At 40.7% G+C, this 72,089-nt stretch overlaps 4 protein-coding genes across 6 annotated transcripts; 3 read left to right on the plus strand and 1 right to left on the minus strand.

Moving 5' to 3' along the window:
* Window positions 1-15,549: 15,549 nt before the first annotated feature.
* htr1fa (5-hydroxytryptamine (serotonin) receptor 1Fa) lies at window positions 15,550-18,641 on the plus strand. Its single transcript, XM_056432870.1, has 2 exons — window positions 15,550-15,637; window positions 16,160-18,641. The coding sequence occupies exon 2, from the start codon at window positions 16,161-16,163 to the stop codon at window positions 17,361-17,363; it is 1,203 nt and encodes a 400-aa protein (XP_056288845.1). The 5' UTR covers window positions 15,550-15,637; window position 16,160; the 3' UTR covers window positions 17,364-18,641.
* Window positions 18,642-20,363: 1,722 nt separating this feature from the next.
* LOC130202112 (zinc finger protein 654-like) lies at window positions 20,364-30,635 on the plus strand. Its single transcript, XM_056427370.1, has 12 exons — window positions 20,364-20,489; window positions 21,795-21,940; window positions 22,613-22,694; window positions 22,930-23,065; window positions 23,645-23,847; window positions 24,179-24,315; window positions 24,588-24,729; window positions 24,956-25,240; window positions 25,330-26,469; window positions 26,633-27,399; window positions 27,784-28,811; window positions 28,921-30,635. Exons 1-12 carry the CDS (start codon window positions 20,364-20,366, stop codon window positions 28,923-28,925), a joined length of 4,197 nt encoding a protein of 1,398 aa, XP_056283345.1. The 3' UTR covers window positions 28,926-30,635.
* A 102-nt stretch (window positions 30,636-30,737) lies between these two features.
* zgc:152951 (uncharacterized protein LOC569013 homolog) lies at window positions 30,738-39,273 on the minus strand. Of its 3 annotated transcripts, XM_056435503.1 has the most exons (12): window positions 39,032-39,273; window positions 37,778-38,017; window positions 37,454-37,571; window positions 36,596-36,748; window positions 36,232-36,417; window positions 35,104-35,177; window positions 34,758-34,955; window positions 34,248-34,385; window positions 34,052-34,141; window positions 33,793-33,936; window positions 33,278-33,361; window positions 30,738-32,248 (listed from the first exon to the last, which is right to left on the minus strand). In XM_056435503.1, the coding sequence occupies exons 2-12, from the start codon at window positions 38,015-38,017 to the stop codon at window positions 32,210-32,212; spliced, it is 1,464 nt and encodes a 487-aa protein (XP_056291478.1). In that variant the 5' UTR covers window positions 39,032-39,273; the 3' UTR covers window positions 30,738-32,209. The 3 variants fall into 3 exon arrangements, with proteins under 3 accessions (XP_056291478.1, XP_056291469.1, XP_056291488.1); XM_056435494.1 differs by having other exon boundaries at window positions 30,738-33,361; XM_056435513.1 differs by lacking the exons at window positions 36,232-36,417; window positions 36,596-36,748 and having other exon boundaries at window positions 30,738-33,361; window positions 39,032-39,272.
* Window positions 39,274-39,596: 323 nt separating this feature from the next.
* c2h3orf38 (chromosome 2 C3orf38 homolog) lies at window positions 39,597-42,755 on the plus strand. The gene is made up of 4 exons (XM_056430429.1): window positions 39,597-39,770; window positions 39,919-40,094; window positions 40,304-40,497; window positions 40,767-42,755. The coding sequence occupies exons 1-4, from the start codon at window positions 39,644-39,646 to the stop codon at window positions 41,128-41,130; spliced, it is 861 nt and encodes a 286-aa protein (XP_056286404.1). The 5' UTR covers window positions 39,597-39,643; the 3' UTR covers window positions 41,131-42,755.
* Window positions 42,756-72,089: the final 29,334 nt, after the last annotated feature.

Raw genomic sequence — 72,089 nt, forward strand, 5'->3', positions numbered from 1 at the left:
TTTTATGTTCAACACAAAAATGAAACCAACCTACATTCCACCTGAATACTTGGTTGAGGTTTGGAGGGTGTAATTCCTTTTTCTGTGGTCGCACATTTAGGGGAAATGGCTTGAATTATACGAGTAATAACCCTCATAAAAAAGAGCTTACAATTTATAGAAAAGCGTACACTCATGACTTAGAATTGTCATATGTAAATACTTGTTGTTGTTGTTGGGTATTTTATTCAGTCAATCATTGCAATATAATACAATATTATTCTATAAAATATACAAAACAGAAAGACTGAAAATACTCAGGACGTTTCTAACAAAGAGGCATTAGTTTGCAGGAATTAAATGATACAATTCGGAAAAAGGTGTGTTTTCAAACAATTATTTTTACAAGTTTGATACAAAATCATACTAATATGTGTGCGTGACTACATATACTAAACTGTACTAAATATCCTCTTTATTGACATATTTGTAAGCCAATGTCCACCTCACTGGATCCCATATTGGGCTCCATTAGAACAGAACAGAGTCACAATGAAGCGCTGTGAGATGTTGTTGTAAGTAAGATTCAACATGACATTTTTACTTCTTCGAGAAAACGTTTGTCTCCTTATTAGCCTTTGTTGCTGGAGGGCTGTTATTACTCTTATCTTGTCTTCCCACCTCCTACTCCTCACCGACGCACCTCCCTGAGATCCGGCTATGGCCAAGCGGCGCGCTCCCGTCTGCGCGCGCTCCTCTCAGTCGACACATTAGACGGGTGTCGGCGCGAACGTCGCGGAGCTGTGAATGGACATTAACAAGGAATGTAATGTTGTTCGCCCACTGCCTGGTTCCTTCAGCCATTTAATCTCTGCAACGCAAGCCGGGTACGTTAATATTTTTGCAGGTTGCACATCTAGTGCTAGACAGGATGTCATTCAGTTTCTCATTTCATGGACCGAAATTGGGAAGTAGTTTTCTAGACATGTGCTTCATGTGATATTTGCACTCAGGTGTAATTGATATGACATGCATATGCAGTCGTCATCTTTGGCTTTTAAATATTGCATTCCAAAACGTTGTCTCATTTAGGAACCTAAACAGAGCACCCACTTTGCCTCCACCTTTGTGCTGAGCATAACTATTTGAATGCATGTAATTTAATAAAGTCAGGGCTGCATGATCCCAGACTTTAATAATATGAATCGATGCATCTGTATCTTTTTTGGAAATGTATCAACGTGTCCAACCTGATCGTTGATTTTCTTGATTAGGCTGCTGTGCACGATATTCAGAGGGGAGAAATGAGAACATCGGTTATATCTGTTGGATAGACTAATTTATATAGATTGGCTATTGCCAGGATTTATCCAGTGCAGTGGCAGCATGTGTGTTTGTGTATGTCCAGTATACTGGATCTGCTCAAAATGAACATCAACTTTTACTTTATTAAAAGAAAGCAAACATAGGACTTGATGGAATCCACCTAATCTCTTTTGCTGCAACTAAATAGTTCTTTGACCAGCAGCAGGTCCGCTTGGGGGGCACTCGTGGACCGACCATGAGATCAAACCCACAACATTATGAGACGTTTGATTAAGAAGCATGGTTTGTTCCATAGAGATAAACCGATACATGGAGAGCAAGGAGGTCTTGCAAGGGTGTGCGTGTGTTGCAGCGTTCTTGCAAGATACAGTCGGACTGGGTTGGTGTGATGAAAACACAGAGTGGATCAAAGGAGTAAGTGACTTGCAGGCTTTTCTACGTACGTTGCCAGGACAGACAGAAAGAATTGCAGGTCTGTGACGAGATGCCAACTGTTTTTTTATCATGCCACACACCCCTGCACCATGGAAACAGTTACACCATACAACAAAAAGGAATCACCATCCTATATTGCACAGTGATATTGGATGTAATGATGGAGATAACTACCAGGATACTGGGCCGGTCCTCGCGTGTCCAAACAACAAATGTATCTACATCTAAGCCAACACCCGTTCATTTAATGACTTTAAATATTGAAGATGGCACACAATGCCCTTTTGGGCCAAGGAGACACATTTACTTATTACACCTAATTACAGTGGGGGAGTTATCTTGGATTGAAAATAATGTCTCCTGATAAGGCCAATAACAATAATATAATCTTACATATTCATTACAAAGATGAGGAAAAAGCAAGGAGACCCAATAACAACAATAAGGAAAAGAAACACGAGGAGAATGAAACAGTTCAGCAACAGCAAATGAAAAAGTAAGGTTGTAACAGTGGAAACCGAAACTCATGTTGGATCTCCCAGAGTGCATTGCAGTCGTCCAGGTGAGAAAAAACAAAGGTTTCTCAGAAATGTATGACTATGATATCATAATTTGCTCATCATTGAACCCAAATAGAGAAATGAAAAATGCAAATTTTAGAGGTGATTTTTTTTCTCAATAGATGCTCAAGTGACAAGAGAGAGACAACAACAACAACAACAACAACAACACTGAAGCTCCTGTTAACTGGGTGTACTATGAATATTTCACAAACTTTGACTATTATAACCTCCTAGAGCCAACTGGCAAAGTGTAGAGGAGAAAGATGCTTTAATTCTATTAATCAAGTGCTTCCCCTCTATTTTATTTGTGGTGCACTCTGGTACATTTCCTTTTGTTTATAGCCTGGTGGATCTGAGTGCTGAACTGAAAGTTAATTGATCTATAAGAACCCTAAAAGCTTTATAATATCTGTAGTTTAAATACATGGCTGCTAGACTATTTGGACAACCTATTTCGCTCCATATTTTTAATTAGGCCCACAGTTTCTGTCTTTATACTGCTGTTGGCTTTTGATATTATATCAAAGAATGCAACCAAGCTCAACGTAGAGGGTGTTAGGTATTTTGACTGGATGATTGTTTGTTTGCTGGCGTTCACTCTTACATCAAAATGTGTTCTTTCATGTGACAGAGTTGTCTTTACCTCATAACATAATTTAATTAGGACAAAAACATTATGTTAGGTGTTAGTGTGGCTGAAATGCACTGATGGTCCTGTCACCTAAATTAGATTGATGAGACAAGGACATGCTTCTTGGTCCTGCCTTGTGGAGCTTTAAAGTAAGCTCTTGGTGTCTGTGTTTACCTGGCAACAAAGCACAGAGATGATATCTAATGCACAGCTTTTCACTGTCATGTCACAGAGGTGAGAGCCTCAATTTAAACTCTGTCTGGCATTAGGTATTCATGTCACACAATGAAAATAGAGCTCTCTTTTTCCCTAATGCTAGCACTGCCGATTCTCAAAGTCACTGCCAAAATGCTTCTCAGCTACCTTTAATTGCCCAAGCCTTCAGGAATCAATGTTTAATTATTTGGCACCAATCCATGACAAATGAGATTTCAAATTAATGGTTCTCATGCAAGTTAGTTTCCAGCAGTATGCTAATGCTAGACAGCTCTCTTCGTAGATGATTGAAGGTATTTGTCTTCAAACCCGAGACAGAGCAAACAAACCGACAACATCATAGGGATTCTTGTTTGTGTAACTGTGTGTTCGTGAGGAAGCACGTACAGCAACAGAATGAGAGACAGATGGAGACAGCGCGATTTTGCCTGCTGTTATTAATTCTGGGATTATACAGTAACTGACTTTATAAAGGTGAACAACCACCTAACTTGGACAGACCTGGAGAGGCTATATCTAATAGAGTGGCTCTTTTCTGAGAGATGGCCTCTCCCCTGTAAAAGCACAAGGACTCCTAATGGAACAACACTAAAAGTCTTAAAGGCCCAGTAGCAATCTATTCAGTTTCACAGCACACTCATGTTGGATGGAATGGGCAACATACTGTTTGTCTTTCTGACTTACCACTGGTGGGGCTAGAGATACTGCATGTGTGTTGAGGGTGGAAAAGAGGGAAGATCATTTGGTTATTCATATCCATCCACCCATCCCTTCTATACTTTCTTATCCAGTTCAGGACCACTCCATATTGATAGACTTGCTAGTACTTGCTGAAATGACTGATGCTGTATTTCTTGTTGGGAGCTCACTTGAATGTATCATTGGGATTGTTCTCTTACAAGACATGGCTATTCATCCTTGAAATAGTATTTAACAAATCATGTAACGGTAGAATAAGTATGGATTTGTCAGTTGCGGTTCGTAAACCAAATATTCAAATTTGGCTCCTCCTCTCCGGCTCAACGAGGGTTAAGGTGCTTGTTGAAAGTCACCCCAGATATTTACTTTTGTTGTGGAGCGAGTTCATGTCCGATGGTTGGCTAGCGTTGTGTTCGCTTTTTTGGGGGGGGGGGGGATCTGATCCGCCCTGTGCAGATACAGATTATCATGATTGTTTGTGTTTTGTATTCACAGACTAGGCTCATGTCTTTATCCATTGATTTCCAATGTAACACCCAGTGATTAAAAACATGTTAAAGATGCTGGCAAGTACAAACAGTGAAGTGTATATCTTCTATATTTATATGTTGCAATTGCTTTACCATCTGTCATTTTTGGATATATTTATGAAAAATTGATCACCAAACAAACCAAATAAAAAGCGAAAAGTGTCTTGTGGATGCACCTTCCTGTGGCAGTTGAAGGACAAACATAGTGACCAACCAGCATCACCATCCTGAAAGCTGCTATGGCAATTACTGAATTTATAGACTGCAAATCTATTGTTTTTCCTTCACACCCATTTAAGTAATATAGTTTTAAAATAAGATCCACACAAAAAACTCATCTCACAGTGTTTGGATTATCACAAACTTGACATATGTGAAAGATGTTGGTTGAAATCCCACCCCTTTGTATTCATTATTAAACACAACTCTGCATGTCCTCATTTCCTCCTCTCAGATCATAGCGGATGTGCGATGTCTGATGAAAAGGTAGATTCCTCCTTCTTTGTGTGACTTTGATTACTTTTGTGTTCGTGCTGATCTTTGAGCAAAACCACAACACATTGGATGCTTATAGTCTGAATCGGTGGGATAAGCCAAAGATAAGTTAATATATTTTGGTATTGCTTAGTGAATTTGGGATCCAGACAGCACATATGGGCCAACAGGCTGGAATGAACATTTCAATTCAATTTCAATTCAGTTTATTTGAATAGCCCAATTTCACAAATTACAAATTTGTCTCGGAGTGCTTTACAATCTGTACACATAGACATCCCTGCCCCAAAACCTCGCATCGGATCAGGAAAAACTCCCAAATAACCCTTCAGGGGGAAAAAAGGGAAGACATTTCCCAATGTCTCTCTGCAGTTTGGGTTATGAATGACTTCAAATTATTGACTTCCTCTGCTGGTGGTCCCATTTCAGCTTAGTTTCAGCTGGGGGCTGGCACTCAAGTTATCAATTCCCCAGTTCGTCATCGATCATGGAGGGTAAAAGCATTGAATTTATTCTGAATACTTTACACATGTGCAGTACTTGATCTCAGGTGGAAAAAGCGGTGCTCCCAGTTTTAGTGCATAAACTGATTTGAATGTGTACGAGCGTTTAAAAACCAAATGCAGCCCTTGAACATTATTCATCCCACGATGACTTGTCGAGACCTCGACTTTCAATTGAATTGAATTCAGTTTATTTTGTATATCCCAATATCACAAATTACAAATTTGCCTCAGAGGGCTTTACAATATGTTTGGATCAGGAAAAACTCCCAAGAAATAGAAAAAAACCCTTTCATGGGGAAAAGGGGAAGAAACCTTCAGGAGAGAAACAGAGGAGGATCCCTCTCCATATGTACAGAAGGAATCATTACAGAGTTACATAAACATCCAATGACTGATTCCAGATACTTTCAAAACATTGTGTGTGAGAGGGATGCAATTGCAGTTAGAAGAATTTGTGTAGAGTATTTGTGTGCGACTGGTGTTTCTGTAATTGTGTTAACTGTCTTAATTAATTATCTTACGATGTAACCACACCACTCTCGTTCTATTGTAAATGATTTACTGGACAAGTATGAACACAAATCCGAATATGATGCTATAATTAATCATTTTAATTATTTAAAATGAATCTACACTCTAAATGACTCACACTTGTGCAGTACATCCTCAGAAGTCATATCTGGCTGCAGATCAAATCCTTTGATGCTGTTCCGGGAGGTATGAGTTAATAAATCTACTCAAAGCCAAATGTCACCAACAGAAATTCCAAGGTGCTGCTGCCACTTCTTGATCGAGAATTTGGTAAACTAATAACAGTTTAGTTAAGTCAGTGGATACACTATTATTAGTTTTGGGAAGCATTTATATATATATATAATAAATGAAGTTTAAAGTTAGTGTATGAAGTTTTGCGAGCTTGCTGCCTGACATCATTTAATGATTCTGACATTTGCGGTCGGCCAAGGTCGGGTTTACAAGAATCTTCCAATGACTGTTGAGTGTGTAGAGTATAGTTGTGTTGTAAACGTTCCAAGTTCTCATTTCAGCAAGGTCTCAAATATTGAAGCCCAAGAGCAACTTTCTCTAACATGTTATCCATATAAACAACAGAGTGAGGTAAATAAATGAGAGGGAAATACAATATAACAAGCTTTGCATGATTCCTATATCTCGGTTATGATGTTGTTTACTGTTAAACACCTATTACTTATGCAGTTATCTGACACAATATTTAAATTTTTTAGCAATAATAAAACGTTTTAATTGCATTTTTTAAAAATAATCTTGCTTGTCTTTGCTTGTGTGAAAACTGCAGTCTGTTGTCAATACTCACTGCTAGTTTTCAAGAATTATAGACACATATGTACATCATGAATCTGCATGTGTGCGTCCCTCTGCTTTCCATTCATGTTCACAGCATTTTCCGAGTATATTATCAGCTGCAAGTGGTGAGTTTAGTAAAGGCTAATAGACCTGCTGAAAAACATTCATTTTGAAAACCCTTCATCTCAACACTTGATAACATAATTCAATTGGTAATTTGTAATATATTCAACCCCTGCAGCTATGTTACTCAAGACAATGTAAATTGTAAAGCTGCATGCTTGCTGCACTCAAAGCGTTTCCTCTGACCTTGCAGGTTTTAATCACACGTCCGTTTCCAACAATGGAGCGCACACAGCTCGAGTCAGCAGCACATCAGCAGAAAATGCAGTCACGTCGTTTACCTTTTCAGAAGTTTTTATACTGTATTAACATGTTACTAATACATGTTACATCGCAAAAATACCAGCATACCAAGTTCTCCTTACAACTCATATCCACCTTGAACAATCACATACAGATTGCCAAGAAGCTGCTTGTTTTTATTATCTCTACCTGCATTAGTACTTTCCTAACATCACTCTAATTGAAACATTTATTACCAGAATGAGAGTGTGCCAAAACTGTATAACCTTGATCTGCACCAAAGAACTGGAAGGAGACTTACTAAAAACAAATACATGGGTCTGTTTACGAGCAAACTGACGCAGTACAGGGAACACCATCCATATTAATACAACAAAGTCAATTATTTGATGTAATGCAGTTTATGCGAGGACAACCTTGCTTCTCAGACATCATATTTTGCTGCTGAACAGCAATCTTTTTCATCAGAGAAGCAAAGTCCCACTCCCCATCTCTTCGTCTTGATGGTGTTTGATGTTGCTATGAAACGTGGCAGTCGTGAGATAAAAGAGGACACGGCATTACAAGACATTTCGATTTTATTTCCGCATGCATTATGTTTCCTTTTTACATGTAACTCCAATCAGTTTTACCATTTGCCTAATTGCCTCCACTCAGTTGTTTTACACTGAGGTGCCCTCATTAGAAGAAAGCTCTTATAATAAGTGAATATTGGCAGACAATATGAGTCCCTGCTGGTTCGAGGAACTATGGAGAAAGTGCACTGATTATCTCAGTATTGAAATTAATTGTTTTCACATAAAGCATAGCACATCTTTAAATGAAGCAAAATGCTTAGCATGTGCAAGATGTTGTGACACATCTTTAAAAATATTCACACATGATTGAGTTAACATACATATTCATGTGACTGACAGAATATTTGCTTTACAAACAACAAATAGAAGGTTAATATTAACATTTTGATTTCTTAACTATCTGCTTTAATGAGTATATTAACATGGATTTAACACCGGTGACTTATATTACTAATATTGCAACTGGCATGAAAAGGTTAGCTCGGCATCTCTACTTATTTATAAAGCTCTTAACTGCTGTTTGCGTTTATGCTGCACACACTTGCATTTTACATTTTACAACACAACGCAATTGTATCTGTTCGTCAATTTACAACCATAATGAAAAAGTAAGTTGTAACAAAGTTATGTTTTTTTATGTGTGTTTTCTTGTTGATTTTTGTTGTTGTTTCTAGTTAATCTGTTATAATTGTACTATTGATTTTATGGAAAATGATTTGATGATTTCAGGGTCACAGTGTAATATAACAACACAAATATGAACTTTTCTCAAATAAAGAGATATAAATCATTTTCCTGCGTGTAAAGAAAAGACGGATAAACTAGCTTTCATATCTGCGTCACTCCCAAATTCTAATTCTTAAAGGGACCTCACACAATGGAGTGAGAATGGACCAGAGAGTGTCAACTTTCACCAACATTTTTATTTAAGTCAATAATGCCAAATTATTTGGTGGGTCTGGAGAACATTTTAGGGGGGCTTCAGCAAGTACTTACAGTACTCTAAACCAGTGTTTAACAATAGCACATTATTTGCGGCAACTAAATAATATTTTTGGGGAACAAGTAAGTGAAATTGGAAATGTGACGATCACTGGTTTCCCCTCACAATGTTGGCCTGAAGATATTTTATTTTGTTTTACCGTTTAATTATGTGGGGGAGGTGTTACGTTTTTGTTTTCTGCTATACTTGGAAGATTTCCCCTTCCAAAGGTGTATTGGTTTCTTGTTTAAAATAAATAAATAAATATATATTTTTTATGTGGTTGAAAATCACTGCTCTAAACCATAACATTGTGAGCTTTGCCATAGTGATTACTGTAGGAAAACAAACAACTGGCTTGCAGCTGTGTGAGCAGAAATATCTGATAAAGCGTCTTCCACGCTGCCAGCCCAGTCCTCAACCACAGACAGAAACATTTGGCAGCTAGCTGGTGAACATCAGTGTTTATTATGAGCTAGTGGCATATTTTGCAGACAAATTATCCCAAAGAACTTCATCACGTACTGTATATGTGGCTTAGTGTTTGTCTTGCATTGATGATTCTCAGTGTGAAGAGGCCATGCAATTAGGAGAGGCAAACAATTCAGTTTTCTATTTCTGCTTCTTCTCAAATAATCAAGATCATAGCTTTCCACTTGAACATGATAAGTGACCCTAACAGCTCTAATATTTGGGGATTAAGCCATCAATTGCAGAACTATAACTACAATAAATACTAAAAATATCGTGTCACTTATCCCTTATCTGGTGAGAGATCACAACTGTTTGACAGCGACTAAACAGATTACTTTGAAGTAAATAGAATCGACTTCGGTTTCAGACACGTTTCGTATTTTGATATCCAATAATGCTTCTCGAAAAGCTATACTATTTAAAAGCTGTTGATGATAACATGACAAATTATATTATTATTTCTAGAATGTTTTGATTTATTATTATAGTATATAATCCCCACCAGATTTACCATATTTGATTCAGATTTGTGTCCTTTGGGGAAATGTCTGTGTCGTAAACTGTGTAAAGACTCACCTCATAGGATAGGAAAGGAAGTTTTCAGAGAAATCATAATTTTTATGATGTGATAAATGCAAACGTCCATAACACACTCTTCTGGGTTCACTCCAAGCTGCATACTTTCTAGTGCTATTTCTGCGTCAACATAGGATGCTCACAGTAATTGCTGACACAAATAAACACTCCTCCTTGGAGTGCAATTAAATATATAGCCCATCATACTCCATGCTTTGTGCATGAGTATCGTAAAGTGATTATAAATAAGCCAATACATCAAAATGACTTTACAATCAATTTAAATTCCCACTATTAATATCTTACAATATGTGTTCATTTATATGTCATTGTTGTATTGGAGTTTATTCTGATTTCATTGAAATCTCCTTTGAGTATATTTTCCTTTCATTGCAAAAGTCTAACCATTGACAGTCTACACTATTTAATTGGCACAATCAAAACCACTTTGAATTAGGCCCAACAGGTATCCATCATAGGTGGATGGCAGCAGAAGTCTCTCTACGAGGAGGCCATGATGACACACAGCGGCCTGGCGGCCTGGATGAGGTCACAGAGAGTTGATTGATGGTGGGAATGACCAGTTGGGTTTTCAAGATGTCAAGTGATGTAGAGAAGAAAGTAACTTCCATGGAACGTTGCAATGCTGCAATGTAGAAACTCAGCAAAATAGACAGTCAGTAATACTTGACCAATATACAGTATATATTGATGTTTGATACAAAGTAAAACATGTTAAAAAATACTTCAGGGCCTTTAATCAAGATAAATGGTTTCATGGTAGTGGGCTTTCCAATTAACAGACGCAGATCAAATATTCCACCAGCCATGCTGTCTGCAGAGAGACTCAATCGGCTGAAAGGGAATGCGTTGAAAATACACATTGATGATGGACACCAGTAACAATCAGCCATTGATTTTAAACTCAATACACAGACTGGTTTGTGCACATATTGCTTTTCAAACTAAACCTGTTTTTTTAATGTGCATCCATAGATGTGTACTGGTTGTAGAATGTCTCTTCACTGCTCACTATAAAAAGGCTTTAGTGGATTATTTCTTCCCATAATTACAGAGAATACCTCATCGGAATGTTTTTTCAAAATATCTAATTGCTGTGGGCCTCCAACATGCTAAAGGTCTGTGTGCCTTCAGTGATTTCACTAAAATGATAAGCTGTGTTGTTGGGGAAGTTACTTTGTAAAGGTATTACTATAACGATTTAAAGAGTCCTGTCCTTATTACTCAATTAAAAACATCAATCTCAGTTAGCATTGCAGTGTGATACAAGCCTTTTCAGTGCTCGTTGTGTTTCTGGTACTGAGTAGTGTAGTGATTGAGGCGTACAAGACAAGGCTCAATTCTGCCACCATGCTTTGTGTCAACATGGAAGTTGCTTTGACAGGGTTTCAACTTCAAAGGAGAAATTCATGTGACATAAGCTCACAATAATAATTAATTATGAATTATCTCTCCACATTCAAGCATTAAAGCTCCTCCATAAATGTAATTTCCCTCCATACACAAACACACATAATCTGACAGCAGCAAAGCACTGAGACGTGACTGTACATAAGGTGTATTATACGTCATCAGCTTGCCAGATGCATAGTGCAGGCATGTCATTCATCCATGGTGGTTGTAATGGCTGCTTTGTTCACTATGTGGCGTGAACACAATTGGGAAGTTCAAGCGCATTCAATTCTTGGGAGCTTCCATCTTCAAAAGTAATTTATGTCTGAGTGTTGGTGCAGAACAGATGTTAGACAACAAAAAACAATAGATCATTTCCCTCTCTCAAAAATATGCTTTTCCTACTGTTCCCTCATTTTGATGTTTCACTGTGCAGAATTATGTATGTGCAGACTTTGACACGAGAAGACACTTTAATATGAATGTAGGATTGTGTGACCTAGTTTGGCCAATCATGGTCCAATATGTAACTAAAAACCTCCGGTGCACATACACTGATGATGCTTCTGATTTTAGGAATCTTTCCATATAAAATACACAAAAGGATAGGATTTTATTTGATGCACTAATGTGTCTTAAAACTATATCATTAAAGATATCACTGAAAGCAAGGGTAAATAGGTATATGAAAACATTCACATGTGCATCGTACATATCATCGATAGCAATTAAAGCTGGTTAACGTGTCCTCTTTATGGGACGTATTATCACCTCCATGAGTATAAACTGTCCATAATATTACAATACATTTAGTTTCGCATTATAAAAAAAATGTAAAAAATCACCATCTCGGTTCCCATTGAATCTGGTGAGCACTTAAACCAGTTCCTTTAAATTCTACTTCTCTCAGCATGGAGCTCTCCGCCTGTACTGTGACACACCAGCTGTGACGTGCATGGCGGGATCCACTCAGGCCTAAAACGAGAACACAGTTCAATGAGTGAGAACAGGGACCGCATGCTGCAAAGTGGACATGGCAGCAGTTTGACCCATTCAGGTTAATTGGAATGAATGACATCGACCCTTTTGTGCACAATTGCCGCATACACAGTTTATTGTCTTTTAGTCAGTTTTCATTATAGTCCCAAATATTGGTCACTATTTTGATCTTTATTTTCAATGATGTATGACATTTCATTCCACTTTAATTTTAAAAGAAAACTAAAATTGTATCTAATCTCAGAGTGATTTCCGAACCAACTTTGTCATTTACCTCCACCACCAAAATAAATAGATAAAGCAGAAGAAAAAAAATGACAAGATAGACCAGCAAATGAATGGATGCTGCAGTTAGTCATCTCCATATTTCCAGAGCTCTGTCAGTCAGCTGTTCACAACTTTCCTTCCCAACACTTGACAGCTTGATGTTCTTCCCGGTCCAAACTGTTCGAGGTCCAGAGATTGTACTCCACGTGTTGGATGCAGCTTCCCTGCTCAATGTCAGAGGTTTGATATTTGTTTTGGTGGCTGCAAACCTTTTGCAATTAGAGTGAAGATGGTGTTTCTATTTGTGCGTGTGCATACAGTGGGTTTGTATCCGTGTTTGCTTACGGGATCTCTTCAGGGTGCTTATGAAGCTTCGCGTAAGTTCAGACAGGAAGACCATATACCTCACACCAGCCTTTCATCCCTCAGTCCGAAAAGCATTTCCCACTCATTACTTACTCGCCGTCGTCAATCATGACTCCAGCTGCGCAGATCAGCTGGTCCACTCTATCCAATAAGCAGGGAAACGAGGACATGGCGAGCCAATCGTCTCGCTGCTGTCTCACTCAAATATGACCGTCTCTCTACCTTCAGTTCATTCAGGTTGCTGTCATGCACCCCTCCACCACCCCATCTCCAGCCAGTCTTCAAGGATCCATCAGCTTCAACTCATCATTCCATCAGCTCATCAGCCACCACCAGGTCTGGACTCCACGGGGGGGATCTATCTCGTTGCTGAGCAGGGCAGTCAGCCCTCAACTACAAATCTCCCCGTAGAGTCCAAGCGCCAAAGACTCTTGAGACTTCACCATTGCGCATCACATGTTAAACAATAAACATCCTTTACTAACACTATTCAAGGTCTTACCTGATTGAAATATATGTGTTTGAGGTGGGAGGGAGAGGAAGTACTAATCTTGATATCTCCATCTCTGAATGTGGTGGGAACATTTTCAACATGCTTCTGCTTTTGTCAGCCTCCTTGTTATCTGCACAACCTGAATCTATGACGTGCAGACTGCAGAAGCATCATCATATTATATGCAGCTTAGTATCACGGCTACATCATGAACAACTCTTTCTTTAAAAGATTTGTAAACGTGCAGAAAGTTATTTGATACATCTGCTGAAATTGCAGATCACGGAGCTAAATGTTACTGAACAGGACCACGGTGTGCTGGTTCTTATCTCTTATCACCCTCACTATAATGGAGATAATTAATGAAGAAAATAATGTACGGTAGCAACTCCTGAAAAACACCAATTTGAAATTACTCTATAATTATAATACGATGTGGCCATCAGTCAGTGAATTAAGCCTTGGTGTGTTGCCTGTTTGGCTGAATTCATGCAAGACCATTGGGTTTTGTTCTGAATAAAGCAGAGGGCAGACTCACTCTGGCTGACTGGAGCTTATCTTCAGATGGCCTTGAACAGAAAGCCTGTGTTTTTGAACATTTCGAGACAAAAGCAGATGATTTTCTTTGTGCACATAATGACAAGCTCACACTGTTAACGCATGCTGTCAATCATCGCACATGCATGCATGCTCAGATACACACGCCCACTATACCCTACTGTATATATAAATATATGTTTGTGCACAAACTATTTTCAGATACACAGCTGAGATTTTATCAGTGTGGAAAGAGTGTAATTTACCTGAACAAAGTAATCTATTCGATTATTTTCCAAATTCCTTTCATGGTCAATTTGAAGGAGAGCATAATTGCATCATAACACAGAAGAAGACACATTTATTTTCTTTAAAGACTCAAATCACAGATGTAAAGAAACACATTTGACACAGGCAAGCAATTCGCTTTAGAAAAGCTGTGAAGATTTTTTATTATTTTGCAGCCAGTCTAGCGTAATGAACTGTGACTGACTCTCAGCAAAGAGCTTTATTAAAGAGTTTGGTGAAAGTGCACTTCTGAAAGGAATTTTCTTGCACCGACCCTAAGAATCGATTTGAAAACATTTGCTCACAGAAAAGAGCTTATTTTTTCAAAACTAGCTCTGGCCTGTTAAGGATTAGCTGGAAAAGCAATGACATTGTGTGTGCAGGAAAAATACTAATTAAACATAACTTAAACAAAAAACATAATCTAAGGGTTATTTGTGTCTGTATGCGTTATAGTCTGTCTTTTGTTACACAATAAAACCACCACACTAAGCAAGTAGCACCATGGTGACTCAGACTGGCTATGGGGTGGCAGTGCCCACACCTTGAGTACAATAGAGAAACAATATTCATCATATCTGCAATGCCTCTTCACATTTCTTCACATTCAATATTTTAATGATGCCACAATTGTACCTTTATCTGATGCTACCTGGTAACTTTTGAAAAAGGATAATATATTGTACAAGCATGGTTTATCTAAAATGGTCCAACTGTAAACCAGATATATGTATAGAAACACCCTTTTGAAAGAAATAATTATTTTAGCTGGCACTTTGCCACCTGTTAAGGTTAAGAGAGCTGAAATCTCTTATCTCATTCACTTCTCATGTACCTTTGGCCCACCGCTCACCCACCCACCCCCTGATGGACCCACTCTGGGAATCGAGCAGTCTCCGCAGAGAACTGGGAGTCAGAGTTTGGCTGCCTTTGCTCCATCACCACACAAAGTAAAAGTACTGTACTATTTGTTGTTTCTATAGCAACAGTTCCCACTCATGTCTTCAGGATACCGTGCAATGCGGAGAGTGAAGGAGAGCTGCAAACTCATATCTGAGGATAAGGATTTAATTATATATATATAATTATATTGGCATACTGATAAATAAGGCATATATATGCCTTATTTGTCAATATGCCAACAATTCAAATAAAAATGTGATTCCTTTTGAATTTGAAAGGCCTCTGAAACAACATTAATTGTTATCGTCAAACTCAGGATACTCATATGAATAAGCAAGCCCATGAGCTGTGTTAGACTAACCTGAATTGGAAGAGCAGTAGTCACATTGGTGAATACTCACAATAATAATGATTCAGAAAACTGTTCTAAAGAATCAAGTTAATATTAATTGGAACCGACATGCAAACATTAGTTTCTAAGAAACCATTCACTGCATCTGCTGTGTAGGTGTACGCGTCCTTGGCTGTTTCTGAAGCCGTCTCCAAGAGCTCTCTTTTATTCCTTCTCTCTCGCAGCTGTTGATGAGTGACAGAGGGGATGTGATGGCAGAGCCAGCCGGCAGGACAGAACCGAGCGGACGGTCTGCTGCACACTGAACCAACTGGATGCAACACGTTAGAGCCTAGAACAGGTAGGAGGGGATTGCTAGATTTGTACTTTTAGAATTTTGGAAAGGTTGAAATGAAAAGGAAAGAAAAGAAAAGAAATGTCAAAGCGTTTGTACAACCATATAAGGTTTCAAGACCCTGGACGCTGTCTTTAAAGTCCATAATCTTTCAAGCATATTTGGAAAAAAAACTGTCATTTTATTCCTCCCGGCATGTTTTACTGTATGTATTACTTTGACTCTTTGGAAGAAGATGTCGGAATAACAGTACAATTCTTTCAATCATTTTAATGTGCTAAAATGCTGATTAAATTCCATTCCAAAATCTGAATATCCGAGACAAATTTGTAATTTGTGAAATTGGGCTATACAAATAAACTGAATTGAATTGAATTGAATTGAATATGAAGATGACCAACAAAATAATATACACAGCAGTCCCAAAAAAAAGAATCGACTGATAATGATTTATCGTCTTTTGAAAATAATTGAAAATGTCCCTAATCTCCTGTTATGTTTAATGAATAACTCCCTGTCTGCTTGCAGAATGGATTTCCCCAATTGCACTGAAGGGGTGTTTGCCACAAACGGCAGTGGTAACGACTCACTGGAGACCACTAAACTCCCTCCCAGTAAGATCCTGCTTACAATGACCCTGTCTATGCTGGCTATCCTGACTACATTCTTTAACTGCCTTGTGATCACAGCTATCGCAGTCACGCGCAAGTTGCACCACCCGGCCAACTACCTCATCTGCTCATTAGCAGTGACTGACCTGCTGGTGGCTGTGCTGGTCATGCCCTTCAGTATCATGTACATCCAGAAAGAGACCTGGCTCATGGGTCAGGTGGTGTGCACCATCTGGTTAAGTGTGGATATCACCTGTTGCACTTGCTCCATCCTGCACCTTGCTGCAATAGCCATCGACAGGTACAGAGCCATTACTGATGCGGTGGAGTACTCTCGCAAACGCACGGGGGCCAGAGCTGGGGCGATGGTGGCGGTGGTGTGGCTCTTGTCCATCCTCATCTCACTTCCTCCTCTAATCTGGCGGCACTTTAGTGGGGATTCAGAGCAGGAAGACCAGTGCATCATGATGCACCATCACATGGCCTTCACCATGTACACCACCCTCGGAGCGTTCTACATCCCCCTGATACTCATCCTCATCCTCTACTACAAAATCTACCGGGCTGCTCAAACCCTGTATATGCGCAGGGAAGCCAGCCGGGCCAGCCGTCACTCATGCATGACCAATGGGAGCATGATCCCGTCATCCTCCCCTGCTGGAGAAGGTGCTGACGATGGTGGACTTCAAAGTCCGCCGCCCATAAGTCCACACGAAAAATCGATCTCTGAACCCTCAACTGAGGAACCTCCACGAGAACGGGTGCGTGCGTCGACAAAGGCATTCAAGTGCAAGCGGCGCCGGAAAGAGTCACGCAGTGAGTCCCGTAGTGAGTCACGCAGGTCTCAGTTTTACCAAGGACCACGGATCTCGGGCTCACGGGAGCGCAAAGCGGCATCAATGTTGGGGTTAATAATAGGGGCCTTTGTCATCTGTTGGTTGCCATTTTTCGTCAAGGAAGTGATTGTCAACACCTGCGGTTCTTGCAGTACCTCGATGGAGATGGCTGACTTTCTGACATGGTTGGGGTACCTCAACTCGCTTATCAACCCTCTCATCTACACCATCTTTAATGAAGACTTCAAAAAAGCTTTCCAAAGACTCGTTAGGTGCAGTCATTAGCTCTGATGGTTCAATTACGCACTCTCATACCCATACACCACCACACATGCACATGTAACCAGGAGAGGGACAAACTAAAGGCACCGACTGCTGATCAATGTGCCGGAGAGACAATAATGATCAACAGCCATTTCCAGCTGCTTCACCGGGCACTCCAACAACTAAACAACTAAATATTACCAACAGAGCAATGAGCTTTGCAGCAAAGTTCCACATTGAAATCCAAGTCTTGCTATTATTATAACAGCCTGAGATTCCTTTGATGTTAATGGAGGCGTTTGAAAGGACACTGACATATACATTTTTTTTAAATGGTCCATTCCTGACATTTTTAAGGCCTGGGTTCTGAACATAACTGATCAGCTCCATTAGGGCCTTGAAACAGCTCACCATTAAGGCTTTCCCCTCCCTTCTATCTATTCCAAGTTGCTGGCTAACATGTGTAAAATACCACAGCATACCAAGTTGTGATTTCCTTCGGCCATGGCGCTGTAGAGGGTGACTTTTATCTGACTGATTGACACGGTGATTGTGACTGTAACAGAAATTGTTGTTGAATGTGACAAGCGTTCAGCAAAACCCTCCAACGAATATGAATTATATATCTGTTGATTGATAAAAGATAAAGCCTTCTGTCAGGTAATGGCAATGATGTTGGCGTAATCCGGAAGCGCAACGTTATTGACTGCCTTTCAGAAATTCCACAGTGCTGAACTTAACTTATCATGTTTTAAATGTTTAGTATTAACAGCTAAGAATGGCTTCGATGTGAATAACAAATTGTATAGGACTAAATACTAGGACAAAATCATATCACTAATGACACATTCTGAATCATAAGAGACAATATAAAAATGGACCCTGTTTCAACTTTCAGTTCACAAGGTTATCTTTTGGAGAGGGCTTAAGGTATTACATGTTCTATAAGACACACCGACTGTAATTTATGTTTTACAGAACCTTTATGTTTACTTGAAAGTTACTTCTTGGGATATTCATTCATATGTCCTGGAGCCATTAAATACTCCACCCCATCTGACTTCCACGCCATAGCCATCAGTAGGTTAATGGATTTGAGAACCACCAGTACAGAAATCCCATGACATGAATCCCACTCAAGTACTTGGACTATAACTATTATTTATATACTTCCGTCAAGAGGGTACACCATATGTTAATGAACATATTTTGGATGAGTCATATGTGAGGGTGTACTGTATGCCAGAAAGATCAAGTGTGTCATACATGGACATACTGTACATATGACAAAATGATCAGTATTTGTATACTGCTTCTATCTTTATCTCTCCCTGTTTCAATAATCAATAATAAACAGCCCACAGATGTTCCGCTTTTCTTCTCTGAGTTATCATTTATCATCATTTTCTGAGTGAAGATTTGGTACATGAGTCCTGTGACTACAGTGTGTTTGTGTGTGTGTGTGTGTGTGTGTGGAGAGAATGATAGCAGGAATAACATAATTGACAACTCAATGATAAGCTTCATGTGTAAATGAATGTTGATAGAATGCACTGCAATACCACATTTTAGTCTGCCGACTGTTACATATTTGAGGATATTTTCCATATTCTGATATGATTGCGCCCCCTTGTGGCTGTGAAAGAAACTGCTGTCTTTCCAGTTGGCTGTTATGAACTGCATTGCTGTCTTTCACAGATTTAACCTCCGGCTTCGACACAGAGATCCTGCATCTGGAAATATTGAATTGTTCGATTTGCCTCATCAATCAAACAAATTAAAGTAACGAAATAAAAACAAAATATGCATGTATGTGTCCAGCGCCGCCGCTCCCATAACGCGCACTACGCGGCCGCGTAGCACCAAGTCCCAAGGGGGGACACAAAAAAAAAAAAAAAAAAAAAAAAAAATAGTTATAATAATTATAATGCCTTTTAGGCATGTATATCACAAAACAGGCAGAACAAGAGACATATGTAATCGCTCAGCACCGACAACGATCGCCGTGGGTCACTTTCCTATCTCAGGGGGGCATCATGAAGGAGTTATGCTTAGGGCACCAACATGGTTAGCAGCGGTACTGTATGTGTCACATAGGCTATGTTTCATTAAAAATATATGTTTGCTTTTTTTTTTTAATTAACCAGAGATATTCTAAAAGAGACGATGTAATCAGAAAATAAATGCATGCATTCACTTTAGCCTACATGGGCATACCCATCAAAGAGGAAATCGCCAGGTAAAATGTTATTGCCCCAGATCCCTCCTAACTATAGTTTATTGTTGGTAATGCTTGGGGCAATGCTATTTTCTGATGTTATGTTACTAGTAATATTTTAATCAACATAAATGTAAGAGCCATTTGTCACAAAATGACTCATTAGAGAGAACATTGAAAACATTTTAGACTATTAGCCTACTGAAGAACAATATGCAAAACTAAGTCAAACGTTCATCTCCTCCAGTTCGTTCAAGTTTCGCCAGAATTGCTTGAGCATGTAATTGACAAACTACCTATTTTTAAAACTTCAAAATGCCTGCGTTTAATTTCTTAAGAGAAATACCTTCCTTAATACAATAATCAACATGTATCAACAGTATCTAATCTGATTACTGTAAAGTACTTTCACAGATGAAATGTATACGTATTAGATTAACTCAAGTTTGCAAAATGGTCCAGGGGTCGGCAACTTTTCCTATCCAAAAGATATTTTAACCTATTTTCCACCAAATAAAATGTCTAAATTGCATGATAATCATATATATAGGCTACATACAAGACGTTCTCAATTGGACAATCTTTTTATTTATATATACTTTTATTTTATTAAAAAGAAAATACGAAATAAACATTGAAAATGGGTCTTTGTTTCCTGTGTATTGTAAATAAACGTAAACCGTAAATATGACGAGCGTAATTACGGGGTTGCCAGGTTGGTTGTATTTCCTCGCGGGGGATAAGGAGGACGCTTCCTTTAAAAATCTGGCAACTTTGACTATGCGCTGGATACAGGAGACAGTATGGCGGACAGCGAAAGTGATTTGGAAACTGACGGACTTGAATTGGCCCTGGACACGTTGTGCGACAGACACTGCAGACACACGTCGTCTCTGAAAAGTAAAGGATACTGCGCTGAGTTCTGTGAGGTAATGCGCGTCTCTATTCGGTCAAATGGGCCCCGCGGTCGGTATCTGTTTGTTGCTAACGCGACTAGCTTTGCTAGCTAACGTCAGTCCCCAGACGAGGTCGCGTTATGTTTGGCGTCATTGTGAAGCTAAAGACTCCGAGCCCCGCTGTAGACACGCCATGTATTGCAACGAGGGAAGATGTACACTGTGCTTCTGGCGAGGTAACTTGATGTAGAAGGCCAGCAGAGTTCCTCGAAGCAAGCCTATCCGATATGTGATTTAGCTTTACTCGTTAGCTTTGGAGCTAACGTTAACTTAAGGCAGTAAAGTTAAGCGTATTAACGGCGTGAAGTCAACATAGGTCGACTAACAAGTTGTGGTCAGCCACACTACTGGTTGTTATGACCACTTTGTTTCAATGTTTAAGGAAAACAATGTTCCAGCCAGCTCAGGCAACTTAACGCGAAATAGTATAACCGCTAACTAACGTGAATAGTCTCGCACAGAGAGCCGTCGCCACAGTAAGAGCTAACGAGCTTAACTAGTTAACGTAGGAGCTAACGTGAAATACCAAAACAATCTAATTAGCGTTACGAAATCCCTAATGGGAAACTTGATTACCAGCAATCGCGTAACTTTATCAGCAGTTTGTTAAGACACTTCACTAAGTTAGCCCGCGTTGATTACAAAGGCGAACTTTGTGTCAGCCACACGACTCTGAACTCATTGTACGTGCTTCAGTGTGATATCATCTTTGTTTATAAGGTATAACTTAAGCTAGTATTCCATTTAACTTTCCCCATTATCAATGTTTTTCCCACCTTTCCTTGAGATGTTGGAGCATGGGGACTTAACTATAAAACATTAAAAGAGTTCACACACACATGTGCGGTTTAACCTAGCACTCTTTACGTACTTGTTTCGGACAGCGTTTTGTAAATCGTAGTTTGTGTCATGCTTTTTAATAGGTCAACTGTACTACCTCGGTAAGGACACCGTATTGAATTATTGTCCATGATTCATCTTGTAGAGATTTCTAGATGTTGAGGTGGGTTCAGTTTATGCAAGCTGCATACAAATGTGACGAAAATACTTTAAACTTGTATGTTATGACAATACACATTCCACTGACATGACTGTTATTGTCAGCACAAAATTGGCCTCCACTGCAAACCCCTTCCTCTCTGACGTAATGTTAACATCCGTATGCGATATTTTCAAGTACTATGAAACAAACTATGACTGAATGAGCTGAATATTTAACCGTCATGATCAATTTAAATGTATTTAATCTTTCTACATTTCTGCGTTCTTCCTGCCCAGTTGGTGGAGGAGTACACAGGGCAATGGCAAGTTCCTCTCCCTCAGCTGAAAGTGCTACGGACTGCACTCTGCAGTTTCACCAAAGCCACTGCTGCCTTCCCTGATGACTGTCAGCACATCCGTTATGTTCTCAGCAGTATGGCCTTGTAAGTAGTTTGTGCCATGTCAACTAATATTTCTGTTCTATATGTTTATAAGATTGAAGAATTGCCTCCAAATCATCACAATGCAAGAGCGTTAAGTTTCCATGCAGACAAAGTGGATTTTGTCAGTGCAGTGACTCGTCTACTAACAAGCACACATGTAAACAAAGCACAGAAAAGGTACACCGGCAACACATACAGAGGCAGGGTGACTTTATTCTCTTCTCAGGATGCCATCAATCAAGCATTTATTTATTTTTTACATAGAAATTTGTATTTTGCTGCTATCTCAATGCTCTGAATTTCTAATTGAGCACATTTTAATGAACAGGCATACTGAACCCATCAGTCTTTCAGTAACTGTTGTCAGAAAACTATGTGTTAACTTGAAAATTAATGTTTAAAAGTAACATAATAGCTTATTCTTTGGGAGACATTGTTTGTTAATGTTTAGAGGGGCAACCATTTTAGGTACAGTACATTGTTCCACAGCATTGTCCCTGACCGATGTTGGTAGAGCTACAGTTAAAAAGCGTTTTTCATGTATTGGCTACTATTAGCACTTGTATAGAAGAGGATTTCAAAGCCTTTGATGAGTGGATTTTTTGGGGATTAAAATATTGTCTCACTGTGAAATGTTTGTTGGCAAACTAATTTTCATTTATTGTCTTGCAGGAGTTTTTTTGAACTGATGCTGTTTTTCAGCAAAGAAGAATTTGTTGAAGAGCCTTTAAAAGACATTCTTGATTCCTTTCAGGTGACAACAACTGACACACCCTTTGAATTCCCAGATTTCTTATTCACACTTTCATTACACCCAGCTGCCATATTAGTATGTTATGAGTGTTTTCCTAAAAGTTGCCATCCAGTGTGACCCAACTGTTTTATCAAATTAAAAACTGCTTATGTGCTTTCTACTGCTACTATATTCATATTTAATTAAGTAATAACATTAACATTACATTAACCCCATTGTTTACTGCTCTTTGCAGGAGTGCCACTCTCAGCTCCTGAGGCACAGGAACATCTACCTTCAGCATGTGAAGCTGATCATCAAAGCAGGAGGCCCGTGGGAGAATTTAGTGCTGCAAGGAATCCTGAAAGAGGGGGACTTGCCATTAAAAGAAGGTATGCTCATGGCCATACACTATTGTAATATGATCAGACTTGCTATTGATGAGACCCACTGAAGTTGTGTCAACGACCAACGTAATCAGTTTAACAGAAAGGTACAGAGAGGAGAGGAGAGGTGCGTGCAGACAGCTTTGTGGAGCAGCAGTTCTGATTGAGATGATGTATCATAGACTTGCCTTCCTGTCTATCACTTATCACTCTCACACCATCAATCCACACACAAAGGGAGTTTATCTGCTGCTGCTTTTCATAGACTTGTTCAACTGGATTTGTCCTGCAGGCTGTCTAGGCGGCCATGGACAACATGCATGCGTCATGAACAGTATTTGGTCAAATCTACAGTCACTTTTAATGCATTGTCCACTTCCTCTTAAAAATGAATTGTAATCGCAAAATATTTCACCAAAACTAGTAGCTGATCAAACCCGTCACCATTATATCATAGAATAACAAGTAAATAGTTGTAATGACCTCAATACTAGTGGTGTTATTTGGCATCACCTTAACCAACACCTGTATGTAAAATCCAGTGTATCATATCTATGTAAACTTCTGTAATTCCCTCTTCTGCAGTTGAGGACTACTTAAGCTCGGAGTTGCCAGTGTTCTTTGAGCTGCGGATTCGCTATCTGCAAGCCTGTGAACGGATGCAAGAGTCGATGGCCCTGGCTAAAAGCTGCCTGGAGAATCGCGAGGCTGGAAAGCATCTGTACTTCCATCAGGCCTACCTGACCTGCCTCTACAAGGCCTCACTGCATGAACACCTTCACAAGGGGGTAAGAGACACAAGGTGGCAAAGGATGTGAGGCATTATGGGGCTTTTTGGAGATGAATGTTTTTCCCTAAAGATGTCACAGTAATAATTGAATTATTCTAATTATCAACCATTGAATTATGACTCATTAATATGATGCAGTATTTAAATACAACTGCAATTAATCTGCTGTAAGATTTGAGGTGAATGGAATACATAATATTAAACACCCAATTGAACAGATGATTCTTTTATTCCTGGTCCTTTTCGTTGATTCTAATGCATTTTGGTTTATTTAATATTTGGTGTTTTTGTTTATGCATGTATGTGCCTCTTCATATCTTCTTCCACAGATGGCAGAGATAGATGGCCGTGATGCAGTGGAGATCATCTGCAACACGGAGAGCGTTGAAAAAGATGAACTTTTGTTGTCTCTGTGTAAAGCTTTCCTTACCCAGCAGCTACACAATGGAGACATGTACTACATCTGGTAAGAATGATCTTCAAACATGTACACGTCACACTGATACTACACTGGATTTTCCCCCTCTAGCTAATACTTTCAGGTTACGTAATTCACGCTGTGTTTGCACAATACGTGTGTGATAAATTGTGTATTAAGGGGAGCTGTTGTTGAGATATATAGTTTTATATTTTTGATTTAGTTTAGTACCCCCTCTGTTAACTTAGGAACAAGAACATTGTTGTTAAGTCGAAACATACGACTGACGTCTTTAGCTTGTTCACCGCTGCCTCTTGCAGGGACCTGGTGTTCATCTGGAGCAGGCTGCATCTCAGGGCCCATCCCTCCAGACATGGTTTTCTGGCCGAGTGCTTGCAGTTGGCTTCTTCTGCAATGAACGTCAGAGCCATCTTCCCCTTCATCAAACTGGTCACCACAGAGGTGCGAGCGATGTCACAACTCACAGCGTCTCCTTTTTTCTTGTTGTATTTCTTGTTGTATTTTAGCACAATGTTTGAAGCGTGCATCTGAAATGTGTGAATAAAGTGACGAGGAAGATCAGTGGAAAACACCCGTTACACAGATTCCATTTTTTTCATCTTGACCCGAATATGATTCTCCTATCTACCATTTTACCTTGTTTTAATCACTTTTTGTTTGTGGACAGCTGGGGGTTGAAGGCGTCCCGGTCTGTGTGGAGCTTTGTGCCAGGGCCTTGCAGCTGGGTGAAGTGCAGGCGGACAGTGTCACCCGGTCCCTTGTCTGCAAGACCATCGCCTTCCTGCTACCTCACGACCTGGAGATCTGTCGAGCGTGTGCGCTGCTGGTCTTCTGCCAGGAACGCACCCTGGAAGCTTACCGAACCGTCTGCCTGCTGTACATGCACCCTGACCAGGAGCCGCATCCCCAAAACAGCCCAGTCCGGACCAACGTTCGCTTCCATATTTTGCAGGTCGGAGGTGGTGGAGAGGGCAACATGTTGTCTGATGTATTGGCATTATGATTCATGCTTAAGATTTGTATATATTTTTTTTCTTCCAGATGCTCAAGGAGCGCCTGTGTTTTGACCCCGAGTTTTGGAACCTCTTGACCCTCAGGACCCACTGCTTGGAGTTGATGAGTGACAAGGTCATGAAGGCTGCAGTTCTCAGTGAGCTTAAGGAGGAAGAAGAGAAGGAATCCAGTGAAGAGCTGTTAATAAATATGTGTGTAAATGACTCATGCACTCAAGGTTTCAATTCCCGCCAGTGCACTGAGGATGGAGAGACCGAAAAGGGGGTTGCCCCACCAAATATTGCTCTTCGGAAGAGGACGAAATGGCGAAAACGCCTGCGAAGGAGAAACCGATCGAAGTCTGACGATGAGGCCGACCGTGGTGATGATCCAGAGTTCAAATACTATCTCAAATCCACCTCTTATGACAATAAGCCGGTGTATTCACTCAGACGCATTCACACTAACATTGAAAACTCGGCTATCGTAAAAGCCCCCCTGAACCGCAAGAGAGAATACTTGTCGAGGTGTGTGAAGAGCCACATTTTGAAAAGGAAGGGTCTGAAGAGAGGATGTTTGCAGGGTCTTCCGAGGCTGGAACAGGTGCAGACGGTTCAAGAGAACACGGTCAAAGTGCAAGAGAAGAAAGTCAATGGTAAAAAACGGGGACGGAAGCCTAAGCAGAAACTGGAACTCTCCTTCCCTGATAATGAAATGTCCCTCAATGAGGAGGAGTCTGGTTTTGAGGAGATAACTGACACAGAAGACGGAGAGCTGGATATGCCTCACCTGGAGAATGAACTTGAACAAAAGAGTGAAGAGAAAGAGAATCATTTCGAGCAGATGGATAATCTCGAGAGGGAGAATGAACTTGAGAAACATCCCGACTTGACCTCTAGGAGCAATCTCAATGAACACACCCAAAGGGAATCTCAAGCGCAGTTTGGTGACGGTCTTCCTGACGAGCCTCAAGCTATTGTTCCTTCTGTTGACGCTGATCCTGAGCTTGATGGTCCACTCTTGACGTTATTGGATTGTCCAATCGAGCTACACAGCTACTCTCTCAAATCCAAAAAGCCTGATCGGGAGAAACTGCAACCTCCAGATTCCTTGGCACTCGATGAGGTGAGTGGCGACACACAACGGGAGCCCCAACCCGCAGTGGAACCAGATATGTCGAACATTGAGGTCAGTGGTTTTTCTGCAATTACCTCCCAGGAATTTGATAATGAAGGGAATGGAAAAACCCGGGAGGTTTCTCGTGTCTTTTTTGCAATGTATTTGATATTCGGCAAATTCTTTGTGTTGACCTTGTAGCACTTATTTCAGTTGTTTGTTGTCTTTTCTCCAGATGAAAGCCAAGAGAACGTGGAAGGACAAAATACTCCGCACTCAACAATATGCCCACTTGACTCACCGCTGCAACTTCTGCCACAAAGACTATAAAGGCTTGAATGTGATGAGGCATGCGCTCTCACACCTTAAGAGGAGCAAACTAAAATGTATTCTCTGTGGAAAACGCTTTAAACAGCTCCCCTTTGCCAAAAAGCATATTCTGGACCACCTTGCTGAAATGTCCAAACAGAAACCCCCTGATAAGGAGCCGTGCACTGAGGACATCCCAGCTGCTAATGAGATAGTAGAAAATGTGAAAAATAAGAGTCAGCCTGCGATTGAAAATCAGATTTCCATTTCCGTTGAGAAAACCCCTGAACAGAAACCCGTCAGCAAAACCAAAATGTCAAGTCTCAAGAGGGAAGATCGAATCATCAGGAACCTCCGCACACTCATCAAAAAGACATCTGTGCTTCACAAAAAGTGCAAGAACCCGGATGCGAAAATATTCAAGCCGGTCGAATTCAAAGATGAGCAAATAGTCATTACAGACGACACGGTGACTGTAAGAGATCCGTCTGTGGAGGAGGAGGAGAAGCCAGCAGGAGAAAATGGCTCCGGGGCGGAGACGTATCAATTGTGCCCCTCAGAGTCCTGTGATCGAGTGTTCCTGAGGATTAGCAGCACGCTAACGAAGCATGCCATCAAATGCCATCTCAACGAAGAGAAGGTTCTGGAGAAGACTTTCCTGTGGACCAAACACAAGTGCACCTTTTGCCTCAGGTCAGAAGGTCACTGTCGGGCAGCACACGCACCCTGAGCCAGAGTTTAATGTATTTGCTCTATTGTTTAAAGGAGAGAGGTGGGAGACATTAGAGCACCTATTGTTTACATGTCTGGTGAAGCCGACTGTTAATACAGTTCAGCGACAATTAGTGCCAGGGATAGTGGAAATGGACTTATGTTATGAGTTAGTTAATAACGCAGAGCTGTCCTTATGAGCAACTGCATGTGGGGAAGGTAATGTTAAAGATGGAGTGCTAGAATTTTTAAGACCAACCTAACCATGTGTGTTTTTTAAAAATTATTTATTCTTCCTGAATAATCTTTATTGCCAGCTCCGTTTTGAAAGGTTTTCATTGGGCTAACTGTGCTTCCCTCCAACAGGCAGTTACCGTTCCTCCAGCATTACAAGGACCACATGAAGCTCCACGATACGTCTCTCCAGCACTTCTGCTACCATCTGGAGTGTCACCAGCGCTTCTCGGCACTGCCGGATTTGAAGAACCACGTCAACACTCACCAGCCCTTCAGACCTCAGTGTTCAGTCACGGACTGCGAGAAGCTGTTCTCGAGCTTCCAAGGTCTCTACGACCATGAATGGAGACACTACATCCCAGCGCCTCAAAGGGAGGAAGTCGATTCGGGACCCGGCAGACAGAAGACGCAAAGTGAAGAAGCGCCGTGGAAGCAGAGAGTGAAGATTGAAGACTTATGGCTTCAGAGTAAAAAGGTCCTTAATCCCGCGGAGGCTTCTTATCTAGAGGGTTTCAGAGAAGTGAATAAAACTGAAGACCAGCCCGGCACAGTAAATGTCCCAGACGGTAAACCAGATCCGTCTAAACCTCCTAAGTGTTCAGAGAACACCGTCAACCATGAGCCCACAGACGACTGCAACGCCGCCGTCAATGGACATCAGAAAGAGACCACGCCCACATTGCGAGAGGGAAAGCCTCCAAGTAAGAGCCCTCGAAAGAGAGCGCCCACCGAGTGGGACCCCTTGAATGTCCGAGAACTCGTGGATCGGTCCACTTTGACGAAGGGGGTCCAGAAGCCACTGGGAGAGGCGCACATAACGGAGCACAAAACCTTCAAACCCGACGACCCCGCATATGCGATGTTCGTCAAGGCTCCCTTCATCCGGCCGCCGCCCTCCTCCTACCTGGATGAAGCTCGGCTCTCGATGCGCAAGAGGAGGTCCAACGAGGACGATGCGCCGAAGAAAAATATTTACTCGAGAAATACGGAGCATCTTCCCGACAAGCAGCAGCAGGAGGATCACGTGACCTCTGGGCAGAAGATCAGGCAGCGCTGTGACAAATGTCTTTCCTCTTTCAGCAGCGTAGAAGAATTCCAGAAACATAAAGTCCTGAACACCTGCTCGTCACTCTTTGGCTTCGATTCAGACGATGAAAGTGAGTAGACTCCATGCGCTGATTACAAAGTTTATCGAGCCACTATCTATTGGATATTTCATACCTACTTTACCACTGGATAATCTTTGTTTTGTCTTTCCTTTCTCAGGTTAGTGGTGAGAGGAGCTGGACTCTGCCACCTGGCTTCGGGCAAGCGCTCTAGATGGAGCAACACTGGAACCCGTTCCTGATATCCTCACAACCGGAACGAGAACAATACGCACTGAATACCAGTTTGTAAACAATGAGGAAATATGTGCCAAAATGGTTAATTCTAGGATTTTCTTCTCTCCCAATTATGTTTAAAGAAATACTTTTGATTGATACAACTTGTTTTTCCTCAAAACATCAGTGCACGCTTTGTTGGGAAGGCCAAACAAATGCAGATCTGTGATGAATATATATTATCTTCATCTGTAATGAATCGGTACTCATTTGCCTTGTCAAACAGTATGGGTTATAAAGGAACACTTGTTTTTCTCACCACATTTAAAAGTAACAGAACAATGTCGGGCAACTGACCGTTGTCCGTGTACACGTTCTCTGTTACCGTGAGATAAGTTGTCATCAGTTTTCCTATTTTAGACCACGGAAGGACACTTATTTTAAAATAACAAACATTGGCTGGAGTCACCATACCTCGGTTAAATTCTAGTAATCATGGTATATGTGGCTAAAAGAAATATATAATTTTTTTTTCAGTTTGACCTATTGACACTGATACGTTTTGAGTGAAATATTTGTTGCATCTTTTGGAAGCCTTTTATTTGTAGAATTATAGACAAAGTTCCCCAAATTTCCTTCATGGGCAACAGTTCATTGTACCATCTTGATCATGTATTTTGGGGGGGAATGAGTTGGCTTTGAATCGTGCTTCTCCTGCTTTGCTGGAAACATCTGGTGGCCTATCATACTCCCATAAGGACGTGTTGAACATCTGGCGGTCCCACCTGTGGTGGTCAACATTATGCCAAATGGCTCCAGCTTATGATTTCTAAGTCCTGTCCAGTTTTGTCGTTTACGTTCAGTGCATCGAAAACAGTCTTTACAACCGTTTGAAATACTGTGAGAAACCGTTTTGATGAATGGAAAGCCGAGCTCAATGTGTGTTGCCTTCTCTGTTTCGCATGTTTGTTACAAATATTGTCGTCTTCCTACTGAATCATGCACAGCCCTGAGAGCTGGTCTTTGTTGAGAGGATGGATCCACAGCTGAGATGACAGTAACGGGAGAGATGTGGTGGAGTCGCCTCTCCACATCGCTATTGTTACAACGTATTTAATTCTAAATCAACCCTCTGAAGCGTTCTCTCAAACAGCAGGTGTTCTAACCTCCAGATGTGGGCTGCTGTTTGCTTCCAAAGCACGATTGGGTTTGGCAGTTTACTCGTCTGCTCAGGAATCACGTACTCATTTAAGCCGTGACCAAATTGTCTGAAAACATATAAATCTGCTTTCATACTGCACCACTGTTGTCTTCAGTCTGAGTCCCCATTGCATTTGTGCCATAACTAAATCAGTGTTTATAGGTAATGATAAACATTAAATATATCATGTGACAATATGACATTGCCAGTTTGCTATAATTTTTTGTTTACCTCCACAGCCATGTCTGTCGATATGCAGAATACTTCACATTGGTTATGTGTATACTCTAGACATGGTTGATCTGTTTAATGTAATGTTGTATGGGACTTCACACTTAAACCTGCTTATTTATATGTACAAATGTTAATATATTGGATTTGTAAAGGTATTGATTCCCTATATATTTTTTCTTAAAGAAAGTGATTGAATTTGTTTGAATAAACAAATTAAACTCCAAGTCTGTTCTTACCAATGATGCTCATGGTTAATGTTGCATATTATTCATGTGGATCAACCAGTTTGTTTTTTCCTCTTAAATGCAATAAGATCGAGTAAAAAAGAAAGTGAAACAAATGTATTTTATTTCAGCATTGCATATTTACCATTCATAAACATATTGCTTTAACTCCAAGGAAAGAGGAAATAGAAGATTATATTAGAATATTAAAAAAAACTTGGCATCACATTTCCTGATACATGAGGTCATCAAAACAAGATAAACGCAACCCTTTTTTTCTGTCCACTTCATCCTTCAAAGTGCAGTGAAGCCAACGGTGCACTTTGACGGTCTCTAGTCGAGTTGATGTTTTAAATCTATTGCACACATTTATTCCGATTTCAGAGTGACATTTAATGTTCTAATTGAGAGGATGAGTGGTGAGATCAGGGTTGCCAAGTCTGTGTGACAAAACCAGCCCAATATCAGAACTCAATATGCCTGTGCCAAACCATATACACTGCTTTTAAAGTCCATGTCCATGTGTGTATGTGCTGATCGAGTCAGTTTGGTAGGATTTGGGTATAAATAAATTTCATTTAAAATATGGATTTTTATTTAAAGATATTCATGTAATTTGCATGCAAAATATGTCTACCCGAACCAGCAGACAAAAAATTCAACCCGCGGCAACACTTCAAAAGTAGCCCAATTCTGCGGGAAAACCGCGGATCTGGCAACACTGGTTGAGATCCAACTATTCCTTCTGGCTGAGCTTAGAAGCTACGAACTCAGCAGTGAGAAGCGCCTCCTGCTACAGGCCGCCATTCAAGTTTAGAGACGTGTCTGGTATCTTGTGCTTTCCAGTTTTAATACGTGCTTATTTCACCTTTTGATCGGGTGCAGCTCAAAACAAAGAAACCAACAGTTATAATGTGCACGACTGTCTTTAAGAGAGTATGGACGACTGCATCACACAGTGCATTGATGACATCAAGCCACTCAGCCTTGTTTCTACTCACATTTACTTTGGACCTGAGATAAGAACATTCTGGAGCCACACCCTCAGTCATACAGTTACCTGTGGCCATCACACTGGAGGAAGTCTCACAAACTTATGTCCAGGTAATATGGAAAACATTTAATTGCATCTCAATGATGGAACAAAATAAATGAAAGGTCTGAACACACAAACTGCAAACTAATCAACACAATTTGCTACATTTAACTCATGACTACTGAAGAAAAGACGGCAAACATTTTACAAATATGTCTCAACAGCATTAACATTTGGTGATAAACATGCAAAGTGTCAGAGATGTATTTTAAATAAATACAAAACGTGTTGACAATTAGAAATATTTCCGATATCTTTTACAAAACATCAGTGGCTCTTTTCCAATTTCAAATGGAAGACCTGGATCCAAAAGGGGTGAACAACCATGGATGTTCACACGAAGGAGGGAAGAAATAAGTTGGGATTCAAAACAATCGGTGCGCTAAAAACAAGAACGAGTTTGAGAGCCACTGCACCACATGACAGTTCCAGTCCAACCTGTGGCTCTCGATTTGGGGAACGAGTGACGAGCAGCACCTTACAGCATTGGGTGTGTCCTATGAAAACAGCGTGCTACCTGGGTCAGAGAAGGAAGTTAATCATACATGTATTCAAATCAGTCTTTTCACAGCCACAAGTTGTGTTTTATTTGAGTAGTTACCCTCCAGGGCTTTGGATGATACACTAATGTGCTATTTCCATTAAGCGTTCAAATGGAATAGCTATTACTTTCTTTCCCTCTAGAAAACAAAATCGGCTTGTTTACGTCGGCAGGTTAGAATGACTGACTCTCCTCCGCAGCCTGAATGAATGAATTACAGGTCCGAAAGTGCAACGGGTTTCCATATGGCTCGACGAGGCAGCGGTTATACCTTCTGCTGTTTAACTGCTCCGCGTAAAACAGCCCAACGAATATTGGATTGGACCGGGAAGATCGCGATAATCCAGGACCCCTGAGTTGTTGACAGTGGTTAAAGATTAGGACTGGAGATCATGGAAGCCATGGTGATGATTGCTGTTAAAATGATTAAAAAGAGTGCCATCCGTTAGCTCTGTGTTCATTTACTCAAAAAATAATTTGGGAAATGTTCAGGCTTTGACATTTTACATGGGGTATTAATAATGGAAGTCAATAACGCGCTTAATGTGCATCTCATCCTATTAGTTATGCTGCTGCAGGACAAAGTTTCAGTGTGCAATTGCATTTCTGAAGGCTCTCTGCTGTTACTTTATATTACCAGAAGTTGCATATGCAACTTGTATACAACTTCCAAAACATAGGTAGGTGCTAACAGGAAGACCGTAAAGCTCGGACATGCCTACAAGCAAAGTATGATTCAACAGTACAGTGCAAATGTGCCCCCCTCACCACTTGGATATGTTCGCATTAAAAATATTTGCATGGTCGAGGACCAGCGGGAAATCATCAACCATTTTTTTGTATGTGTATGCAGCCGAGTAGAATGCAGACCGATGCAAAGAGACGTAGCATGGAGCTGGTGTGTGTGTGTGTGTGTGTGTGTGTGTGTGTGTGTGTGTGTGTGTGTGTGTGTGTGCATGCTCAGTGAGAACTGTTGGTGCTCCAGTCGTAAGGGAGGAAGCTGACTTTGGTCTTCCCAGCAGAAAGGACCCCCTGCAGGCTGGTCTTCTTCGGAGAGTCCCCCATGTGCTCCACCACCCACGTCAGCAGCTACAAGAGAGCAAAGGCGGAGGAGAAAACACACGGTGAGGTTCCAGGTTGGGTTGACGGTCATTTGAAGCAGATATTAGTATTTTTATACCACCATCCCTTTCCAGCAGTGTGACAGTCAAACCATGGATAGTAGTACTAGTCGCCGAATAAAGTATCTCAAAGTTGTTTTTTATTTTCATTTCTAGATAATTCATACTTTTCTACTACAATTTGGAGGCACACATTGTACCTTTTACTCCAATCATGTATTTGATAACTTCAGGTGCTAATCACTTTCCACAATACAACATTTAAAATCAAGAAATATATTAAAATAGAGTATTATCGTTAAAGCTGTATATTAAGTAATAAAGTCAGCCCCACATGTATCAGTTGCAACATTACGTCTGAATATGAACACAGGGTTGGTGATTGGGAGACTAAACTACCTTTTCATCAGTTCCTCCGAAGTCAGCTTTGTACCACTTGAATATCTGACTCAGTCGCACTTCTCTTTTCCCAGAATCCACCAAACAGGCGTCGTCGTTCTCCAAGAAGGCCTCAGCTGCTGTGCGGAGCTGGCCGTCAATGTCCTGATAGGGTTGAGTAGATCAAAAGGGATTTGGGACCATTTGATCTCCTAACATTTAACAGGTAGGTTTTCAACATCCAATATACCCCGCAATCATTTCAAGACAATCTGCTTACCTGTGGCGTGTACGTTTTAATTGGCGGGCAGCCCTTTGCGCCACAGTTCAAGGCAAAGTGAATGAGGGGCTCGGCGTCTGGAAGGGCCACCTAGACGACAACAAGGGAATTGGAATTCAACGTTACATTACTTATTTTGCATACACCTGTGAATCAGTTACATGTTCAGCTGGGATCCAACAATATGTGTGAATACTTGTAGTCGCGGGTCTGTTTTGGAGAAGGGCCGTAGAAGCTGCGCGACACCTTTTCGGTTCCCTCTCAGAACTCCATTCTCTATGTCCTGCAACGTGAACACTTCTCCTCCAATCAGGTAGCTCACATAGTTGAAGAACTATAAACGGGACAGGAAACAAAAACAGTTTTAATGCAATGCCATCTGTTCCTGCTTACGTACATGTGATACAATCAGGCCACTTTATCTTTCAATCTGGATGTAAAATAATGTATGCCATAGTTCATTTAAATCAGCACCAAAAACGGTCATCACCAGCTTCAATATAGAAATATCATCTGAGCATTCTGGTTTTCTTTACATACTTTTAGCAGCACAAGTATTTATGGTTTTGTTAAAAAACACCTTTTCTGAGAATGCAAAACTGCCGACCATAAAGGAAGAGGCCGTGCAGCCGATGGCCTTAAGGGTTCAGGAAACTCTACTGGGACTCCGCAGAACGAGGTCAGGTATGGGGTGAGTGCAGCCTACTCTGTATCTCTGCCACATGTTGGTGGGGGCCCCCAGGCGCAGGTACCCGTGGATGACCAAGGCATTGTAGATGTTGATGAAGAAGGCCAGTTTCTCCTCCCGACTCAGTGAGAGCAGCTCCACCCTCTGGAGCTGAATGGCTAGCTCACAGTAGCGCTCAAAGGAGGGGTCCACCGCCATGGCCTTGTAGTCCACAGACTGTGGGAACAAGTACAACAGACACATTTAGTTCGTTAGTTTAGCCATACCAATGTACAGGTGATCGTGTGGTAGAAAAACAACCGCAACCAAACATACATATTGAGCACACTGTGCGTCAGAAGCCAGGAGCTAATGAGGAGGTTACCTTGCCATCAGCAGAGAGATGCTCAGAGAACATTTTCAGGATCAACTCCCGCACAAGCAAAGAGAGTTCAGCAGCTGAGGGAGATAAAGATGGTTCATGTTTGACAAGGCCAATAGCATTTTCTGGTAATATTCACCAAGCCAATATCTGAATGATAAGAGCAGCTGTGTTAGCACAACGCCAGAATTTTGACGAATATTGGATTGATTGGAAAAAAAAAAATGCACAAAGTACAAAGTACATGACCTGGGACACAATTTGGGGGTTGAAAGTAGGCTCGATAACATAAGTAAATATTTAAAGTGGCTGTGAAATAAACCCAGGGGAAAAAAAATGCATAAAGATCAGGGTAACCTGGATGTAGAACAAGTTACATCATCATTAGAACATATTACCGATTAGAAAAGAGAGCATTGCTGATAAATCCAAGAGAAACAGAACAGCCAAGCATAACAAAACGAAGTCGAACAGAGAGATTATAATCCCCTCTGTGTTGTACAACACAGATTAGCTCGTTACTTCGCCTTCAAAAGGTGTGCAACATTCAAGTATAAATACAAAACAGAGCCAGGCAACATGTCTTACCACCACCACAGAACAAGAAAGGTTTAAGAAATCAATTAATCTGTCAAAAGGTGACACCAAACCTGCAGAACAGAAAACATGGTCTTGAAATAGGGCTTTAGTGATATATTCATACTGAGGGCATTTTGTTGGGATTTCTTCAGTTTCTATAGAAATAAATTCAGGAGTTTTCAAGGTTCTGATTTAAATCAGAGAATCAAAGAACATTTATTTTACAATATATTATAAAACACATAAACATCTTGTTTTGTATACATTCAAGGTAAACATCAACTTTTATGCTCAAACTGCATTATAGCGGAAGTTTAGGGTACTGGTGGAATGATAGAAGTGTTTTTCTTTTTTTAAATCAGAAGCCATATAACAGATATATCACGAAGCCCTACTTCAGTTCCTCCCAACACTAAGCTTACTGACATAAGACACCAAACAAAGCAAACCCAAACGGGTCCCCATATACGAAGCCAGCAGCAGAGAAGGACGAGAGTTAGAGAGCATTGGAGGACACCAGCCTGACCCCGGCCTGACCCCGGCCTGACCTACCCTCGATGGGACTGCAGGCTGCCGTCTGTCCTGCGTTGAGGGCTGAATGAGGGTCATCCTGCAGCAGCCTGTACAGTGCGTCTTTCCCTTCTCCAAAACAGCCATCCTGCTGCCCACAGCCACGGACACTGACCATGTACTTCTTCTGCAACAATGCTTGGCCAGTACTACAGGCATCGGCCCTGGCTAGCACACACATGGCCACAGTCGAGAGTTGACGGATCTGGATTTAAACTGGACTTTGTAGGAATCGGGGCACTTTGAGACAATTAAGTGAGTTTCCCGATCCAATAACTGCCACAAAAATTCAAAATGTACACAAGACTAAAAGCCTGTTTCACTGCAGGTCGACAGCCTTACTTACCCATGCCCTTCTCTCTCTGCAGCCAGTCGACCAGTTGGTCACATGAGAAGCTCTTTTTGTACAATGTCAGTCCCCTCCTCTGAGTCCCAATCACATTGCCAAGTTTGAGGTCCTCTACCAGGTCTGCCAACTCATCTTTCTCACACATAAACTCTGTGAGGGCAGGAATATGCCAAGTCACACATGTACAAACACACAACAATACACATGTTCATACCTGCACATATGAAATGATATGTGCAGTCCAGCGTGTGTGCAAAAACACATTAGATTGAGGGAAATGGAAGCACCTGAATTAAGACAGCTCGTAGCTACTCCTTATTTATATTTTTCAGGAAGGACCAAGAAGGAGAAATTAACGGAAAATAACCTAAATTTAGACTCCATTCTAACATACTACATGTTCAAGAAATGTCAAAGATGACACAAATGCTGTTCAACATGGCAACATGTTAAGTATGTGCTATGAGCTTTATATGGTGCCGTTACCCAAACATACCACCGTGCCCATAAACTATAGATATAGTAAATCCAATGCCTCACAAGTTTCCCCTTCAGTGTGGTTCATTTCACAAGTTGACAACCCATTTTTTAACCAGATTAAACCAATCTGATACTGCTCTTTTTTTACAAATAAATCGCCAAAAATGAGGCAGAAAATCCCCCCGGAAAACCCTGTAAATAATAAAAACACCATGAACGGTCCATTAAGATATGGATAAAGCATTCAAGACTAAAGAATTCAGAGTTTTTTCTGCACCGTTTCTAGAATGATCTGTTTACACATTTGAAGGCAAGTAAGTGATCTGGAAAAAGCAAAAACTCTCTACTTTGTGTCGGCTCAATGAAGCCCCTCACCTCCATCAGTCTCCCCGGCCATGTCCTCCGCCTGACTCTCCTCTGGTAGTGGTGGAGCGTCTGCTGGAAGAGGCTCTTCCTTGACAAGATTCACCAACCTTTGAAGCTCCTCAGGAACCTGAAGGGGTGAAGCCGATCAATCACATTTATCAACATTATGCAAATCGTCAGACATGACATTTGAGTTTTAACCCAATTTTGAACATTAGTGCATAGAATTAGATTTTTTTTACACCCTTAAAAAAACAAAAAAACATTATCCTAAGTTTGCTCGTGTTCAAAAAGGGGAAGTCATAACTTTAGGTGTTTTCCACTCTTTCTCACCATTTTCTGGAGGTCATCGTTGCCTCCAACATGAATATTGTTGAAAAAGATCTGAGGGACTGAGCTGCGTCCCGTCAGCTCCTTGACCCTGGCTCTTAGCTCTGGGTGCCTTCCCAGATCCACGTCACACACCGGTACTCCCAAACGTCCAAGGGTGGCTTTAGCCTGCACACAGTGTGGGCAGGCCTGGATAGAGTAGACCGTTACCCGGCCCAGAGTACTGTTCTTGAACTCCTCCATCTGCAGAAATAAAAGGGAAGACAAGAGGGCAAAGGGGTTTATGCTTTTGCTGTCCAGAGGAAATTGGCTGGGCTTTTTCTATTTCTGATTCTTGCAAATTATGTTAATCTTAGAGAGAAATGTTAAGCTTTGGTCTTCGTGTCTAGTCTAGATGTTTAAGTGCATCGTGTTCACTGTTATGTGTTGTGTATTCATTCATGCATGCAAGTGTATGTGCATATATGCAAGATTAAACCAGCAATATCAAAGTTCAAGAAGTGATTATTTAGAGTTAAGGAACTATTTGTCCGTGACTTGGGAAGTTACTTTAAAATTCCTCTCAGCTCATTTCACATCTCCTTGTGTTGAAAGCAGGCCAATGTGGTGTGGATTTCAACTGTGTAATATGTGCAACTGATTTGTCTGAAGTTAGCCAATGACAGTTCCTCATTCATTGTGACACAGTTTAAAGCAGGCAGTCAGTCAATATGAATCTAGACTCATCATGATTCAGCTGAATCAACCCGCATCTCATGTTGATGTTTGTGACAACACACATTATCGTCCAAAGGGGTAAAAAAACATTTTAGAATTTCCCACTACGATACTGTTTTCCTCTTGCAAATGACAGTCAGATTAACGTTAATCCGATAGTGGATGACTGCAGACAAACCAAGCAGTAAATCTGGAATTATTTATATATTTTAATTAAGAATGTGTGGGCCACTGTACGGTTGTGCAAGAATACCGAATTTAAGAATGGCACGTCGTGTTTCAGGAGAAAGTTGTTGAATTGTCATTGGCATAACGTCAATACCAACAAGAGAGGCGGACGTTTTAATTCCCAAAGTTTTGTATGGAGTTCGGCAAAGGAATACTATTGTACTGTACACAGAGGAGTATTACATCAGTTACTTATACAACTCGTTCAGTGGCATATGAGAAGCACTGCTTAACGCTGAATATAACATCACAGAATGGAGTTAACAAGCTACTGCGGACACATTATTAGCAAATGAAAACAGGGGCAGTTACCTCTGAGCGAGCGACTCCCAATTGCTTAATTCAGCTGTAATGTTACAATTTCAAATCGCACAGCTGCTCCTCTTAGTCCTGTGAACGCTAATTAAAACATGTCTGTTACGACGTCGGTTGCGTCCTTTGCCGGCTCAAAGGTCGCTTTTCTTGCAGGTGAATTACCCAGCAACACCGACAGTACATCATCATTGCGCAAGCTAACCATGGAGGTGGAGCGAGACGACGCTAACCCATAGCCCTAGCTGCTTCAGTTAAGCTAGCTCGCTGTATTGTCTCTTGATGCCTTCGCGTGCTCCTCGTAAATACCCCAATATAGATATCATACCACCCATCATCTATATTATTATTGCAAAGCACAATCATGATTTCTTTTTTTTCTTATTATTATTTCCCGAATATTTAAACATGCAATGTATAGGTAAAAGGGGGTTATTCGTGTGTATTTAATTCAGCGAAAGCATTATTTCCTATAGTAATAAATGCAGCTTTCTATCTTGCCGGATATAGCCAAGGTTTCGTGCGGAACGTTTCTCTTCTAAAACATGTTCCTACACGGACACATTTATAGTTGGTCGCGAATGGAGGAAGTTTTGTTTTGTGGTGTCGAAAATGTCAGGCCTGTCAGAAACAGAGCGCTCTGGATGTACAAAGATTCTGAAGTTAATGTCGGAAGACCACTTACTATCGCTGTGTGACACAGTCACGAATAAGATGATAGTTGTGGAAAGTTATACAGGTATCGTATACTTTTAATCTGAACAAGTTAGCAAGAAACACGTTAGCTCGCTTCTAACATCAACGGTTGTTAGTTACACTCCATTATTAAAAGTGTCATAATTTCCGCTCTGCCTAAAGGATATGCATATGTTCATCTGTTTATATAGAGGCCATGGAAACCATCCTCTCCTTCACTAACAATGCTCAGGAGCTCCTGAAAAGGAAGAAGGTTTTTCGCGAACTCCTATTCAAGTACCTGGTCAAAGAGGGCGTGGTGATGCCCCCCAACAGCGAGAAACACCAGCTGATGAAGAGGACACTCGAGCTTTGGTCGTCTGGGAAGGTATGGACAGGAGGTCAACTCAGCCATCCGTTCTGTGATGATATCGTTGCATATTTGAAGGTATCGTTTAGGTAAGATGGTACTTCGTTCGGTTGTCAATCAGCTGCTGACGTCAAGCATGTGTTATGGAAACACGTCGACTACAAAGTAATCAAGGCATCATTTGGCAATGTATTTGAGTTTACCAATAACGTGCATTTCTTTTCCAGACGGATGAGACTAGACCGAGACCGAGCACAGAGGTGAAGGCTGAGGTGGCCTTTGACCCACTGGTACTTGGCCAGCAGTTCTGCCATTGGTTCTTCCAACTCTTAAACAGTCACAACCCCTCACTGGGCCAGCCGCCTCAAGACTGGGGGCCGCAACACTTCTGGCCAGATGTGAAGCTCCACCTCCTCTCCAGGTCATGTTATTAACAGTAAAGGAATGCAGATCAGGCTGCTGGTGATGTGTGGTTGTTGGCTTCTCGGTGTTTGCATCAGTGATGTGTCTGGGGCAGGACTTGTCAAATTGTTCTACAAACAAAAATGCATTCAGGTTGGATTGGATATGAGCATAAACATTGTACAAATGTGGGCTTGAACATGACCTTTAGTTTTAAAATAGTTAGGATTAACTTGGGGGAAATTACTCAAAGCTAAACTATAACAGAGCCATTCTCTCTTTCCCCAGAGCTGGCAGCGAACAGATCGAGGATTTCCTGGGGGCTGAACTGGTTAGCCTCCGTCTGTTAGCCTTGACCAGGGAAGAGCACCTCGTCCTCAGTCCCAATCTGCAGCCTCAAGGCTTCAGGACGCTGGCCTCCCCCCACGGCCTGGTACTGGTGTCTGTAGCTGGGACCATCCACAGAGACAACACCTGTCTGGGCATTTTTGAGCAAATTTTCGGCCTCATCCGCTCCCCACTGGAGAACAACTGCTGGAAGATCAAGTTTGTTAACCTGAAGATCAAAGGGCAGGACGCTCTGGGGGGGACTGAGATGGTAGCGCCTGCCTTGAGTTACAGCTCAACTGAATTGCAGCTTCTATGCAATTGATAACACTTGTTATTTTACATTATTTACCCAGATAAAATGCTCTTTCGGTACTCGTCTAACTTCCCCAAAAAGGTTTATCCAGGGAGTTGTTTTCAGAGATTAGGACCTGGCAACTTGTACTGGACAAACTCCTCTTCTACCTTTTTTTAATTTATTTTAGTGTGTCAAGGTGTACAGGTAGGTGGACATCTAAAAGTTATTTGCACTTCACTGATGTAACAAACAGAAATGACAAAGCTTGAGAAAAGTTTCCCTTGTTGTTTTCTACTTTCCAGACAATTAAAATCTCAACTGCTTCTGTTCACATTTAGCATCAAATGCACTGTCCCTTGATTCTAAGTTGTGCTTCAGCCCCCTGTGCATTGCATACGATAAAATGTAAATACAGATTTGAATGTGGTTTTGTAAATATGTATAATATCACATATGAAAATTATTTTAACATGTGTGTCCACTTGCTCCGCAAACAATCACCACGAGCAAACGATACATATTGTGTGTTTTTATTTGCCACTGTGCTTTCATGGGATGAGTAGAGGTCCATAATGTTTACAGGTTTGTGTCAAACGAGCTCACAGACTGAGCGTAGTCATGCAAAGGGTATGTCTTAATGTCAAAAATCGGAGCAGTGAACCGATGTCCTGGTTGGCCTCAGATCTCTGGTCTGCCCTCGTGGTGATGCGTACTGGGGGCTGTAGATGCAGCAAATACTATTAAAGCATGTCTCATGTGATATACTTTCTATACATCAGCATTTTAAGTTTGATTTATTTCTCTCATTGCCATTTTATACAAGAATATACCTGTAGTTCCCATACATTTAAATACTGGGGCTCAGAGAGCCAGTGTGTAGCATTTTAACCTATTAACAGATATGTTTTCATTAGCGTATAATCAGCTGAAACGAAGAATCGTTTTGTTTTTCTCCGCTCAACATGAGCCCTTCATAGCTACATGGGAAGTGGGTCCTCCTCAGAGTTCTTTGCCATGTTTCTACGGTTTAATTTGCCATTTTTGTCATCTTTTCAGCTAAATTGTCAATTGTGCGACGCTTCCTTGATGATGGCCGTTTCTGAATTACTTTAGTTGGGGCACTGCATATATTGTTGGCAAAATGTGAGACAAATATGAGTTATTCATGATTCTCAGCAGTAGTGTAGAATATCTGGCTCAATATAGAGTACCATTCTTATGACAGTTCACAGTTTGATAAGCACAGCTGTGGGGGAGGATGACAGCCCAGTTGTTAAGTGCGTATTTGTTTCCTGTGTGTTCTCTTTATCCCGAGGCATGGAGTAATTTTGCACATCATTCGCGTGATGGATGTGAGTCTCATTTTGCCTCAACCAAAACGGAACGAGAAATGCATTGAATGACTGTATTTGATCATGAGGAGGCCGGATGCAGAGCTCTCCCGTGGCTCAGAGCTGATGTTGTATTGAATGGCCAAGAAAATTAGTGGAATCACATCATTCACCAAAGTATTCTCAAGATGAACTGATCCCTGCTTTCCTCACAGAGATGTGACGCTCCGTGTTCTTCCTGGTGTTTTCCTAAAAAGAAACACATTTTTCTTTGGTGTTCAAAGTGAGAATGTATAACTAGAATACAATTTTTTGTCCCCACGTATGTTTAATCGTTTTGACTTTCACCCCTCGCACACCAGCAGAGGGCAAGCGTGTGTACATTCTGTACGCATATCACAGCCTTTTATTAACTATCTCTAACTTTGATCATCTCCTCGGTCTCTATAGGTTTGATTGCAGAAGTCATTAATGACTGAAAGCTTCCGACTCCGCACTTGAATGAATGATACAAAATGTCACCAACTGTGCTCAGGAAATAACCTCCATTTTATTCTTTACTGTGTCAAAATGCCATATGACATGCAGCTATATCTGTCCAGCTCTAACATCCTGCATTTAGCAGTCTGAAGTGGAAACAACAGCAGGAGCGGTCGGTCCTCCTCACTGCTTGGAGAGCAGTACACAAGACGCATATCAGAGAGATCAGGGTGATGAGGAGGCTGGAGAGGATTCAGCCTCTTCATCATTATCACGGTACCTCAGTGTGCTATGAAATGGATAAGCAACAACTGATGGGCGGCCTCAACAGACTCAACAGACTCCACCCACTTTATAAAAACAGATGTTTTTCCCCATAGCAGCTTTTCCTTTCTAATTCATTGGGATCTTTAGCCACATTTCACTTGCTATATGGATTGTGTCCCATTAGTCGTACAAAACTAAATGACTAATCTACAATACATTTCACAAGCTTCAAATGGATCCTTATTCATAAATTGGATCTGATTTTCCATTGATACTCTGTCATAGTAGTCAGAGCCCATTTAGGGTTTGGTGGGGCACAGACTATGGCCCGTATGACTGTGGCTTTGGTGGGAAATGTTACATGTGGGAAATTATTCTTGGCAGTTGTTTTCAAAGGCCCCTGGAATATTTAATATCTGACTGTATGGTTTGGAGCCACGTGGCTCTTTGTGCTTTACTGTGTCATAGTTGTGGTGAGGGGAAACCACTGCAGCCATTGATCTCAGCCTGTTCACCTCTCAGAAAGAATAATAACAAGCTGCTTGCCTTCTGTCTTTATGGCACTTGGCGTTGCTGAGTTTTAATAAGTGGTTTAGCAACGGGCGCAGCCCCTACGCACGGGTTAACGAATACTGCTGCAGTGACATCTGGTGATGGTTTTGACTCCGAGAGCTTTTTATTTGTCCTCTTTTTCTTCTTTTCTTTCCTCTAATAGGGAAGTATGTTTGTCATAAAGATCATGCTAAAACTCAGATCCACGGCTCTTAGAAATAGCTTATGGGTGGTGAATCATGGAGTATGCTGCCTTGATTATCAATTCTTTTTTTCCCTCCATTTTATACATTTATTTTGTGATTGATTGTATGTTCAGTCTGATCTTAGAAACAGCCTCATTAGTTATCAAAGATTACTTTATTAAACACTTCATGCAACAGCCATTTATCTCTCTCTCTGACAATATGATGGCTTTAATGATCCATTAATGCTCGTGTTTTTTTTCTTTTCTTTTTTATGTCTTAAAGTGGGGCCCAGGGGCTTTTCTCAGGGAGTTCAAGGAGTCGTTGAAGTGGTTTTATGCAAAACGAGTAATAAGTCTCATCTTTACAGTGTTTATTATTTTTATAGAAATGATCCCAACTGGACTGCAAGAGTGGGTGGATTTATACATATTGCAAGCTTGGAACTATATAAATAAGCCCATATGGGTTTGTTTGATTTTAAATGACACATATTCATAGACAATGTTGCGGCAATATGGCTTGACCTCATTACAATTTGAGGCCAGAAGAGGGCAGACAAACCACAGCAGAGAGAAGAAAGGCTTTGATCCCTGGCCAAGAGAAAAGTGGGGGGTAAAAATCCATTCAACACTATTACGTGAGCAATCTGAGTGAGCTGACGTTACCGGGCAATTTCTTGTTGGCCAACGCCATGAGGGAAACTGTAAATTATTTGTATTTGAATTGTCCTCCATTAAAGTAATGGGCTTCTAAAAGAGGGACATGGTAAACTGTTGCCTTTCATAGGCACAAGAGCAAGTATTTCACAAGTTATTGAAGTGTCAGTAATTTATCGATACCTGTGACGGTTTTAGAGACAATTTTATCACACAATGCTCTTTGCAGTCTGCTCTCTGGACAATAAAGAACATGATTTATGAATAGGAAGGGACTCAATCAATAGGCGATAATATTTCTCCTGCTGACACAACATGTTGGAGAAAAATTCAATCAAAGTTTGAGTTGTTTTGTCATTTTGTTGGACTTGCCCTCCAACGCAGCAGTGTTTCATAAACCAGGACACACTAAAACTTCACGGAAACACTTGCGTAACTAGGGGCAGGGGATGAGGTCAAAATACACAATTCTCTCACCTACTCTTAGTTAGCTGAGGAAAGGTTCCGAGTTCCGATTTTGAGGTAGGCCTGTTGCACGTTCTGTTGAGATTTGCATTGCTCTCCTGCTGTACTTATACACACGTTAATTACCTTTGCATTTTAATGTGCTCTTAAAAACAGTATTGCTGTTTTGAGTGTGCCTATATCTATCATATATGAATACCCAAAGAGAAAGACATTGCACACAACAACACATCACAACAATTTGTCGCTTCACTTCCTGTCACAAAGTAGTGGTCATTTACTGGAAAGGTCTGCTTAGACTCCAGATGCAGCCAAAGTAGTACAATGTACATGTTAAGGACATTACACAAAGAGCGAATGAGACAACATTGTGGCATCCGTAGAATCAGGTTGGGCCTCCTGTTTGTTTGACCTTAAGTGACCTTTAAGGCCTTGTTGGGAGTGCACCTGAGCCTTTACTTTCTATGTGCATCACAGAGCATCACTCTTCATTACAATCCCAGATGTCTGAGCTGACATCATTGTTCCGTTTCAACACAAATTGGTTTGGACCGTCGCGGCGGCCGTCACAGTTCATATCAGCCCCTCTCTTGGCCTGGCGGTGTACCCTTACACATGCATCATTATCTCACGTAAACAGTGGAAATGCGAGACCGCCGGGGCACGAACGCCATTCAAGGCAACAAAGCGAGGGACTGAGTGAAAAGTTCCTGGGCGGTGACACTCTCGTTTAGTGTCAATTAAAGAAAACAACAAGCAGAGCCCTTTCTGAAGGCAGCTGGGTCCAATGTGTTTATTTATACTGAGGCAAATATGCATGTTTGAGGGAATGCATGCGGCCAAAGATGTTTCAATGAGAAAAACATGAAGAGAACACAGCGGTAACAAACATGTCCCTCACATTGAGATGCACTTGAGTTGAGCCTGCACACAAGGACCCCCTCATCTCTCTTTTTATCTCTTTATGCTCTTATGCCTCTCTCCCTCTCTCATTCATAGTGGCTCCACTGTTTAGCGTTGCACTGAGTCCCTTTCGTATGCAGTGCAGGAGCCCCGATGAGGGCCTTCCCTTGGCTCTCGAGCGAAGCAGAGAAGATGGTGTTATCAGAATGCTGCCAGGAGGTTGTCAGCTCGTATTGGGCCGGGCTGACCGAGTGGCCGGTTGGCGGATGTGTGTCGATGCCAGGCTCCCAGTGCCATCCCTCTGTGGACATCTGCTCTGCGTGGAAAAGCTGTGCAGATTGACTGTGGTTGCATCTTAATCCTCCATCTCTTCCACGGCAACCATGGCCGGCCGAGCAAACCAGCATCTCTGCTCGCCTTGCTTGTATTAATTGCTCTTGCCTGGCTCGCTGTTTGCTTCTGATTACACTCATTAATTTCAATTCCCCAGGAAGCCATCACCACCGTAGCTCCCTTTACACACACACACACACACACACACACACACACACACACTCCCGCACATATGCATGGACAGGCGTACAAGCATATTTGTATGGACACGACCTTGCATTTCATGTATGGTGTAATAACATTCTTTCAAAAGAAACCCCTAAATACTGCAATTATGGTTCAAAATAAAATAACTACATTTGGGTCGGTGGGAGCGTTTGATTGAGGAGTGTTTTAAATGTTACACTCCATATCCGTCAGCTTGAATCTTTTTTCATGTAGTATTTCTTAATTAAATTAAGACTAGATTATTAATCATTAATTAGGATTCATATCATTAGCATACAATGGGATTTTCTGGTCAAACCTGTACTTTGTCTGAGTCTGTGCAAGACAATGAAGATATGAACATATACAGGACTGTCTCAGAAAATTAGAATATTGTGATATTGTTCTATTTTTAAAAAAATGCAATTAAAAAAAAAAACAAAATGTCATGCATATTTTTTATTTAATATTCAACTGATTTATTAAGAGCTTTTTATTCTTTTTATTATTGAATATGATTTAAGCTTAGAAAACTCAAAAATCCTATCAAAATTTTTTTTATTTAATATTTCCTTGTGTTAAAATTAAAGGATGTTAACAATGTTTGTCAGTCAAGGATAATCTTGTTAGTGCATTATTTTACAAGTTAAATATTTCTTTTCATTAAGTTTATTGACTTTTATACTACTAGTCATATTTAGATATAATATATGAGATTAATTAGTTATAAATTCAAAATGCAATGTAAAAGCCAATAGAATGAATAAAGAATTGTTTTTTTTTTGTTTTTTTCAGAATGCATATGATTGAATATTTTTTTTTAATTTTTTTTTAAAAAAAAAAATCTGAGACAGTCCTGTATGTTGACATATCATTAGTTGCATGTTGTCCGTTTCCTCCGATGCTGGCACGCCCTCTGGGTCACCTTTTTGTCTGCCATTAGTAGCTGTGTCTGCCGTCCGTCAGCTGACCTCTGTGTGAGTCATAGTCCTCAACCCAGCAGGTGGAACACATTTGTTAAACTCCCAACATCTGGGCCCGGCAGGGTGGCCTAGTAAATATGGCAGTGTTAAAGACTTTGCTCAAAATTGCCAGGAAAAATCAACTTATTACCTTTCTCTCGTAAATTGTTCGAGCTCAGACGCAAACACTTTCCTCACAGCATAGTAGCATGTTTAGCTAAAGTGCAGCAGCATAGTGACACTACTGGTGAGAGGAAACATATCCCAGATGAGCAACAGGCAGCTGACGGCGTCAACAAATATATCAAGCAATTTTAATATTTATCACAAGACCACAAGCACTTGATCCAGGATAATACAGTGCAGTTTCAAAATGTGTGGCTGCATGCAGGTGTGTGTGTTTCTGTACACACTGATGCGCACAGAGTGCATCATCCACAGTATTATCAGCAGCTTCTTTTTTCGTGTTGCCCTTTAGACGTACTGAGTGAAGCTGCTCCTCCTCCTCAGCAGCCTCTAAGCCGACCTAAGGGGCAGTAACAACCCTCCATAATACAAAGCTGTGTGGCCTCTTGCCTTCTGTCACCCTATCACTTCAGAACCTGGGATTTTCTGGGAAAGTGGGGCTTCTGGACTGACTCATCAGACAGCTGTACCTTAAAGGGCCTCATGGGGGCATCGCCTGAGGGTCACTACCCTGCGCTGTGATTTGACGGCCAGGCACAAATAAAAAAACCTGAAGCTTGACAACTTCCTCGCTGAGCCCACGTTAGCCAATTAGTGAACCAGTCCTCAGTCGGAGAAAACGAAAACATTCCTGACTCAAATTCTCAAGACGTCCGTGGTCGTTTATTTAATCCATTACTTATTTCACCCTCTTCCTGAGATTTTCTCGGACTGATTTTAATGGTCCACCAAGGAGTGACTCACCGATTCAAATACCAGTGGGCTGCAAATATACTCTACTCCTGGCTGCGTGGAATCCCATGACAAGTCCCTCACATCAGTATGTTAACCCACTGCTATCTTTTTTAAAGAATATCCAGATAATCCTCAAGTCTGTGGGTGCTGAAAGCCTCGACGTTACCCAGAGTGCACTGTATGCTGTGGGGCTACAGAGGCTGGAGGGTGAAGGAAAAGACGAAGGAAAGAAGCACTGCTCGAGCAGAAGGTCGTATTGATTGATAAAGAACACTGTGGATTGGGCTGTGGATTGCTCACCCCCCATCGTGTGTTTGTTGTGGGATACCAGACTGCTGCCCCGAAGGCCCTGAACAACACAGACAGGCAGAAAAAGACAGCAAAATCAATGACTGTCTCACACAGGGCTCTAGTACGTTTTTCCAAATCATCTATAGTGGCTCCCTTGGCACCTACTTCCACCCACCTTCACTGGAAATAATAACAGGATTTGTTAAAGACACTACAGTTCAGGGAGGTACTGCAAGCACATTCTGCACTGAACCAATCAATGACTGAAGAGAGATTCATTTCACTGAAAATAAAGAGGTTCTGGTATTAGAAAGCAACTCAGAGACACAACATACAACAAATCGCAGCCAGTGAAAGATGAGGATGATGAGGAATGCATGAGAGGAAGGCTACATTTGTCTATTGAGACCAGGCCCCAAGTGTCTACTCTTTCCCTTGGGGGTTACTGCCAGAGCCAGATAGGCCTCTTCACAGCTGACAGCCAATGTCCTCATCCATCCTCATCCAAGAGGCCCACAGACGTCATCAACCCTGTCTAGATTTCCCCCGACGAAGCCCCGATGCAGAAATCTCTTGCCCCTAGTCCAGTAAAGCCACGGAGTTGGTAGCGTCCCTGTGGCGTCTCTGTCAATATGTCATCATCGTAGCTGCCAGTTGGCAGTGTAGTTCCCCGCTGCAGATGTGTCAGCAAAACAGTCTTATTATTATTTCTTTCCACTGAATATCCATTGCCGGACACACACTTCTTCTCTGTATTCACAGGCGGGGTCATAACTCAGACGCCCGGGATGTGCTTCCCATTCTTGTGACAGAGGGGTATTTGTGATGATGAACGGACACATGGGGGAGCGTTTGTTTTGTGCAAGAGGGGGACTCACAGTCGGGTGAAGCCGTATACAGTGAGCAGACGTAAGCACTTTTGGTCCAATGTGGCTGTGCTGACAACACAATTTTAGCCAGTTTGGAGAACAAACCAACCTTTTCATGGGATGATACACCTTCAGTACAAATGTAGCATATGAATTATTTAGTTGAATCCTTGTGTGCGGAGCTACAAAGGAAAATGTGATGCTTCAGCTATCAAGACAAACTTTTTAAGTCTCCTTTTTGTCCATAAAACAGCTGTAAAAAAAGCATAGCACATACACTTATACTTACACTTAGAACAGCACACAATAGTTGTTCTTTTTAATGTCACCATTCATCCTCCGCTGAAAGCAACAGCAGTGTGATTTGCAATAATAGTCCACAGCAGTATCATCACACAATAAATTAACAATATTTATTCATTTAAACCAGAAAGTGCACAGTAAATGTAAAGCACTTGGCTTAAATCCAAGAAATCACAGCAATATCACGGCAAGTTGGAGAATAGAATCACACTTGGTGGAACTTCTCTGGGCTTCATATCATTGGGCTTGAGACAGTTATTGTTTGGATTGCCTATAGTGACACATAATGAAAGAGGCAGAACAGGTGAAGGCTGTCTTCTCCATACAGAGTCCCACGCAGACTGTCTTCCTGGTAAATTACAGGATATTGCAAGTTTGCAGCTATTGCCATGAATTAATTCTGCGTGTCGATAAGGAGAGCATAACGAGTCTACACATGTAGCCTCGACATTCTCTCAACTGTAATGTAATGCACATTTAATAGGGGATGAGATTACTCTGGGATTTCATTTCGGGGGCAGCAGAGGTAATGGCAGAGATGATGATCATGACCGCATTACATGCAATTGGATTTAAAACATATGAGATAGTTTGTTTACTACCCCTGAGATGTCAAGAAATAAAGTCTTTCCTTTGGCTTTGGAGCACAAAAAGCCTTAAATTAAATGCGCGTTGATTGTTGGAACATCCTTCAAACCTAAATTCTATCATGGACTTGAATGGGAATGTGCTTGTATTGTATGTGCTTTGTTTCAATAAAGCATCAATCAAATACAGTTAGCAACATCACTAAAAAACTATTTATTTTAATTTATTTATTTTATTTATTTTATTTATTTTAATTTATTTTAATTTATTTTTATTTGTTTTATTTTGTTTGATTTACAAATGTCCTGATAAACCAACATATTTGATTTCGTGTTACTCATAGGACAGCAGAGTATACATAAACGTAAATAAATGATCCATACTGATTTTGCGGTCTGCATTACCAACGTCAGACACGAATAACATATTCTGCTGGCGGGTGCTGAGCAAAAAATATCTCCTGCACCTCCAATGTCCATCTGCACTGGATATTCTAATAAAAATAACACTTTTAAAAATACTTTTTTTTGGAAAAAGAGATGAACTTATTTGCAGTCTTTTTTCTTTCTTTCAATTCGTCTGAAATAAAGTCCACTGTCCTTCCTGCCTCCATAAATTCTAAGACACTAACAAAGTGAAGGAGCATTCAAAGCAGCTCGTTGCAGCAGCAGTCGACGGCCGGCCTCTCAAGGACGCTGATGGACATTTTATACAGCTTCTGCAGTTTAGTGATATTGATGGCATTCAATTTAACTATATATTCTTTTAATAACGGAGCTGCCAGATGCCTGGTGCTTTCAAATAGCTCTTTAAGAGACAGTAGGATGCAGAGAAAGGGAGCGAGACACAAAGAAGGTCAGAATCAAGTGGCGTGCTTTCTCTATAGCAATTATTTTAAGATAGGCTTTTTTCACTTGGCCCTGCACTCCCTGGCATTAGATGTGTAATGAAACAATGGCTTTAAGGTTAAAGTGCTTACTGTCAGCTTTATTTTGACATTGTTATATTTATATCATAAAAAATTTAAATAGATGACTTGACTTGCAATTAATAATGTCCTTTAAACACATGGTCTACTTGTTACTTGTTCAGGGACTTTTTGCCTTAAGTTTGGTCATCAGCACGTAAGAATAGTGATTTTTTCATGTGAATCATATTGTGCTTGGCAAATCTACGATAAGGATTAGATATTTTAAGTACTTTTATTAATAAGGATCATTACTTTGCCTCTAGAGCATTTTGTGTTTGCACTGGATGGTGTGGGGTCTTGAGCCGAAACATTAAAAGTGTTGCAAGGAGACTTTGTCCTCGTCTGACTCTCCAATCGGGTTTGGGGCACAGCATCTATTCCCAGCCATGTTTTATTAATCCATCTGCATCCTCAACAAACTAGGCCAGTCACACAGAATCCAGTCTATTCACTTGTCCTTTGTACAAATGGCATTATTTTTTTTGTTTTTTCATACTCGGTTCAAATGCACAGAGCAGTGCTTTTGTCCTTTTTGTAATGAGAGCTGCCTCTCAGGGGGAAACTGAGCAGCAGAGAATGGATGAAAATGTGATTTCTATCAATAGGACGATGCACTTGCAGTTTTGAACAGTAATGGGCAAAATTGTTTGCACTGAGTTTGACAGGCTCTTGTGTCCAAACATAAGGGAAAGGCCGCTTTAATCCATGAGAATCTTCATTGCCTCCTCCCCGGCCATCCCCTTTCCAAATGCCATCGGGCATCCACTGAGTCTAGACGCTCGACCACACAAGGCGACACTGCTTGCCCCGAGTCTAAGACGTAGCCATGTGCGTGCTGCTGAGTCTCTGTATGCCAAGCCACTTACACGAAAGGAAAAAGAGATTCATGTGGCACACACATGTGCGCCACGTGGCTCTGACAGAAAAAGAATGAGTGTGAGACGAGACCCCCCCCCCCCCCACCCCATGGGTACAAGGAATCCGTGACAGTATCACCCGCTCTGGCTACTGCTTTAATTAAGCGCTAATGATAGGCTTTCAACTGAGAAGCAACTTATCATCACACATAATCGCTCGGTGCTAGTTAGCGCTGTCAGAATTGCAACCATCTGCTCTGCTTAGCACACATTCAGATCATTCTTTATATAGCACCGCAAGTTCACTCACAGTATTTATATTAGGAGACCCCCATTATGTGAAAGTCTGTTTAAACATTGTACATTAATGGGTTACATCTGCGTTCGAGGCGCTTGGATCAGCAACGCACATCAGTAGCCAAAAATCCTCCTTTTAGAATATTATCAAGATAACAGACCGGAGGTGTTTGCTGATTGGGTGATAGGGGCTGGTTTGGACTTGAAAAGTGTCACTTTCACACACAAACTGTAACGGAAGATATTTTTAATCTGTAACTGTTGCTGCATATTTACACCCTCTCCAGCAGACTCTTGTTTATTTGAATTTGCCATCTTAAAAAAAGCCCCTTTTAAATGAAGCAAATTGTTATGTGCTGTTCAAATCCTGATACGGATGAGTTACCTTTGGACACAGCCGGGCTACCTGCTTCCTTCTAGCTGAGCTTTAAGTGAGACGGCAGAGCCTTTATGTAGTGTTATTATATTTTTAGCATGGTTTTCGACCACCTCATCTAACTCTCAGTGAATGAGTGTCCAACTTTCCCTTCAATTTTACAAGCTGTGTTCATTTATTTTGTCTGCACACTGTGAATGAATAGATGGTGGATGGATCTTCATATTATATATATTTTCAATTAAGCCTTACACAATCGGATAAAAGGTCAAATAATTTCAGGAGTAAAAGAGAAGCATTTTTCCAAAGCAGATAAACAAGCACAACAAGCACGGCTTGTGAAAAACAACTGTAAACTGGATATTTGATGATTTTTCAAAGACAATAAGATCATATAGGGTGAGGAAATTAAAAAGGCTTTAAATTACAGCCACATAAAATGCTGTAAGAACTGCTTGATCTACAGTCTGAGAAAAGAAATGCCACAATTTGAAAACCTCTATACCACAGGGTGATTGCATTCATTTCTAAACACCATTAACAAAGCAGGTTTTAGTGATTTATAGTTTTCTTAATGTTTGATTGGTTGACTCAAACTAAATGAGTGAGCTACAACAGAGTGTTTTCACACTTTCATTAGAGCGCTTTCCTTTTCGTGCACACAGCAACGAGATTTACTTCCAACGAATCAATCTGAGGTCAAATAAGGAGCACTTAGGGATTATTTTCTAGCTCTGAGACATAGTCACAGTTTCGCTGACAGAAACGCTACGCCCTAAGAGCTGATGTAACTCTCCTCCATGTTGGGTGCCTGAAATGCTCTGATGAAGAAGAAAAAAAGCTTTGGCACAGCAAAGTGATGAGAGCAGCTCGCCTCCACTGATGTACATCCTGCTTCTGTTTACTGAGGGTTCCTAATCAAAGGAAGGAGGAAAAGATGGAGGAGGCAGGAAGAGTCATAATTAAAAAAAAGAAAAGTTGTAGAGTTGCAAAGCTGAGTCATTGCAGGTGTGAGATGGGGTTGTGTGAGTGTAGGGGTTTCATGTGTCGGTCTAATGGCCCGCATTAAATGTAAAAGATTTAAATGTTTTTGTTTTCATGCCATTCTGATTTCATATTAGAGCAGGTCAACTGTCAGGGTATTTTAAATATGCCCGCGCAATTAAAAATTATGCTCCAAACCTCATACTTTGCTCTTTCACGGTGAGATGACCCTCTCTTTTATCCAGTGTCTGATTCTCTTTATTTATTTTTTCCTTGATAATTTGTCTGGTGTCCTTGAAGTTCGCTCCGTGGCACAACATCTCTCTCCTTTTCTTCTCTTTGCGTGTCTCCTGCCCCCAGCTCAAAGGGAACAGAGGATGGCACGAATAAAGAAAAGGTTTTCTGTCTGCAGTGTTTGACAACCTCTCCCTGCGGGGCTCTTTAATCATCCACGCTTCATTAACTGGCTATCCGTTATCGTTTTGTATCTTTCTTTTGCACAGAATGAGAAAGGTGCAGGGCAATGTGGCAATAATCAATTTTCCTGAAACACAACAGTGGCGTTTACTTTTTGTTTCAAGCTGAGTTGAATAACATTCAATAAAGCAAACTTTTGGACCTCAAAGAAGGTCAGCGAGCCTCCGTGCGTTGAATGGCTGTATAGATGTACACTTGTTATCACAGAACATGGTTCACACTTCTTCATGGTGCTGGAAAGACCAGCTTCAGTGGTTTACTGAATGGATCTATAAGTCTATAGAATTTCTGCGGTGCTGGGAGGAAACAGAACGACAACCAAGCGAAGAGAGAACATTTCTGAACTGACAGACTGACGGACATGTGTGGGTCAAAGAAAACCTTTTCTGGCTGCCTTCCATATCTTTTTTCATAAAGACCACTTTAATATCTTCATGACACCATGACTGTGCTCTTTGGTTGAGCTGTGAGAAACAAAATTCTGCTGCTTGTGACTCATACTTCATGCAACTGGTTTCATTTTGTCAATTCAACATCCTAAAACCGTTGCTAATGAGGTATTATCTGTTGAAACCTGTAACCTCAGACCATCGACTCACAAAGCTGACGGACTGCTCTCACCTATTCGCTACGTTCAATGTAGCAATATTAGGGCTTCAACCTTTCCCCTAAGTATTATATTTTTTATTGTACATTTGTTCCAATCATCCTTGAAATCTCAGATTATTTTCCAGTGGCATATTTGCCATTCTAAATGTGACAATTCTACATTTCTTGTGGTTATTTTCATTAATTCAAGCACTAATACTACATGAATGATTTTTAAAGACCTGCAAACAATGCTTCCGCCTTTCTTGCTCGCTGCTTGGATCTCCTCTGACCACTTAGCCCGACGACGCTCCGATTCAAATGTGTGCCACTTATGAGCCATGACATACACTCCAACCACCGCCGCTCTCTAAGGCCGACTCTCCACCGATGTATCATGACAGGCAATTGCCTCTGTGTGATCTCCTCTGTTCCTCCTGCTGAACTGCACAGATATGATCAGGGCCGGGGTGCAGATGTGAGGCTGGGAAACGGTGGCAGTTCACTGGAGTTGAATTGTGCCCCGGAGAGGAGGAAGTGTAGTTTTTCTATCAGATGGAAAGATCAGAGGAGACGGATAATTCAGTAAACACATCTGCAGTGATTAGGGCGACAGGACGCAGCATGCCGATAAGGATCTGTGGGCTTCATGGAGGCTCTGTTCTGTTATTAGGAAACTGAAAATACTTTGTCTCCACCCGGCGTCTTCTTCTTGCTGTGTTATTTGTCTCTTTTTATCACACCTTCGTTAATCTTGTTTAATTGGTTTGTCATTTCTCATTTCGTCTTTTTGGTTTGTCTGATCTCATCTCATTTACCGAGAGGGGTCGGTGAACCTGTGAGAGTCTGCAAATGAACACGTCCTTTAGCTGCTCCATCTGGCCTCATCTTGTCTCATTTTCTGTTCACTTGATTGTTTTTTTTTTACCCCTCTTGTCCTCAAATCCTATTTCATTCGTAAGCTGTCAGAGGGAAACTAAGACCAGGCCTCCATCTTATGTCATACTGTTGCTGTTTCATCATCTTATATTCTCAAAACAAATGTGAAGCAAAGAAAAGGAGCAGAACATTGTCCTTATTTCACCTCCTCTCTTGAGATGGAATCGTTTCCATCTTTACATTCCTCGACTTTTCAGATTCTATTTTGTCTCAAGTTGTGAAATCAATTCACAACATTTGATAAATATCTCATCCATTGTCATTCTATCATCTTCTTTTGCCATTTTATTTTTTATTTCCAGAAAATGCTTTGGATGGATGTTTTTACAAATCAATTATTCATTCAGTATTCATCAACATGATTTCCCTCGTATGGAGACTTTAAATCAGACCTTTAAAACGTCCACTAAATAACGCTGAAACACTCATCTCATTAAAATTCTTCAGAACTTGGACCAGCTCTCTCTATATTTTTATTTTGACTCATGGTTTTGCTTGATAATATTTCAAATTGAAATGCAAACAATTTGAGTCAATGTCTTTCATAATGAAGTGTTAGAAAGACGTGTTAATGGCAATGGACAATAACAGAGAATGAGTAAATATAAATGGAAAGGCACTCCCTCTCTCTGTGTCACACACACACACACACACACACACACACACACACCTTGTTAAGGAATAATCATCTCTTTCATGAGCACTCCCGATACTTCGTCATATCCATCAAGTAATTCACTTTCTGTTGTCAATGCCACCTGGGGGCTGCCGTGACAATCTTTCCTATTCTCTCTATCACAGTAATTAACAGTCTCCCATGTCCACATGTACACCCGCACGGCCGCACACACCTAAACCTTCCTTTTTTAAACATTTCTATTTTTCGTACTGCTCATCCTCAGCCGAGTCATATCCTGTCGTGTTAGCCAGCTAGATCTCATCAGAAATCTAAGTTACTGCTGATGACAGTCTGAGTGTATGTGTGTGTGTGTGTGTGTTTTTGGATGCATGTGTCTGCATAATCCTGTTAGAGTAGAGTGTCTGCTGTCCGCAGAATCACCTCACTGGAGTTTCATAAACGACGGCAACCGTGCAGACCGAGCTAACAGTGTTTACCTGTTATGCCGATGACGCCGTTCGGACCGGCGTAATCGTCTGTGTGTGTGGGCACACGCATGTACACACACACATGCAAACACGCATGAACACACACGTGCACTGACATGTACGACTAAAAGGCACACGCGGCCAGCTCGGCAATGTATACAGAGAATGTCGGATTATAACACACACAGGAGTGACTTCAAGTGTACATTAATGCTCTGAATCCCCGGCACGTGCACAGACATTTTGGGGGGCAGGTGCTCAAACCAAAAAAAAGGGCACCCATTGACAAAACTGTTTTGTGACAGAGTTGATAAAGGGCACTTTTCTCATCTCGGGCAAAAGTGCAGGTGCTTGAGCACCACTAGAGGTCGATCTGTACACGTGCCTGAAAGCACCTTTAAAGGGTAACTGAAGTTATTTTACTCCGCCTGGAACACTTCGGAGATAAATTATCTGGGTATGTGGTTTCTGTAGACGGCATTGCCCTGGCATCCAACACCACTGTAAATAATGTCAGAACATCTTTTTTCTGAGATTGGGGGTAGGGTTAGGGTTAGGGTTGGGGTTAGGTTGGGAAAAAGCGGGGTCCTCCGAGGAGAACCAAGAGGGCGCTGGCACTAGGGCAGGGGTGCTCAATACGTCGATCGCGACCGACCAGTCGATCGCGGCGTAGTATTGGTAGATCGCATGACATAAAAAAAAAGGTTATGGTTGGCCTTAGGGTTAGGGTTAGTACCATTGGGACCAGTGGGACCAGTGAGTCTAGTGGGACCAGTACTAGTGGGACCGGTGCGACCGATGGGACCAGTACCAGTGGGACCAGTGGGACGGACCAGTGGGACCTAGTGGGACCAGTGAGACTAGTGGGACCAGTACCAGTGGGACCAGTGAGACTAGTGGGACCAGTACTAGTGGGACCGGTGAGACCGATGGGGCCAGTACCAGTGGGACCAGTGAGACTAGTGGGACCAGTACCAGTGGGACAAGTGGAACAACAACAACAGAATATGAAGAGAATCCTTCTTGGACATTTTTCTTTTTTTTTTTTGTTAAACACGTGTTTACAATAACTCTTTACAATATCACTGTTGGTGTGTTTCACGTTCTCTGCACATCGTTATAGTTTTGGCAACGTTCATGAATTTTACTCCGAGGGAGACCTATAGTTCTTTTTAGTAGGCTTTCAGGTAATTAACAATTTTAAAAACACCTTCGATCTAAATACTTTTTATTATAGAAGCAAAGAATACGACAATCAAATATTTGAGCTAAGTCTACCTTGTTGCTTTTTAAAAATGTCTTTTTTATTGTAGTATTGTATAGTAGTAGTAATGTACTTAATTTTATAAGTACTTTTGGGTATCTGTACTTTTTTTACTACTTATATTTTTTTTTTACTTATACTTCTTTACTTTTTTTTACTTCACTTTTACTTTGCACTGACTTGTACTTTTACAGTATACATTTCCCTGAAACAGTATCATACGAAATAAATAATCATAAATCATGGACTGTTGTGGAACACACATAGCGCACCTGAACGCAGCACATCGGGACCTTGTGGAACACACCGCAGCGCACCTGAACGCAGCACGAGCACCAGGTTGGGGATCAGTCCTGCCGCTTGTTTTCTATTCCCAGTGATGCCCAGGATGCGAGGATGCGAGCGAGCGACTACAGATTTCATGTGGAGCAGCAATGGAAGCTACTGAACAACCACGGGGACCAAGTTCAACGTCCCGAACTTTTCTTTGTCGGAGTGAAAGTTCCTTCCTACCGGATGAAGTGCCTCATATGCCGACCGAAAGCAACGGAGATACTGGCCTTCAACAACTCACCAACCTCAGGAAACACATTGAGGTAAATTAAGATTAATCCCATGAGCCGTAACGTTAATGTTTAGTCATCATAAACCTGTTAAAATATCTAGCAGTGTTGTCCTCAGGATTGTGGTAAGTTATATCTTTGGCAGGAGAGGGGGAGACAGGTGTCTGATTGTCCTCCGCATGTTGTACGTTAGGCTAACGTTCGCTAGCTATCGTCAATTAAATGAGACAATTAGCGTGAGTGGAGTAGACGGATCTCTAGCGAGTTAATGAGCTGAAGAAGTGTTGACAGTTGTGATAATTTGTTGATTTGAGTCGTCTTAGCTATAATATAATGCTAATCATTACAGCATTATTATAATTATTTGTATTAATATTATAAGAGTGACGGTCCAGTAATGGCGACGATATTGATTTGGGACTTGTTGTGTTTAACTACAGAGATACAAGTACATATTCACAAATCAACTCTGGATGCACGGACAGCGCATGAAACTAAATGCATAAACCTCAAATTAAAACAAACTATTTTGTAAAAAACTGTTGGTTGTGGTCATGACATGTTAGGAAGTGTTATTAATTCTATCATGTCTATAATACTCTCACTTTATTTCAGGAATGGACTAATCAAGCAGCACATGGAAGAACCCTCCCTGCAGCTATGTGATGCCACCAGGTCCAGTTCATCTGATGAAGAGGACTTCTTCTTCGTCATCTCAAGCGCGTGACAGCAGCAAACAGCTGGATGGAGACGTGGATCACGTTGACTTGCTGAAATGCTTCCCAACTGTGTGCTGCTGTCTGTGAAGCTAGACACACTCTACCTGCACCAGGGCCTGTGAAGCTAAACACACTCTACCTGCACCATCAGGGCCTGTGAAGCTAGACACACTCTACCTGCACCAGGGCCTGTGAAGCTAGACACACTCTACCTGCACCAGGTGAACGGCTCTTCAGCATCGCAGGACTCGTCTTCAGTCCCAGAAGAGCGAGACTGACATCTGTCCATTTTGAAAATCAACTTCTTTTGAAGATGAACAAGAATTTGTTCACTTTAAAGTGATGATTCTGGTTGTTACTTTTGGTTCTGCTTTTTTCTGTGTTAAACGTGTTTTTATATTTTAGTAATTTCATAGTATTCATATATTGCTAAGTTCATCCTAGCTCATACTCCTTGTTCATGGTGGCCACAGCACCCAAACAAATAAACTTCATAATTCTCACAATTCTGATCCTTTGTTTTTTTTATTAACAGCATTTACTTTTACTTTTACTTTCAATACTTAAGTACATTTAATATCAGAAAATTACTTTTGATACTTAAGTACAAAAAAAATCAGATACTTTAATACTTTTACGCAAGTAGTATTCTCATAGGTGACTTTTACTTTTACTTGAGTAATTTTCCAGTCAAGTATCTTTACTTTTACTCAAGTATGACTTTTGGGTACTTTATACACCACTGAATGAACGACATCAGACAGAATTGTTTGTTTGTATTTATTTTCCTAAACAATTCTAAATGTAGAGACATGAACAAAATATGTCTCAAACCATCTATCATGTGAACAAGCCTGTAAAAACAAAAATAAAGTGCATATATGCTAATATGTGCTTAAGTGTGCATACAATTCTCGTTATATATAAACCCTATATTCACAAATAAAATTGGCTTTTGCAAGAGTTTTATGGGGGAAAATAAATGCATTTAACACAGTTATTGGACCTTAACAATACAAACTAGAACGGGCACTCGGTAGAGCGCATACCTTCGCATATCACAAGATTGGGCATTGAATTATGAACATGTTGGCATTAGTTGCATGCCAATTGGTAAAAATAAGATTTTGACCTTTTCATGACCTTGACCTTGACCTTTGACCCGATCGATCCCAAAATCTAATCAAATGGTCCCCGGATAATAACCAATCATCTCACCAAATTTCATGCGATTCGGTTTAATACTTTTTGACTTATACAAAAAACACGCACGCATACAAATACACGGCGATCAAAACATTAACTTCCGCATTTTCAAGGTAACAATGTGTGTTGGTGAGAAGTAAGTGGATAAGTAACAACAACATACTGAGGGGGCCTTTAAAACGTAAAAAGATGACTTTTGGGGTATTCAGGGTCAGCACTGCGTTGATTAACCCGAGAGAAGAATAAGGAAAGGGAAAATAAAGATGAACTCAAACTTACTCCAGTAAAAGAAAACAATCATTGAAAGTTTAGCTGTGATAATAAAATGTGCAAATGTGTTTTTATGGCTTAGTTTTTTTTCTTTTTCTTCTTTTCCTTCCTGTATCATATGGAAGATAAGAAGAAAAGAAAATAAAGTTTGAAAGGATAAAAAAAGAATATCTCTACTTGTCCTTTAACTCCCACGTGAAGCAAATCTCAAGGACTGCATTTTTTCATGTACGTATTAAAAAATCAGACACATCTTGTCTCAAAAAGATGCAGTCTGGCTCAATGTAGAATTACTCAAAATAATTAACGGTTATATGCGTACTGGTTTTCTACAGGCATCATACCCCAGTAGACAAGCAGTAAATTCAGTGGGGACCGATGAGTACCAAAGAAACAGAGCGATGACCAAACATATGGTACAGATGAACATCTAATGCAGGGTGTTTGAAGCCTTTGGAGGCCGCTGCGTGTCATTGTTTGAGAAAGTACTCAAATTAATGAATCAAGCATTCATTTTGAAGAGATATCAGGGATATAGAGTTCTGCCTGTTTTCCTTATAAACCCATGGCTCCAATCATTTAAAGATCAATTGAGTTTTACTTATTACTTAACAAGCACTAATGTACACTTCCTTCTTCACGCACTTATTGACCAGTGATCATATTTTAACTGCAACGGTGGAAATAATCCTATATTTAACGTACTAATGCTGCATTCAAGTCACGCTCATGTACATGACCTACATGTCTCCAGAGTTCACAGAGTTGGAGGTGTAAGAATACAAAATGATGCACTGAAAATTTGAAACAATATTTATTATATTTTGGGTTGATTATCTTTAAGACCAACTAATTACCTTGATGTTGATGCAAATGATGTTTACAAGTTGTAAACGGGTAATTACTATACCTCTGAATGCTGCATACATATATAGAGTGACTTCACACAATAGGGCGAAACATTGTTAATTTATATTCTGTGGTTGGAAGTCACAATCTGCCTCTAACAAGCATCAGTGACAAGGGTTCTTGTTGCACCTCTAGCCACGCCAAACAAATATGTTTACATCAAGGTGAGAAATGAAAATACTCCAAGTCAGCAAAGATTATTCAAGTTATAGTCATGCCCTTCTAGACTGACGACCATGGGCTAAATGTGAATATTTAACTTCAAGAAACTGAAGGAAACCAATTAAGTGGCCCTATGTTGACTGGCAGTGGTATGCTACCATGTGCTCCAGTCTATTTTGCAGAAATATTGGCAAATATTTAATGTGCTATAAATAGTGAACGAAATATTACAGGTTTGAAACATTGGCTGGGGGATTAAAGTTTTAGTCCAAATTCATCCTGGTAGCTGGCACTGACTTTTACAGTAATATACTTGAACCATCTTGAACATAACTTCAAAACTTACTTTAATTGGCACAAATATTTTTCCAAAAAACTTTGGCACTGAAAATGAAGCAGAAACATTCAATATTAACATTGTGCCTGATATGCAGAAGAAAAAACCTCATCCAGGCAGCACTTTATTTTTGAGAGATTAAGGTTGGCCTGCAGCTCACTCAGCCACTCTCTCTCTCTCTCTCTCTCTCTCTCTCTCTCCTGTATGTGTATGAGTGATTGCTGCCAAAAACATGAATTTGTCATTGCTCTCACTGCTCCCATGAAAACTAATAGAGAGAAATGAACTGTGCCCACTCAAGGGGGTTATTATAACAGTTGGTAGGGCTGGGGGGGTTTGTTGGCAAATCGGCTTGTGCCGCTCACCTGCGTGTGGACTGTGCAGATTTAGGCCGTGCGGGGTCGCTGAGGAAGTATTTTTCACGCAAACGGGTGATATGTGATCATCCACCTCAGTGTCAAGCGCTTCCATAACGTTAAACATTGAAGAGGAGGAGGTTCCCTCGTGGCTCTCAGTTGGCAGTTTGATTCGGATTTTATTATCCGTGCTTGGTTCTATAATAAACGGGAACTGTCCTGTTCGATTAGGCACGCTCGGTGGCACTCTCCGTCCCAGTCCCCCCCCTTCACCACCACACCACCCCCCATGCTCCACCTTCTCCATCCCCATCAAGCTCCTTGCTTAGTAAGAAGAGGAGGAGGAGGAGGCCTCTCCCTCTGCTGGGTATACGGGAGCAGAAGGGGAGTTGCTCCTGAGACTTAACCCATGAACTGCCGCAGTCTTCTCATTCCCGGGTCTCTGGCTCAGGCCTCCGCCTGCTGGGCCTGTCCAGTCTTTACCTCACGGTGGCCAACCACAGCGTAATAGAGTAAGACCGATATATCCGGGTAAATAAAAGTACAATTCATAAATATATACAAAAGCCACTTGAAGAAATTTGTCGATATCCCATGAAAATGGTCTCAATCAAAATGACAGTTACAACAGTTATTGCATCATTTGATTAAAAATCCATTGATCCAAAAATATCAAAAGCCCCTCACTTCTACCATAAAGGTGTATGTGTGTGTGTGTGTGTGTGTGTACGTGTGTAAGATATGTGAACTATGAATTAGTATAAGGCAACAAGATAATGATTGTTTGAATGTTTTATTTTCAAGTCAGACTATTCTCTGTGTTGTATACACATGAGGACTCAGACTGGTGGCATCCTGGAGGCATGCTTGTTGTTTCCGCTCCAGTCCAGGCAGCAGTCGAGACATCGGCCACTGGGCTGTGATCGAACCCCCGGGGACAGAATGTCTCCGCCGACATACTGTGTGTCTGCGTTTGTGTGCTTAGCTCGAAGAATGCTATACTTCAGTGACTCAGCTCACGAAAAGGAAATCCTATCCCTTTGTGAAGTAAGGGATCTATAAATATGAAGCTAAGACGAAGGACATATCTTGCGGACAAACTGTCAACAACAGACGTTTTAAAATGTGTCAATTTCATGGCTTAAAATATCGTCTTCAGAAATTGTCACGTCAATGGCTTGTTTCGTCTTGTTACTTTGAAATGCTCTTTGATAATCATTATCTGCATGTGTCTTACTTCAACATATATGAGGGGAAGGTTCTTGATACATGACTTTGGAAACTTGGTCTGTTGCCAGTTATACATTTTTTTTTTTTACCAAGACCACCTTATTTGCACACAAGCCTGAGTGGCATTGACCATCATTTCAATGAGCTCTTTCAATAATGAAATATTTATAAATGTGATTTCAACAAGGTGTTATTAAATTCAATTGCTGGTCTATTCTGTTGCATCCCAGTGTTTGGCAGTATAGGCACATTCAAAAAATATGGCATACAGCCTCGTGATGAAAGAACTGTGAGCTTCCCTTTCTGCAGAGTGAGGCTGGAGCTGGAAGCAGGCAGGCTGCTGCTGATGTGGAGGATACACGCCAGCATGCATATATGTATATCTGGAAGCTACGCACCAACCTTTTCTCACAGAGCCACATTTAAGGCAAACATCTGTGTTCAAAAAATAAAAAAAAACAAAGAGAAAGTTACCTTCTGCACACCGTATTTATGTGTTTTTTTTCACGGCACCAGAACATTGACCCAGGACTCATTTCCAGTAAAATAGGACAAGCGTTGCATATGCTGTCTGCACATTTTGTCTTTTTTTGTGATGGTATGTTATGCAAGCCCCCATTTACTGCTAATTCCATCAAAGCATTGGGAGCAGTTCTAATTGGGCGTCTCTATTTTTGGTTGTCTTCCAGCCCTGTTTTGCTGCCTTTGAGTAATGGCAGCGCAGCGAATGTAAAGCTGTGTGATAACAGGGACATTCTCCACAGCACTGAGTTTGACCCTGCAACCAGCCTCCATGACGGATGTGCGATGATTCCTCGCCCTCCGGCTCAGCACGACGCACTCAGCACAACTCAAATACACTCTCCCAATGTCTCTCTTGTGTTCCTGTGTTTCCTGTCTCACTCTCCATCTCTCTCTCTCTCTCTCTCTCTCTCTCTGTCAGTCTCAGTTACTCGACAGATTGACTCTATTCTGTATGTTGTCTATTTAAAGCTGGTGCCATAATGACCCACTGCTTCTTTAAGAAGTGGTGACTCATCTAAACAGATCAGCGCAGTAGACGGTGCTTATGTGTGTGTGTGTGTGTGTGTGTTTGGGGATGTTATATCATCTCGGCTTTACTTCTATACTTTGTCTTCTCTGTTTGGTGACAAGTGCAGCTGTTTTCTAACGATATCGCTGGTCTGCGCGTCAGACAGCAGGATTCCCAGATAAATGCAAACACACAAACTCAACAATCTGTGCACTAAGTATCACTGAGTTATGTGCTATTCTGGGTGCATCCGGGGGACTTCCAGCTGATGGGAAAAGCAAATGAGCAAATTTGCATTTCCACTACTTTGCTTAGTAATGGGATATATGTAAGGGCCAAATGAAGGCTGAGTCTGAGAAGACTGGGCTGTCAATTAGAAGCGAAACAGGGCAATGCGTATTCTGGATCTGTGGCAGGAGCTTCCAGGCTGAGCAGTTTTCCTTGCCATGGTTTTGAGTCTCTCCCTCCCTTCTCTGCATTATTTAATAATCCTTCAATAATTCACCCCCTTCCTTTTCAAACAAATATTTGTGCAACTTGCACCTACAACTATAAGGGGGGGGGGGCTGCTGTACATACTGTACTCTGTCCAAAGTAACGTGACATTGTGGTGTTTAACCCTTGTGTTGCCTTCGGGTCAATATGACCCGATTCAATGTTTAACCCTCCTGTTACCTTTATATTTACTAACATATTTTACCCTTGAGGTCAATATGACCCCAGCTATTAAAATCTCCAGAAAATTATTAGAATTAATATTGTTTTCCAAGTTTAAGTGTGAGGTAATTTATGTTTGTTTGTTGACTCCCGAAAGAACACCGACATTAAACATTGAATCGGGTCAAATTGACCCGAAGGCGACAGGAGGGTTAAATATTGAATCGGGTCAATATGACCCGAAGGCAACACAAGGGTTAAGTTTGTTTCCGATCTGTTTCCTCTGTCCAGCGCAGTGTGAGTGTCACTGTTCTGAGCCATGCCCTGAGAGAGAACTTCCCTTCTCTCCTTAATATCGACTGTGACATACACTCCAATCTCAGTTTGCCTCAGCCGGTGACATGCTATACTTCTCTAACGTGGACTCCAGAGAGCTCCATCAAGTTACTTGGCGGTCCATGTGACTGCATGTCGACATAATGCATTGTTTCTCAATGGGATTTCTATATGTATTGTCTCCATTTCATATTGCTTTTGTAAAGTCGATGCAGCACACTTAACAATCTCTCCACAGCATTAACTTTTTGTGATGTTTTTTTTTGTGTGTGTGTGTGTTTTATTTAAAGCATTTTTCTCATTTGAGAAAACACATGAATAGAGTTTGACTTCAGTTGACCAGCATGTGTGATGCAGCATCTATCTCACTCCCAGCTGGAGTGCTGGCGTGTCTCAAACACCTCAAGTGTGTTGCAGCAGCATGTTACTATGCAAACTGAAGATGTTCAGCCCCTGACTGAGCGATGATAGGCCGCGTCCAGATCCCGGCAATGACGCCGTGATGTCATAGCGGGCGAGGACCGACCTGTGTGCTGATTTGTTAGTCATGCATTGGTGCACAGTTTAAAGAGGACTCCAGAAAGCAGGATGAATGCGCATGGGCACATCGAACAAGAATATAGCATCTCTTTTATTCGTTCATATTATAGTCCACTGTTTTATTCATGACTTTGCTTTTAAAATGTGTGTAAGCTAAAACATGATGGTTGACACAATTACTGGATGTCCAAAAAAGTATATTGAAACTCTTTATTTTTAAAGTAAAAACCTGTTAATATTTGACATAATTTCTCTTTTGACCTTCAGTGCACATGGATTGTTTTCTTCTTCTGGTGTTTAGAGAGTTAGACTTTCGTCCTGGTACATTTGTGATTATTTTTATATAGTCAGTTTGATTTAAGGAAGTCGAGAACAGTAGTAGTGATGTTTTCAGTATACACTCTTTAATGGACTTTTTTTAAACTTAGAAATAAAGTAATACTGTGTAAGTTTATATATAAAACAAATCACTTGAATTGTCTATTTTAGAGTTTTCTTAAAGAATAAAAGGCTGCAATATTTCAGTTGATTTGTATATAGGCTAGTAAAAGGGAAGGTGATAACCCGGCATATAATTAAATAGTGTATCAACTCTGTAAATGTTATAAACATTTGAAAAAGAAAAGCACATTGTAATTATATGTTGCTGGAAAATAAATCATAAAAGGGATGTACATTAAAATAATATATTGTAAAGCTGACATCAGTCTTAAACTAATTCAACTCTCTCAAGGGAACTTTCTTACTTTTCTGTTTAAATATGCCTTTGTTTTGTGATAATAAATCTTTGTCATGTGAAAAAATAAAACAAAAGACAATTCATCACCAACAAAATAATCAGAAGGCCTGCCAATTTTAATAAAAGCACTAAATGGATTCTCACTTATTTCCATTATGAGTACAATGAAAGTAATCAGACACAATATTATTGAAAACTTTTCATTTAGATAAGAGATATCTGTATACAAGCAAATGTATTTGTTATGTTAATGTATGTGCTATATATATGTATGTATACTGTATATATACATACATATATATATATGTGTTATAAATATATATATATATATATGAATATATGAACATGAAGGGAAAAAAAATCATTTTTATTATTACAGTTTTTTCCCTCCTTTTTTAAAAAGCGGACCATTCTGGCTTAATGCCAACTATTTGGCACGGGAGCTACACACGGTCCATTAGAAAGGCGCTGGCTCATTATTTAGCAGGACAGATTGAAGGAACTCCAGCAAACACTGCAGCTGCAGCCGCTCTCTCCTCACATGCAATAAAGTTTGCTGCCTCATGTGGGGGATCTCTCCCTCTTTTTGAAGCAGACTTCTTTTAGTCTATAATTTATACATTTACCTTACTTGCTTCTGCGTGCGTCGGCCTCCTGCATTTTTTAAAGGCTGGGTATTGAGGGATTTTCTGTCATGCTCTCTTGCTTTGTTCTGATCACGCAAGCTGCTGCCATCCCACATACGGGAACACTGGCAAACACAGAGGCCTAACTCATGCCCACCACGCTGGAAGAGAAACACACACGTGCACAGACATACAGGGGCAGTGTCATACCAACAACTGGTCAGCACACACACACACACACACACACACACAAACACGCACACACTCACACACGCTGAGTGGAAGGCCCACTCCAGCCAGCTAAGGGACAAACTGTCGTGTCGTTTTGTGAGTGTTTTTCACACAAATGCACCAAACTGTGCCATCCATGTGGTTCTCAGCAAGAAGGGGTGTTGAATCTGGCTCTCACTCCGTGCATGCGGAAGCACTCTACCTCGGCGGAGGACACATGACCGACAGTAATAGAGGAAGAGGGAGAGCCTGAGATGAACAGAGACATTTTCCTGGATCTTTAAAATTCAACTATGAATTTATTCTCTCTTTGCCTAACCAAAACTATCCAATTCAATTCTCATTACAAGATTTACAGTATGTTAACTCGATATTTAGTCCTCATCTCTTTGATGCTTTCACATGCATACAGCAGGAATGGTCTGGAAATATGTAGAGGATTAGTTTTCCAATCAATTAATTTGTCATCAGATCAGAATTCCTTCATTAAAAATACATAATATGAAAGTGGGTGTGATTTTGAAATTGTTCTTTATTTCAAGGGTTGAAAATTCTTGTTGAATCCAGGCTGATGTAGCTCTGGTTCATTCATACGATCTGTTGTTTATTACAATTTCTGTAAAACAAAAATTCTCTGAATATATGATGAACCTTCTGCAGCAGGGTGAGGACATAATTCGAAATAACTACTAAAATGAATGTAGGGATTAATATAGTTAGTATTGTTATTACACACCAGCTGAACCATTTCTAACATGAGGTAGATTGTTTTTAAATTCAGTGGCTAATTTCTCATTTTTAATTTTAAGACTATACAATGGATTATTTTATTGTCTTAACATTTATAAATATCGACACACAATAATGTAATTTTACATTTAAAATAAAATGTTATGTTGTAATTGTAATTATACTGTCGACATTATATGGTGTACACAACATACTTTTGCAATACTTTAAAAAGCGCTCCTGTTCATAAAACAAATCAAGCCAATTTATAATAACTATTATGTAAACTATCTATTATTATACATAGTATTATTTCGAATATATATATATATATATAATAAAGTTGTTTGCTCTTGAATAACATGCAAAATGCGTTATGACACCACAATCTTGAATACAAAATGATAATACTTTATTTAAGTCATGTATTTATAAAATATGTAATTAAATAACAACCTAATGACGACTAAGAAGTGATGAAAGACATCTCAGCTGTATTAATACATACATAGTTTTTGTCAGAGTAACATGGAGCTGTCCTGTAGCGTAAATCTCACTCAAGAATCCTTACATTTATGTTATAGAACATTTCTGCTTTTAATTATGTGTTGCACTAATAATATTTGTCAAATTGTTGTACAAAACATAGAAAAACAAAATGTTGACAAAATGTTCCAACATCTCAAAACAACTAAGTGATAATATATATATTTTTAGTTTTTTTGAGAATGAAAGTGTCTAGATTTCACAATTCGTATTTGTTTCTACTAATATTTATATTCCATAATTTCTCACTATATTCTGGATAATAACTCAATTTCATTGTCTTTTTAAACCTATTTTAAATGTTTCCTTTCGTATATTTTCGATTTACAATATATACAGTTTTAAACTAATATTAGCATAATTTATTAATTCATCTAGACACCAACAAGTCTGAATAAATCCTTTTCTCATCCATAATTCTTTTTCCTTTTATGTATTAAATGATGTCACCCTTCTACATTTAACCCACATGCAATACAGGGAGTAGATTAGTTATTTTTTCAAAAGAAAGACGATTAAATAAATGACATAACTGAGGATCATCATTTTCCCTTTTGAAGATATCCATTTGAACGAAAACATAGAATTATATATGTCTTACTGTCCAAAGGAAGTCCCTGATGCCCCCCCCCCCCCTGATCTCTTGCTCTTTCTCACTCTCCCTCCTTCATGTGCTGTCATCTAGATTCCCTCCCTAACATGTAAATTTAGGTCAGGCCACAGTCTTCTCTCTGGGCATCACAGGAAAATGTGGAAATTGGATTGTTTCACACGACTTAATCTTATTGGGAGAGAGGGAGGGAGAAGAAAAAACAACAGGGACGAATGTGGAGGACGGGGGAGAGAGGGAGGAGAAGAGAGGAGAGGAGGAAGGGGACTGTGGAATTGGTGAAATAACAAAAATAAGGGAAGGCAAGAGAAGTTGTGAAGAAAGCGAGAAAAGATTGAAGTTAAAGGGAAAGAAAAGGAGTAAAAAGAATAGAGAACAGATGGACAGAAAGTACATATGAGGACGAGAAGAAAGGGAAGGAGAGGAGAGGTGAAGCGTGAGGGATGGGCAGAAGACAACAGGAGGAAGGAGGAGGAGCACAGAGGGGAAATAAATAAATAACGGACAGTGAAAATGAAGAAAGCAGATGAGCGGAGAAAAGAGAAGAAGAAAGGGGTAGGCCACTCACGTCTTATCTCAGCACTCTCTCCAAGCGTCACAGCTCCCAGTGCTGGCAGCTCGCACACTAACAGACAGGCCATATGGCTTCATTATGAGACGCACACACACACAAATAACACATACACACACTCCATGCGAGAGGACGCACCGGCCTCGACAAACTCACAACCATACACAAACTTGAACATGCATAATCGCACAAACACAGATGCAAACACTTGCAGGGAGAAAGAGGAGGAGTGTGACAAAATTGCATCAAGGGAGCGAGGAAGAGGATATAATGGCACGTTGAGTTGTTCTACCTCCGGGGGCTGAGAGAGAGAGAGCCGAGCAGGGCCAATTACTGAGGCTAACATGGACACACACACACACACACGGACATATGCATGTTGCACACTCAGTCACGCACACCTATTCTCAACAATCTGGGAAAACTGGGAGAACATTATCTTCATTATCAGACACAGGAAGAGCACATATTTGGAATAGAGAAGTGCAAATCCCAGTCTTTAGGCAGTTGTAGTAGCACACACACACACACACACACACACACAAGTGGACACCGGGGATGACCATCCTTACAGCCGTGGAGCTTTTTGGGATGAAGGGACATGCAGCCCTTGCTGTGTAAACCACTCGGCACACATTACAGTCATTAGTGTCATGATCCACCGGATGGATGATGCTGGTCACGACTCCCGAGGGCCAGGTCCTGATGCTCGGTGGGGCCCCTGCCTTGGTGGAAATTCTCTCCGTGGACTGTCCGTTAAGCAAGCTGCTAACGAGCAGGACAAACTATAGTTCCTGGGAAGAATGAATTCACTTTGACACTTGACATGCCGACAGTTACAAAGTGTTTTACTCAAGGGACATTGTTGGGTTAGGTTAGTGTTGTATTGCTGGTATTTCATTTTAAAAAGAAAATTAACGCGGGAAAAACTAGGTGACAATATTAAATTGACAAAAAAGCTCAAATGTAGTCCACGTCTGTTTGTATATCTCTGCCATTGCTGGTTGTTGCTATGGTGCCCCTTCAAGGTGAAGATTTACGGCGACAACTGTAACAGACAGGAGCTCCAGGAAGCTGCGTAACTCCTTATCCAACCAACGCATGACTTTTTTGGGTAATGTCCATTCTATTTAAAGTAAAATTAATAAATGTTATTGTCTTGTCATATTTTATTATTCTCTACTGAGTTTTACTGTACATTATATACAAATTATTATTTGGTTTTCATGGTGTCAAGAGTATTTATAAATATGGTGTTATTTTTGTTCGGGCTGAATAAACTGAAGCAATAAACAATAATGTTTGTTAACTTTACTGAAATATGTTAATTTAAACATATTCACATTGCATTTGTGTAGCAAATTCCACATGTTAATACGACATATTTGTATTCATTTATAGTGTGTAAGTTGCCCGACAGACTCATTCTCACCACGTTTGC

Source organism: Pseudoliparis swirei, chromosome 2 (genome assembly GCF_029220125.1).
Source record: "Pseudoliparis swirei isolate HS2019 ecotype Mariana Trench chromosome 2, NWPU_hadal_v1, whole genome shotgun sequence".
Classification (NCBI taxonomy): domain Eukaryota; kingdom Metazoa; phylum Chordata; class Actinopteri; order Perciformes; family Liparidae; genus Pseudoliparis; species Pseudoliparis swirei.

Bases quoted from the DNA above. Each gene is read 5' to 3' on its own strand.
- zgc:152951 (XM_056435494.1), bottom strand. From the start codon at position 38,017: ATGGAGGAGTTCAAGAACAGTACTCTGGGCCGGGTAACGGTCTACTCT. The intron at 37,572-37,777 runs GTGAGAAAGAGT...TCACCCCTTCAG, and splicing joins ACGATGACCTCCAGAAAATG to GTTCCTGAGGAGCTTCAAAG. The intron at 33,362-33,792 runs GTAGTTTAGTCT...GCTCTCTTGTAG, and splicing joins TCGGAGGAACTGATGAAAAG to CTGCTGACGTGGGTGGTGGA.
- LOC130202112 (XM_056427370.1), top strand. From the start codon at position 20,364: ATGGCGGACAGCGAAAGTGATTTGGAAACTGACGGACTTGAATTGGCC. The intron at 24,316-24,587 runs GTAAGAATGATC...TGCCTCTTGCAG, and splicing joins GGAGACATGTACTACATCTG to GGACCTGGTGTTCATCTGGA. The intron at 24,730-24,955 runs GTGCGAGCGATG...GTTTGTGGACAG, and splicing joins TCAAACTGGTCACCACAGAG to CTGGGGGTTGAAGGCGTCCC.
- c2h3orf38 (XM_056430429.1), top strand. From the start codon at position 39,644: ATGTCAGGCCTGTCAGAAACAGAGCGCTCTGGATGTACAAAGATTCTG. The intron at 39,771-39,918 runs GTATCGTATACT...CTGTTTATATAG, and splicing joins AGTTGTGGAAAGTTATACAG to AGGCCATGGAAACCATCCTC. The intron at 40,498-40,766 runs GTCATGTTATTA...CTCTTTCCCCAG, and splicing joins AAGCTCCACCTCCTCTCCAG to AGCTGGCAGCGAACAGATCG.
- htr1fa (XM_056432870.1), top strand. From the start codon at position 16,161: ATGGATTTCCCCAATTGCACTGAAGGGGTGTTTGCCACAAACGGCAGT.